Source organism: Emys orbicularis, chromosome 21 (genome assembly GCF_028017835.1).
Source record: "Emys orbicularis isolate rEmyOrb1 chromosome 21, rEmyOrb1.hap1, whole genome shotgun sequence".
NCBI lineage: Eukaryota > Metazoa > Chordata > Testudines > Emydidae > Emys > Emys orbicularis.
Genome location: NC_088703.1, coordinates 20,718,960 through 20,779,907, shown reverse-complemented (window position 1 = coordinate 20,779,907; position 60,948 = coordinate 20,718,960). Strand labels below are relative to the sequence as shown.

At 59.4% G+C, this 60,948-nt stretch overlaps 2 protein-coding genes across 2 annotated transcripts; both read right to left on the bottom strand.

Annotated features, from left to right (window-relative positions):
- Positions 1-585: 585 nt before the first annotated feature.
- On the bottom strand, positions 586-2,116 carry KCNJ14 (potassium inwardly rectifying channel subfamily J member 14). The gene is given in 3 exon segments (XM_065420821.1): positions 586-1,113; positions 1,489-2,070; positions 2,072-2,116. Coding segments are annotated over 3 exon segments (1,155 nt in total).
- Positions 2,117-2,162: 46 nt separating this feature from the next.
- Positions 2,163-37,819, bottom strand: LOC135893088 (immunoglobulin superfamily member 1-like). Its single transcript, XM_065420873.1, has 12 exons — positions 37,759-37,819; positions 36,330-36,578; positions 31,948-31,992; positions 22,730-23,014; positions 18,180-18,461; positions 17,441-17,555; positions 14,531-14,649; positions 14,090-14,208; positions 13,421-13,540; positions 13,010-13,037; positions 11,131-11,230; positions 2,163-2,208 (listed from the first exon to the last, which is right to left on the bottom strand). The coding sequence occupies exons 1-12, from the start codon at positions 37,817-37,819 to the stop codon at positions 2,163-2,165; spliced, it is 1,569 nt and encodes a 522-aa protein (XP_065276945.1).
- Between the last annotated feature and the right edge of the window lie 23,129 nt (positions 37,820-60,948).

The window sequence follows — 60,948 nt, the reverse complement described above, 5'->3', positions numbered from 1 at the left end:
CCACGCCCCCAGGAATGGACCTTCCCAAAACCCAGCCCCCCAGGAACTGCCCCCTAACACCCAGCCCCCCAGGAACAGCCCCCAGCCCCCCAGGAATTGACCCCCCCAAAACCCAGCCCCCAGGAACAGCCCCCAGCCCCCCAGGAATTGTCCCCCCCAACACCCAGCCCCCCAGGAACTGCCCCCTAACACCCAGCCCCTCAGGAACAGTCCCCAGCCCCCCAGGAATGGACCCCCAAAAACCCAGCCCACAGGAACTGCCCCCCAACACCCAGCCCCCCAGGAACTGACCCCCCAACACCCAGCCCCACAGAAACTGCCTCCCTATCCCCCCAAGAACTGACCCCCTCAACAACCAGCCCCCCAGAAACTGCCTCCCTACCCCCCCAAGAACTGACCCCCGACAGCACCCAGGAGCCAACCCTCCAACCCCCAAGGGAACTGCCCCCCAATCCTTCCAACACCCAGAAACTGATTCTCCCAAACTCACCTCCCCCCAGGAACTGACCCCCAACCCCTCCCCATCCGCCCCCCCCACCCCGGCCCGGCGCCCTACGAGCCCCCTTCCCCACTGGCGCCGTCCCATCATGTCTCCGTGGCCCCGTGGCCGCCTGTGGCCCCATCCTCCTCCTCCTCCTCCTCCTGCTCGCGCAGGGCCAGCTCGTTAACGTAGCAGAAGGAGGCGCGTGGGGCGCTGGGCGGGCTGGGGCTGGGGCGCTGCTGGCCCAGCTCCCGGGCGCTGCAGCGGGGGGTGCCGGGCACTGGGTAGGTGCGGTGGAAGTGGCGGAAGTCGACCCGGTAGCGCCCGCGGCGGCAGCGGGCCAGGACGGGGGCGAAGCGGTGGCCCCAGCGCAGCTCGCCCGGCAGGTAGGAGGTGCGGCACTGCGTGGTCATGGCCGTGGCCTCCACCATGCCTTCCAGGATGGCCACCAGCTCGAAGTCGGCCCGGGCCAGCTGGGCCGGCCCCAGCCCATAGAAGGGGCTGGCGTCGTCGATCTCGTGCACCACGGTGAGGGGTGAGACCAGGAAGAGGCGGTCGGAGCCGCTGTCGAATCCCACGTCCACGTCCCGCTGGTCCAGGGGCAGGAACTCACCCTCGGGGGTCACGCGGGGCTGAGAGTGGGGACGGGGCGGGGGGGTTAGCGATGGGATGGAAGCTGGGAGACCCACCCCGTCAGCCCCCCCTCCTCGCCCACTGGATCCGTGGCCCTGCCCGCTTCGGCCCCCTGACCCTACTCCCCTCCCAGAGCTGGGGAGAGAACCCAGGAGTCCTGATTCCCAGCCCCTCTCGCTCTAATCACTAGAGCCCATTTCCCTCCCAGAGCCAGAGAGAGAACCCAGGAGTCCTGATTCCCAGCACCTCTGCTCTAACCACTAGACCCCACTCCCCTCCCAAAGCCAGAGAGAGAACCCAGGAGTCCTGGCTCCCAGCCCGCTGCCTTAACCACTAGGCCCCACTCCCCTCCCACAGCCCCTGCCGGGCTCCACCTGCAGCAGCTGGGCGCGGACGTGGGCCTCCACCAGGTGGCTGTGGCGCAGGTTGGCCACGCGCCACATGAGGCAGAGCTTGCCGTCCCGCAGGGCCACCACGGCGCAGCGGCTGAAGAGCAGCGTCTGATTGCGCTTCTTGGGCTTGGCCATCTTGGCCATGACGGCCCCCAGCAGGAAGGCGTCCAGCAGGCAGCCGGCCACGCACTGCAGCACCACGGCCAGCACGGCGGCCGGGCACTCCTCGGTCACGCTGCGCGAGCCGTAGCCGATGGAGGTCTGGGTCTCCAGCGAGAGCAGGAAGGCGCCCAGCAGGCCGGTGACCTGGGTGAAGCAGGGCGGGCGCGGGGCGGGCGCGGGGCCCAGGTCGCCGTGCAGGGCGGCCACCAGCCAGAAGGCCAGGCCGAAGAGCAGCCAGGAGAGGACGAAGGCCAGCGAGAAGAGCAGGGCCAGCCAGCGCCAGCGGGCGTCCACGCAGGTGGTGAACAGGTCGCCCAGGTACCGCTGGCTTTTCTCGCCCAGGTTGACGAACTCCACGTTGCAGTGCCCGTCCTTCTTCACGAAGCGGCTGTGGCGGGGGGGGGGCCCCGTCCTCCTCCTCCTCGTCCCGCAGCGGCTCCGGCCCCATGGCCCGGGACACCCCCCGGCTCGGAGCCTCGGCGGGCGCAGGGCGGTTAGCGGGAGACGGCGACCTGGGACAGCCCCGGGGCCCTGCCCAGCCTGCAGAGGGGGAGAGAGAGACAGAGGGGCAGGGTTGAGGAGAGGGGGTCATGGGGCTCTGGGGCGGACGGCAGGTGGCCAGGGCAGGGATGTGGCATGGGGCAGGGTGTCCTGCTCCCCCGGATCAGCCCCACGAGCCCATCTACCCCAGTATCCTGCCCGCTCTGTGCCCCCTGGATCAGCCCCACGGGCCCATCTACCCCAGTATCCTGCCCGCTCTGTGCCCCCTGGATCAGCCCCTCGGGCCCATCTGCCCCAGTATTCCGCCCCCTCCCTGCCCCCCTAAATCTGACCCACGGGCCCATCTACCCCGGTATCCTGCCTGCTCCCTGCCCCCCGGATCAGCCCCTTGGGCCCATCTATCCCGGTATCCCGCCCTTCCCTTGTCTAAGAGGAAATCAGCAGACAAACTCGGGGAGGGAGGTGTGAGATGCGGGGGTTAAACAGGAGTTTGCGGGTGCACAGAATAGTCCCGTGGGGTTCTGGGAGCTGTGGAGGGAAAGAGGCCCCGGAAAAGGGAGGGGTTTTGAGAGACACCCCCCCCCCCCCGCCGCCCCAAGACCTCACACTCAGGTCTGGCTTCCTAGGGTGTCTCTTCCCCCAAAAGGCAAATTAATCCCCACCACCAAGCAGGGACACAGTTCAGTATCCCATCCCCATTCTCCACAAGGGGAAACTGAGGCAGGGATTTGCCCAACACCATACAGCAAGGGAGGCAGAAATGGAACCCAGAAGTCCTGGCTCCCAGCACCGCCCCCCAACCCCTCAACCCCACTCCCGTCCCCAAGCCAGAGGTCAGGCCCAGGCTATGACTCTGCAATGAGAATTTGGCAGGGGAGAGGGGCGGACACATGTCTAGAGCCCCCCCACACACACACTGCAGGGACCTGGGATTGTCCTGAGCCGCCCAGCCCCTGTAGCCGCCACCAGCCTCCCCGTCCCCCGCAGCAGCTTATGTTGCTCCGTGCAGCGGGGGTGGGGGGGAGGGGAGGTGTAGGGTTGTAAGTGGCATTTCACGACAAAGTCAATATCTAATCTCTGGCAAGGGATCCAGCCCCTCCCAGCCCCCTCCCCCAGTCAGTCAGTCCCCTGCCCTGGGGTCAGTGCCCCCTAGAGGGGAAAGGCCACATGCCCAATTCCCTGCCCCCTGAGCCAGCCAGTTCCTGCCCTGGGGCCACTACCCCCATAAGAACATAAGAACGGCCACACTGGGTCAGACCAAAGGTCCATCTAGCCCGGTGTCCTGTCTACCAACTGTGGCCAATGCTGGGTGCCCCAGAGGGAATGAACAGAACCGGGAATCAACAAGTGATCCATCCCCTGTTGCCCATTCCCAGCTTCTGGCAAACAGAGGTAGGGACTCCATCCCTGCCCATCCTGGCTAATAGCCATTGATGGCCCTATCCTCCAGGAACTTATCTAGTTCTTTTTTGAACCCTGTTGTAGTCTTGGCCTTCACAACATCCTCTGGCAAGGAGTTCCACAGGTTGACTGTGCGTTGTGTGAAGAAATACTTCCTTTTGTTTGTTCTTAACCTGCTGCCTTGTAATTTCATTGCATGACCCCTAGTTGTGTTATGAGAAGGAGTAAATAACACTTCCTGATTTACTTTCTCCACTCCAGTCATGGTCATATAGACCTCTATCATATCCTCCCTTAGTGGTCTCTTTTCCAAGCTGAAAAGTCCCAGTCTTATTAATCTCTCCTCATACGGAAGCCGTTCCAGACCCCATAGCGTTTTTGTTGCCCTTTTCTGAACCTTTTCCAATTATTATCTATCCCTTCCTTAATGTTTCCCAGCCTTCTGTTCGCTTTTTTGGCTGCCGCTGCACATTGCGTGGATGTTTTCAGAGAACTCGCCACAATGACTCCAAGATCTCTTTCTTGAGTGGGAACAGCTGATTTAGACGCCATCATTGTATCTGTAGAGCTGGGACGATGCTTTCCAATGTGCATTACTTTGCACTGATCAACATTGAATTTCATCTGCCAGTTTGTTGCCCAGTCACCCAGTTTGGAGAGATCCCTTCGTAGCTCTTCGCAGTCTGCCTGGGACTTAACTATCTCGAAAAGTTTACCCCTTTTTCCATGAGGTCCCCTGTCCCATTCCCCACCCCTCTGAGCCAGCTGGTCCCCTCCTTGGCCCCCACATCGAGTTTAATCTGGCTAAGCTTCCTCCATCCCCCACAGTCCGTCGCCCCTCCCCGGCTCCCAGGCCAGGGTTGAGCACCCCATTGGTGGGGGGAGGGCAGGATGGATGGAGCAGGGGCCTGTCTATGTCCCCCCCCCACTGCAGGGCACCTCCCTCCCGGACAGCCCATATCTGATGGGTGAGCTAGAGGGGAGCCCTGAGGTTGGCACAGCTGAGGTGTGGGGGGGGGGGCGTGCGCAGAGCCCCTGGCGTGGGGAGGGGGGAGAGGATTTGGGGGGCTGGGAATGGGGAGCACCAGCCTCACAGGCCCATCTACCTGGTACCCTGCCCCCCCTCCCGGCCCCCTGGGATCAGCCCCATTGGCCCATCTACCCTGGTACTCCGCCTCCCAGGGACCACTCTAGCCTGGGATCCCTGCCACTGTCCCGTCCCCGCCAGGCCCCATAACCCCCGCAGTGCTGGGGAATTGGTTACGTGAGCGGTGCCCAGATAAACCGGGCAAGCGCCCCATGCCCCACAGCGAATGGCAACCCCCCAGGGTGCCTGCTGGTCTGAGCTGGAGGGAACCCTTCCCTGCCCCACACATGGTGGCTGCTGAGACTGAGGGGCTGGGAAAGGAGTAGCCGGCACTGCCATGCCCCCTCACAGCCCCCCCCACCCCTCTCTCATTCCGCCAGTGCCCCCCAGAACCGCCACGGGGGGCGCTGGGGGCAGTGCCAGGAGGGGCCTCCAGGCTCCGTCCTTGAGCTGCCGGCTGAAGGACATTGAGCTAAACCAGGCCGGTCCCTGCCGGATCTGGGAGCCGCTGCCTGGTGCAGTGGTGGTGGGGGGGGGCTGCCTGGTGCAGTGGTGGGGGGGGGGCTGCCCCCCCGGGTCACGCCAAGGGCTGGGGGGCAGGCAAGGGAGGGAGGCCCCAGGCCACTGCCCCATATTGAGGCTGGGGGCAGCAGCATTTTGGGGGCAACCTTAAATCAGGGGTTGTACCCCCTTCCCTTGCCCCCCTGCTGGCACCCCATTGGCGTCCTGTTTCCTTGCCCCCACAGGGATCCCTCCCATTGGCCCCCACCCCCAGCCTGTCCAGTGGATCCCTCTTCACCCCTCCACCCCCATTGGCTCCCGATCCCTGGCCCCTCATTGTCCATCCACCCCACTGCCTCAGCCATCTATCTCCACACACCCCATATCCATCTATCTCCACCCACCCCTCAGCCATCTATCTCCACCCACCCCTCAGCCATCTATCTCCATCCACCCCTCAGCCATCTATCTCCACCCACCCCTCAGCCATCTATCTCCATCCACCCCTCAGCCATCTATCTCCCCCACCCCTCAGCCATCTATCTCCATCCACCCCTCAGCCATCTATCTTCACACACCCCTCAGCCATCTATCTTCACCCACCCCTAAACCATCTATCTCCATCCACCCCTCATCCATCTATCTCCATCCACCCCTCAGCCATCTATCTCCATCCACCCCTCAGCCATCTATCTCCCCCACCCCTTATCCATCTATCTCCCCCACCCCTCAGCCATCTATCTCCATCCACCCCTTATCCATCTATCTCCACCCACCCCTCAGCCATCTATCTCCATCCACCCCCATCCATCGAGCCCCACACTCCTCTGTCTAGCTAGCTATAGATGCATCGTCCATCCATCCCCCACATCGCCCGTATCCATCCACCCTCCCTACACACCTCTCCATCCATCCCCACACACCTCATCCAAAGATCCATCCACACTCCCCACACACCTCTCTAGCTCTCCATCCATCCTTCCCCCACACCCTTCCCTCTAGCTATCCATCCCCCACACACCATCCATAAATCTATCCACCCTCCCCACACACCTCTCTAGCTCTCCATCCATCCTTCCCCAGCCCTGATCCATGCATCCTCCCACGCCTCATCTGTCCATCCACCCTCCACCCCTCCCTCTAGCCACCCATCCACACACACCTCATCTGTCCATCCATCCCCCAAATCCCTCCCTCTATCCATCCATCCATCCACACACACACCTCATCTGCCCATCCATCCCCCTACACCCCTCCCTCTAGCCATCCATCCCCACACACACCTCATCCAAAGAGCCATCCACCCTCCCCACATACCTCTCTAGCTCTCCATCCATCCTTCCCCCACACCCTTCCCTCTAGCTATCCATCCCCCACACACCATCCATAAATCTATCCACCCTCCCCACACACCTCTCTAGCTCTCCATCCATCCTTCCCCAGCCCTGATCCATGCATCCTCCCACGCCTCATCTGTCCATCCACCCTCCACCCCTCCCTCTAGCCACCCATCCACACACACCTCATCTGTCCATCCATCCCCCAAATCCCTCCCTCTATCCATCCATCCATCCACACACACCTCATCTGTCCATCCATCCCCCACCCCTCCCTTTATCCATCCACACACACCTCATCTGTCCATCTGTCCATCTCTCTTGGGCATTTATACCTGCGTGGTCTCCTTGTCATCCCCAGTGGGGACGGCTCCGATACCGCCCCCACCCCGGGGGAGCGACGGACCTGGCAGCGGCACTGGGGGGCAGGATGCCCGATGGAGTGGAACCAGCCCCCGCATCCCTGGCTCTACCCCAGGATCCCCTGCCCCAGGTCCCTGCCATTGCCCAGCCGGGATCCCCTTACCTGTTCGAGCTCAGACTTCTCTTCATCTCTCCGCTGGCACTGATCCCTTCCCTTCTTTTTCACTCTATCTCCTTCCCCCCTTTCCCCTTCCCTCACTTTTCTCTCGCGCCTTCCAGAGACTTTCTCGCTCCCTTCTTCTTGTGGACGTCGGATGGTCTGGCTGGGTCTCGCTCTCTATCGCTGTGTGTGTCACACTCACTCGTTCCTCCCCCCCAACACACACACATGGGAGTTGCAGCCACTTGGCCCCTGGCCCAGCCCTGGGATGAGCTCTCTAAGCTGGGGGTGGAAGGGTGCGGGGGGGGGGGGGGGGAAACGCTGCCAGGTCCCACCCCCAGCTTGAGCAGAATTGGCTGCGCCGGCCGCCAGTCTGCAGCTGGAATCTGGTTCTAGGGTCACTGGAGCAAGTGAATGTTTCAGAGGGAAGAAAGAAAGAAAGAAAGAAAGAAAGAAAGAAAGAAAGAAAGAAAGAAAGAAAGAAAGAAAGAAAGAAAGAAAGAAATTCCTCCTTCATTTCTTACCTTTATCACTTCTTTCTCTCCATCCCTAGCTCTTTTTTTGTTCTTTGCCTCTCCCCAGTTTCTCTTTTTCTCTCACTCCTCTTTCTTTCTTTCTTTCTTTCTTTCTTTCTTTCTTTCTTTCTTTCTTTCTTTCTTTCTTTCTTTCTTTCTTTCTTTTCTCCTCCCCCATTCTCTCGCTCGCTCTGTGCCAGCTGCTACTCTGACTGCCCGGCTGAGAGCAAAAGGCAAATCAATGGATGGAAAATGCTCCCAGGGGATGGGCTGCATCCTGCGTCTGCTAATCATCCCAGGCCCCGCTCACCCCTCGGATCGATGAACCGCGTCCCACGGCCTCGCTGTTACCAGAGCCCCACGGCGCCGAGAGGCCTCTGGGGTGGGGTGCAGGGGCTGGGTATACGGGACCCCTCACCCGACACTGGGATGCAGCCCCTCTGGGGTGAGGTGCGGGGGCTGGGTATATGGGGACCCCTCACCAGATGGTGGGGCGCGGCCCCTCTGGGGTGGGTGCAGGGGCTGGGTATACAGGGACCCCTCGCCTGATGCTGGGATGCGGCCCCTCTGGGGTGGGGTGTGGGGGCTGGGTATCTGGGACCCCCTTACCCGGCGCTGGGATTGAGACCCAGGCGGTACAAGGCCCTAGATCTCTGCCTTGGGTTGTGCCCGGAGCCCTCTGCCATCTGCAGGCTGCTGTCTCCCTCCTGTGGGCAGATGGGGGATTGGCAGCCACCCGGGGGGGCAGCTTCCCCTTTGCCCTCCCTGTGCCCCATTTCCTAAGGGGAGGGGGGTGGGGGTTAATTTCCCCCTTGCAGAGTGGGTGCTCATGGGAGTTGTAGTTTTAGTCTGAAAGGGGGGGGGGCTGAATTGGAGCCCGACCCATGCAACCCCCCCACCTGTACACCCCCCCACACCCATAGAGCCCCCCCCCCCATGCCCATACATCTTCCCAGGGAGTGGAGCTGGACAAGCTGCTAGGAGATGGCTGGGGGGACCCTACAATAACAAACCAGTGTGTGTATCCCCCTGCCTCCAAGAGACCCTAGAATAACAAAACAGTCTGTGCAAATCCTTGCTCCCAAGAGAACCTGCAATAACAAAGCAGCCTGTGGGAGACCCTACAATAACAAACCATTGTTTACGCAACCCAAAAGCTTGAGACATCCGCCCCCCCGGCAATAAGAAACCATTCTGTACGCAAACCTAGGCTCCTGAAAGACCCTACAATAACACACCAGTCTGGGAGCAACTCCTGTGCTTCTGAGCAACCCTACAATAACACACCAATCTGGGAGCAAGTCCAGTGTCTCTGAGCAACCCTACAATAACAAACCAGTCTGGGAGCAAGTCCTGAGCTTCTGAGCGACCCTACAATAACAAACCAGTCTGGGAGCAAGTCCAGTGTCTCTGAGAGACCCTACAATAACACACCAGAGTGCGCAACCAAGAGCCCATGGGAACTCCTGCCAAAATAATGTTTCAATGCAACCCAGCGACTCGGTTTGGTTTCAAGCAGCCAACCGTTTTATTATGAGCACAACAGATGAGCATTGCAAGGGCACCATATTCTGCAGCCGTACAGTCACGTGCAGACGAGGATAATGCTTGCGAAGCGCTGGCCGAGAAAGGGTGAACTACATTGCTGGGCGGCCATGGGGGGGGGGCGTCAGAGGTGCCCCAGTTAATCGTTATTTACCCTCCCCCCAACAGGAAGACAGGGGCGGCATTCCAGGAACTCAGAAGGCGGCAGGTTTCAAGCTGAGCAGCTGTGCCGTGGCATGTGGCTGGCCTGCGGAACTCACCGCCACATGATCTGGCAGAGGCTCAAGAGCTTAGCGGGATTCCGGCGAGGAGCAGACATTTATTACCAGTATCATTTATTCCCCGTGTTGCCATAGCGCCCGGGAGACCCCAGCCACGGAGCGGGACCCCCCTTGTGTCAGGCGCTATACAGCCACCGAGTATTTATACGGGCCCCGAACACATCCCGAGTGCTACCCATCGGAGCTGCGAGGCAGCTATAAGTGATGGGAGAGGGGACCACACTCCCCACCCCCCGGGCAGGTAACTAGATGTGGGTGGCCTCCCCTGAAGGAGCGGCCCCTTGGCACTGTCAGAGACGGGATACCGGACTCGATGGGCCCCCGGGCCAGCTAGACTTACTGGCGTTCCAGCACCGGGGTAGGGTTTATACCCGGGTTTGGGGGGGCCCTGTTCTGCTGGGTGCTGCACACACCACAACCAGAACTGGGAACCCCATCACACCGGGTGCTGCATGAGATCAGCACCCCCCCATCGTGCACAGACCCCTCGACCGAGAGCAGGCCCCCAACATGCAGAGACCCCCCCAGTGAGAGACCGGCCCTGCCTGAGGAGCTCCCGGACGATTCTCCCCATTGTACAGAGGGGGAAACTGAGGCACGGCGGGATGAAGCGACTTTCCCACGGTCACACGGGGAATCTGTGGCCCAGCTAGGAAGGGCAGAGCCGACCCCGCCTTGCCCAGGGACGGCTCGACGCCATCCCCAAAATACCAGGGTATCAGGGTCACGCCCGGATCCAAGATCACGGGGCAACCCTATCATTAGTCATAATTATTATTAATTATTTATTAATTCATTAACCTAGGGATCCATAGCCAGGGCCTGAGGCTACACAGTGCTGGGGGCTGAGACGCGGCTGCCTTTGGGGACTGGGTCTACAGGGACCCCTTGCCCAGCGCTGAGATGCGTCCACCTCTGTGGTGGGGCATCGGGGCTGTTTATACCCACTTTCACCCCGACCTTCCAGTGGGACTAGAATCCACAACTCCCCCTCTGCTGCCAAAGAACCTCCAGGAGAATCTCCGCCCACTCCTGGCAGTGCGGGGCCAATGACACACAACAGGCAGTGCCGAGGGTGTCCAGCAGGGGGCATCCACGTCCCTCCAGCTGGTCCCCCCTTATGGCACTCCAGTGCATCACAGGGCAATGGGGCCAGGTCTAGCACAGTGTGTGGGGGTCGCCCCCTAGTGGTGAGTGAGGGTAGGGCTGTTCCCACACTGACAGCATCAGACGCAGCTGCTGGTGCTTCTGGCTCACAAGTTTGGGGGGGGGGGTGTCAGCTCCTGCTCCTGGTACATCTGGGATGTGTTCATGGGGGGGGGGGGGAACAAGCCGCCCCCTTTTCATCCCCCCGGCAGACCAGGGTTTTAAACTCTTTCAATATATGCATTAAAATGGATATAAAATAATATTAAAATTCCTTCTAAAGGGCTGCAGGGACTCAGGGTGGGCCAGAGAGTCACACAGCAGGTTGAGTGGCAGAGCTCCGGAGGGGACCCAGGAGTCCTGGATCCCACCTCTGCCCTGCTCTAACCATTGGACCCTACTACCCTCCTAGAGCTGGGGAGAGAACCCAGGAGTCCTGGCTCCCAGCCCCATGTACTATCCACAGGACCACTCTGCTCCTCTATTAATGAAACGTACGTGTGTCTGATCCTCCCTTCAAATCTCCAGCTCTTTGCCTCGACCCCATCCAGTAGCAGGGAGTTCCGCAGGTTAATTCCACGTTGCCATGAAATGCGAATTAGCGGCACTGGGCCCAGCCACCCACCTGCTCCGGCAGTTACAGCTCAGCAGGGAAAAGGCCAGCCGGACTCCTGGGTTCTGTGCCGGGGCAGGGGATTCGTAGACCCCCATCTGCAGCCTCCACGCTGCATGGGGAGGGAGGGGGGGAGGTGAATAAGCACATGTGGCAGGGACAAGGGTGCGTGGGTGTCATGCCAGGGGGGGCCGATGCTCCACATCCTGGCACCTTCACTGGGCCGGGGCCCAGAGCTGGGGGAAGGGAGAGAAGAAAGGGTGGGTTCAGAACATGCCTGAGACATGCCAACATGCTTAGAACACGCCTAAACATGCAAACATCTCCCCCTTCCTCCCCCCAACCATTCCAGACAGGCCATTGACCCAGCAACATCTTTGGCTGCGTCCCCACAGCCCCGGGGGTCAGGGCTTGGGCTCGGTCCAGCCGTCCTGGGCTCTGCACCATCAGACAATCAGCACAGCTGGGGGTGTGGGGACAGGCAGGGCTGGGCTAGCAGGGGCTGTGGGTTGGGAGTGAGGGGCACTGGTGGAGCTGTGGGAGGGGGGAAGCCCGGGGCTGGGCTAGCAGGGGCTGCGGGTCAGGAGTGAGGGGCACCGGTGGGGCTGGGCGGGGGGCACAGGGCTAGCAGAGGGCTGTGGGTCGGGAGTGAGGGGCACCGGCGGAGCTGGGTGGGGGGCACAGGGCTAGCAGAGGGCTGCGGGTCGGGAGTGAGGGGCACCGGTGGGGCTGGGCGGGGGGCACAGGGCTAGCAGAGGGCTGCGGGTCGGGAGTGAGGGGCACCGGCGGAGCTGGGCGGGGGGCACAGGGCTAGCAGAGGGCTGCGAGTCGGGAGTGAGGGGCACCGGTGGAGCTGGGCGGGGGGCACAGGGCTAGCAGAGGGCTGCGGGTAGGGAGTGAGGGGCACCGGCGGAGCTGGGCGGGGGGCACAGGGCTAGCAGAGGGCTGCGGGTCGGGAGTGAGGGGCACCGGTGGGGCTGGGCGGGGGGCACAGGGCTAGCAGAGGGCTGCGGGTCGGGAGTGAGGGGCACCGGTGGGTCTGTGTTCTGTTTATCAGACTCACCTAGAAGAGGAGATAACTGATTAGCAGAGAAATCAGGAGGGTTGCTCCGAATCCACCTGCAACACAAAGAAACCATGGGAGAGGAAAACGTTACTGCTCTAACCCTCCTCCCCTCCCCGAGCTGTGGCAAGAACCCAGGAGTCCTGACTCCCAGCCCCCACTGACCTCCCAGAGCCACGGATTGAACCCAGGAGTCCTGGCTCCCAGCCCCCCCTGCTCTAACCACTAGACCCCACTCCCCTCCCAGAGCCAGGGAGAGAACCCAGAAGTCCTGGCTCCCAGCCCCCCCCCGCTCTAACCACCAGCCCCCACTGGCTCTGGGCTCCAAGCTGAGCCAGCTGCTGTACTGAGCCCCGTACCTGAGTTTCCAGGGGGGTGTCTCCAGGCACCGCTGGGGGCAGAGCGCTGCCCGTCACTCTGCTTCCTGACCAGGAGGCTCTCAGGACTGGCTTTAGGTACAAAGCAAACGTGACAGGCTCAATTCTCTGGCCGTTGAGCCGGGGGCGCTCTCCCCTGGCAGTCAGGGCTGGCCCCAATGCCCCAGGGTGGCGCTAGGGGGCGCTGGGCTACAGGGGGCGGAAACAACCAGGAACCACTGGGACAAATTCAAAGAGCTAACCCAGGGGTTCTCAACCTGGGGGTCGGGACCCCTCAGGCGGTCACGAGGTTATTACATGGGGGTGGCGAGCTGTCAGCCTCCAACCCAAACCTCGCTTTGCCTCCAGCATTTGTAATGGTGTTAAATATACAAAAAAGAGGCTTGCTATGGGAAAGGGGGCACCAGTACAAAAGTTTGAGAGCCACTGCGCTAAACCAAGGGAGGCTCACCTGTGTAGTGCGTCCTTCTCTCCTTACCCTGGGAACAAGAAGAATATCATCAGGATAGATGCCCCCTGCTCTAACCACTAGACCCCACTCCCCTCCCAGAGCCAGGAGAGAACCCAGGAGTCCTGGCTCCCAGCCCCCCCCTTCTCTAACCACTAGACCCCACTCCCCTCCCAGAGCCAGGAGAGAACCCAGGAGTCCTGGCTCCCAGCTCCCTGCTCTAACCACCAGCCCCCACTCCCCTCCCAGAGACAGGGAGAGAACCCAGGAGTCCTGGCTCCCAGCTCTAACCACTAGACCCCACTTCCCTCTCAGAGCCAGGGAGAGAACCCAGGAGTCCTGGCTCCCAGCCCCCCTGCTCTAACCCACTACAGCTTCCCCATTTTCTATCTGCTCCCCCCCATCCTCCCTCACCGTTGCGTCGAACACAAGCAGGGTGAGATTCATGCAGCTGCTCAGGGCGATTCCCCATTCGCCCACGTCCAGCACGGAGGGGTGATGCCCGCTGGGCGGGTAGGTGGCGATCGCCGTGTTCTGGGGGGGCAGAGATGGACCCAGTCAGTGGTCAGGGACCTGCCTCCCTCTACATGTCGTGGCCACGTGCCCGGGGACAACGGGCTGCCATTCGTGACCTCTCCCTGGAGCCAACGGGGAATCGCTCTCCTCTGGTTGAGGTCTGGGGCGCTCTGACACATAGCCGGGCAGTTCTCTATCCATCCAGTAGGGGGCAGCAGGGACACACACACACACACACACACACACACACACACACACACACACGCTGGGGCGGGGACTTTGGGGAAGGGGTTGGAATGGGGGCAGGAAAGGGGCGGGGCCTCATGGAAGGGGTGGCGTGGAAGCGGGGCCAAGGGGAGAGGCGGGGTCGAGCACCCATGTGAAAGAGGGGAAGTCGGTGCCTATGTACACACACACTCTTTTGTACCGTGTTAGATGCTGCTGCCCCGCGCTCCACCCCAGAGGCAGCTGCATCTCAGTGCTGGGCGAAGGGTTCCCGTATAACCCACCCCTGCCACACCCCAGAGAGGCCGCGTCTCATCAGCAATGTGTTCCGGAAAAGCTCACCCCGTGCATCCATTGCATTTTCTTTTCTCCTTCCCCGGCGTCCAGCGGGAGGTCGATCCGGTGCGAGGAGGTGCTGGCCTCACATGGGTAGCTGAGCGTCTCCTCCTGCACCACGGCCACTGCAAGGGGGAACAAGCCCAGGGGTCGCGGGGGAGGGCCTCAAAAGTGCTCGTGCAGCAGGGAACGGGTTAAGCAAGGCAGGCCAGGGCCCCCCCCAGGGACGAGCAGCCAATGGGCATGTCTCCTGATGACACACCCCCAGCTCAGCTGACATCTCATTGGCTGCGTGCACGGTGGTCACAGGGCAAGCGACGGGAGGGGGTGGGAGTGAGTGTGCACCAGGCCCGTGCAAAACCTTGTGCACAAGAGAGAATGTGTGCAAAGGCTGAAGGGGAGGCTGCACAGAGTGTCCCCACCAGCTCTGCCAGTGCCCCTCATTACCGACCCGCAGCCCCCCACTAGCCCAGGCCTGGGCTCCCCGGCGGAGTGTGCGGAGGTGCGTGTGGACGCATGCGGGTACCGAGCTCTGCAGGCCCTGGCCCGACATCCGGGTGCCGAGGCTGGGGAAGGGGGAGAAGCAGCCGGGTGGCTGCAGGCTGGCTGGGTGCAGGGTGGGACTCAGCCCGGCTAAGCCGAGGCCCTCGTGTGTGTTTCCGTCGCACAGACACGCCTGGGCCCCAGGGCTTTGCTCCGGGGCTCTGCTCCGAGCCGCACTTTCAAACCGCCCGCAGGATTTGCATGAGGTGATGCAGAATGAATCACTTTCCTCTGCCAGGCCAGCCTTGGGCCTCCCAGAACGGGGCCAGGGAGGGAGAGCTCCTCGAAACACCCCCCCGAGCCAGCCAGTCTCCCCCCACCAGGGCCGGATGGGAGCCGGCGCCCCCTAGAGGGGAAAGGTCCGGTGCCCCATTCCCTGCCCCCCTGAGACAGCCAGTCCCTGTCCTGGGGCCGGATGGGTGTCGGCGCCCCCTAGAGGGGAAAGGTCCGGTGCCCCATTCCCTGCCCCCCTGAGACAGCCAGTCCCTGCCCTGGGGCCAGGTGGGAGCCGGCGCCCCCTAGAGGGGAAAGGCCCCGGGCCCCATTCCCCGCTCCCCTGAGACAACCAGTCCCTGCCCTGGGGCCGGATGGGAGCCAGAAAGGCCCCGGGTCCCATTCGCCAGAGGCTCCTTCAGCCCCCAGGGTGGGGGTCGGCGATAGATCCTCCCACACACCTGGGGTTGTGGGGGGGAAGGAGCTGTCTGCGGAGGGGCAGGTTGCGAGTCCCGCAGCAGGAAGCGTGGAGCTGCACCCATGTCTGGGGTGGAGCACCGAGCTGGCTGCAAGGGGCTGAGGCCGAATGGTGCACAGCTGGGTGCCAGCAACAGGCAAGGCCCTGGGACATGTTCGGGCTTGAACTGATCATGACCCTGACATCCTGCAGGCCCCGTCCCACGCACCCTGCAACAGAGCTGGGGTGAGAACCCTGGAGTCCTGGCTCCCAGCCCTCCCTTCTCCTCTACCCACTAGACCCCACTCCTGCCCCAGAGCGGGGGATAGGACCCAGGCATCCTGGACCCCACCCCACCCCCCAATCTAACCACTAGACCCCACTCCCGCCCCAGAGCCGGGGATAGAACCCAGGCGTCCTGGCTCCCTGGGACTCCACCCAGCCCCCTCTTTGAGGGGACCCCACATCCATTGGGGGCTGCACCCCCCCCCCCCCCCCCGCAGGTCCGGCAGGGCTGGTGCTTACCCCCGGTCACGCGTGAGCAACCTAGAGCCACCAACCACAACAGCATCGTGGGCCCCATGGTCCCCAGAGCGGCGGGGCCCGGGGACGGATTTCGGGGGGGCTCAGGGGGTTTCCTGCTCTGCTCGCAGGAGCTGGGAATGAATGCGAGGTGCGACCTTTCACAGCTGGGCTCAGACTAGACTCACTTCCCGTCCCGTGATGACTTACAGTACATACATAGGCTGGAAATTGCATCACTTTCCCCTGGTGGTGGTGGTGGGGGGGCAGTCCAGCCCTGCCTAGAGGAGCGGGCGGGGCTGGCTCGGCTCCTGGCACTTACAAAACAAAAATCACAGTCCAGGAAATCCCCTTTCGGGAAAAGGGGAAACTGAGGCACAGGGGAGAGAGATTTATTCACTTCCAGAGCTGGGAATAGAACCCAGGAGTCCTGGCTCCCAGCCCCCTGCTCTCACCACTAGACCCCACTCCCCTCCCAGAGCTGGGGAGAGAACCCAGGAGTCCGGCAGAAGTGCTCCCTCATCCGTCAGTTCTGTTTATTGGTGAGGCTGAAGAGGCGGGAGACAGAGCCCAGTGACTGACGCGGGGTCGTTGCCGGCCGGCCGGGCAGTGGGTTTAACGGAGGCTGCTCCGTATTAATGTCCCCTCCTGTCGAGAGACCTCAGGGGGAGCCGCTCCCGGCTGGAGACAAGTATTGGAGCTGGGTGGGCCCGTGGTTCTGACCTGGAGGGCAGGGAGAGGGTGGGATACCGGGCTAGATGGGCACGGGCCCCATGCATTTCATCTCAGGGGCAGGGAGGGGGCGGGAGACCGGGCTAGAAGGGACCATTATTCTGGTGTGGGTGGATGACGGTGCAGGTGAGGAGGGGGCCGGGGGGGGATACCAAGTTGGACTGGTCCTAGGTGCTATCTGGAGGGGGTGGGGGTGGGGAGTGGGGCGGGGATACCAGTCTGGATGGGCCCATGGATCTGATCTGGGGGGGCGGGGGTGGGGGTGGGGGTGGGGAGTGGGGCGGGGATACCGATGTGGACGGGCCCATGGATCTGATCTGGGGGGGCGGGGGTGGGGGTGGGGAGTGGGGCGGGGATACCGATGTGGACGGGCCCGTGGGTCCGATAACTGCCCCCCGTCCCTCCTGGTGTGTGTGTCCTGCTGTTCCTGTCCCCAGTGACCGGGCAGGAATTTGGGGGGGCTGCAGTTCCCATGCTGGGGTCTCCGTCTGTCCCTCGGGTTGCCGGCCCCGCTCCCCGCTGGGCCGTGGGGGGGTCAGCGAGTGGGGGGTCCTGGGGACGAAGCAGAGACGTCTCCTCAGCAACTAGGGTCTTTAGCCACCTCCCCCATCACCCCCTCCCCCCAGGGTCCTGCCTGCCCCCCACCCCCTCCCTCAACTCCCCCAGGTCACCCACCAGACACCCCCCCACCGCATTCCAGCCCCTCCCCTCCGGCTGGAGGTGCGGGGGAGGCCTGGCTCCATGGCCTGGGGGTTCCCCGCAGGACACCTGGGTTCGATCCCCGTCTCTCGCCATCTGGGGGATCAGTGGGGTCACCCGACCCCCGGGAACACGGCAGTGGGGTGAGGGGAGCCCCCCATATGCAAGGTCACCTCGTCTCGAGTCCTCACCTCCTCCAGCTGTACGCGGCTTCGGCCAGGACCAGCACCAGGGCCAGCAGGACCCCGGCGGCCAGGGACAGACGGACGATGGCAAACGGGGGGTAATCCTGCTTCGGGGGGGCCCCTAGAGGGAGGATAGGGGCAGGAGGTGAATGCACATGCTGGGCAGTGTCCCCCCAACTCCCTATGGGAGAAATGGGCCAGTCCCACCTCCCCACAGTAAAGTCTTCCCCCCCCACAAATCTATAGAGAGCCAATTTGATCTGCCAGCCCAGAGACCCCCGTACCTGGCCGTGTACTGCCCGGGCGGGTGGGAGCCGGCGCTGCTCCAGGCTGAGTCGGGTCGGTTCGCCCTGCGGGACCAGAGCCAGTGTCTGTCGGGGCGGGGGGAGGGTAAAGGGGAGAAACAGCGACTCAGCAAACCCCCCCCCTCGCCCCGTCACTGTCATTCTCAGTGGGGGAGAGTCCGAGGAGGGGGGGATTTTAGTGGCTGGCGACGGTGCCGGCTGGGCAGCCCCTGGACCCCGACTGCTCTGTGCATCCCCAGAGCTGGGCGTCCCCCTGCTCTGCAGCTCTCCTGGGGGCAGGGATCCCCCCACCCTCTGCCCTGAATCTCCAGCAGCTGGGAACCCCCCAGTGACTCTGCTGGGCCAGAGCCTGGTTCTGAGCGCCCCATTGGTGCAGAGCCCCCCTGAGGGTCGGACTGGGGGTGGGGCTGGGAGCGGGGATGCCGAGCCGGGCCCCTCACCTGCTACCACCAGCTGCACGGGGTCGCTGTGGGGGGAGCTGACAGGCGGCTCCCTCAGGCTCTCATAGCTGCAGGTGTAGTTGCCCCCGTCCTCCCGCCGGGCGTTGGGGATGCGGAATTCGGCCGTCGAGCCGGACGGCTCCGTGTGCCACCGCGCGACCCCGGCCCGGTACATCTTGAACCGCACGCCCTGCCGCGGCCCGTGGCAGGAGATGGTGACGTCCGTCCCCGGCGCGATCTCCCTGCTGGGGCTGAGGGAGATGGAGGGCTTGGAGTAGTGCGCTGGGTTCGGGGAAAGAGAGAGAATCGGCATCAGACCCGACGTTTGCGGGGATCCTGTGGCCTTGTCCCAGCACGTCTGACGAAATGTAGGGCAGGAAGCGGTCATCTCGTCCAGCCCCCTGCGCTGGGCCTAGACCAGCCCTGTCAGGCCTGCCCAACCTGGCCTTAAAAATCCCCCCAGACGGGGACTCCACCGCCTCTCTCGGGGGCCATTCCAGAGCTGAGGTTCCCCCAGAGTTAGAAAGTTTTTCCTAATATATCTGTAGCCGTAAACTACGCTAATTTCTTCTTCTCTGGCCCCTGATGGACGGGGAGAACAATAGATCACCATCCTCTGTACCAGATCAGAAGATTTATCAGGTCCCCTCTCGGTCTTCTTGTCTCCAGACTAAACGTGGTCGATTTTTTCAATCTTTCCTCGCAGGTCACGGTTCCTAACCCTCTCGTCTTCGTTCCTCTCCCCTGGACTCGCTCACGTTGGGGCCCAGAACTGGGCGCAACACTCCCGCTGAGACCCGACCCCCAACTTAACGACGGGTACATTAACGTTAACACTGGACTAGTATTTTGAAATGTAACTGAATAATAATAAAATAAATACAAATTCAATATGCCGATAGTCTGTTCTCCAGTGTCCCCCTTCCCGGCTCTGACACCGCAGAGCCTTGCCTGTGTCCCCGTTCCTGTTCCCTATTCCCGTTCCCCCCTCTTAGCAAACATAAGTCCAATTTCCCTTCCCTTTCCTGTTTGACCCCAGTTCATATAGCGATATCCTCAGCTATACCTTAACCAACCATGTTACTGAAATTTAACTAACCAATCCTAACCTATAGTAACATGATTCTCTAACCAATTATATCCCACTACTCTCATTAACTTACACCTAGCCAAATTAATTATACAGAGACAGAAACAATTAGAGAACCAGACAGATTAACAATAGCAAAGTGGGGGCCAGAAAGATAAAACACAGAAATGAGGGTTTCACAACCACAACCACTGAGAAGTGATTTCTTGCCGACAGGATGCTGTCAAGCTAAGTTTTCTTTAACCATCTGAAGATCTGTTTCTTTCTCTGGTGGGGATGGGCACTATCAGGACAGGATCGTCTTCCTAACAGCCCAATGCCACCTTATTTCAGTGTGACGGGTTTGGGATGTGATAGGGTTACCATCCGTCCGTATTTCCCGGGACATGTCCGGCTTTTGCGTCTTTAAATAGCCGTCCGGGAGGAATTGGTAACAAGGTTAAAAGGTCCGGGATTTTCCCCCCTCCCTTCCATGCAGAGTGCGGCATGGTGATTGGGCGGCTGGGCCTGATTGAGCCGCTCCCATTGGCCTCCAGCAGCCAAAGCCCCTCCCCTGCTCCCCACTGCTGCCTGCAGCCGGGTGTAACAACACAAACAGCCCCACCGGCAGCGTGTTTTGCCTACACGTGGAGCCAGCATCTGACCGGCCTGGGCATAGTAAGGGGAGTCCCGGGGGGCAGTCAGGGAGCAGGGGGAGGGTTGGATGGGTCCCCGGCCTCCACCTGCCACCCCCCCTCTGCGCGTCCCCCCCCCGTGGGTCCCCCCCCTCTCCTCTCCCGTGCCTGCTTGTGCTGCCCACATTCCTACGCCTTCCCGGCAGCAACTGCTGTCTGCTGCCCCAGGGTCCTGCTGCCCCCCGTCCACTCATGGCAAGGCAGGCTGCCCTTACCCTGCCCTTCCACCCTAGCCCTGAGCCTCTCCAACGCCCCAAACCCCTCATCCCCAGCCCCAGCCCTCATCCCCCCACACCCTAATCCTCTGCCCCAGCCCTGAGCCCCCTCCTGCATCATGAACCCCTCATCCTCAGCCCCAACCCTCATCCCCCCGCACCCTAATCCTCTGCCCCAGCCCTGAGCCCCCTCCTGCATCATGAACCCCTCATCCCCAGCCCCAGCCCTCATCCCCCCGCACCCTAATCCTCTGCCCCAGCCCTGAGCCCCCTCCTGCATCATGAACCCCTCATCCTCAGCCCCAGCCCTCATCCCCCCGCACCCTAATCCTCTGCCCCAGCCCTGAGCCCCCTCCTGCATCATGAACCCCTCATCCCCAGCCCCAGCCCTCATCCCCCCACACCCTAATCCTCTGCCCCAGCCCTGAGCCCCCTCCTGCATCATGAACCCCTCATCCTCAGCCCCAGCCCTCATCCCCCCGCACCCTAATCCTCTGCCCCAGCCCTGAGCCCCCTCCTGCATCATGAACCCCTCATCCCCAGCCCCAGCCCTCATCCCCCCACACCCTAATCCTCTGCCCCAGCCCTGAGCCCCCTCCTGCATCATGAACCCCTCATCCTCAGCCCCAACCCTCATCCCCCCACACCCTAATCCTCTGCCCCAGCCCTGAGCCCCCTCCTGCATCATGAACCCCTCATCCTCAGCCCCAACCCTCATCCCCCCACACCCTAATCCTCTGCTCCATCTGTGAGCCCCCTCCTGCATCATGAACCCCTCATCCTCAGCCCCAACCCTCATCCCCCCACACCCTAATCCTCTGCTCCATCTGTGAGCCCCCTCCTGCATCATGAACCCCTCATCCTCAGCCCCAACCCTCATCCCCCCGCACCCTAATCCTCTGCTCCATCTGTGAGCCCCCTCCTGCATCATGAACCCTTCATCCTCAGCCCCAGCCCTCATCCCCCCGCACCCTAATCCTCTGCCCCAGCCCTGAGCCCCCTCCTGCATCATGAACCCCTCATCCTCAGCCCCAGCCCTCAGCCCCCTGCACCCTAATCCTCTGCCCCAGCCCTGAGCCCCCTCCTGCATCATGAACCCCTCATCCTCAGACCCACAGCCCTCACCCCTGCACCCCCTCCTATCCCCAAACTCCCTCCCCCTTCCCATACCCCCCCTCCTGCCTTCAAACTCCCTCCCAAAGCCTACACCCCCTCCCTTTGCACCGCCTCCCACCCCCAAACTCTATCCCAGAGCCTGCACCCCTCCTGCACCCTAATCCCCAGCCCAGGACCTGCACCCCAGATCTCCTCCCCCCACCCAACCCCCCTCCCAGAGCCTTAGGCAGGTGGGGGGGGGGTTTCTGGGCACCACCAAAATTTCTACAAACCTGCCACCCATGCGAGTGGATAAGGGTCGGGGCAGTCAGGGGACAGGTAGGGTCCTAGGAGGGCACTTAGGGTGGGGGTTTCTCAGCAGGGAGCAGTCAGGAGACCAGAAGCAGGGGGGGGGTTGGGGGTTCTGAGGGGGGCAGTCAGGGGGTGGGAAGTGGGAGGGAGTGGATTGGGGGCAGGGCTCCCCCCCTCAAGTGTCTTCTTTTTTGATTGTGGAAATATGGTAACTAGGATGTGAGGATGTGACATTCGCTTCCCAGCTTATGTCTGCCTCTGCTGCTTAGCCGAAGGCCTTTAGCCTAAGAACCAGGCCTCAGGCTGTCACAGTGAGAGAAGGCCCAGACACAGGCGGACTGTGATTTTGAATCTTTGTTTTTATACCCCTGTAACTAGCTAAGTGATAAAAATACACCTACGTTCTTAAAGTACAGGCCTTTGCAGGCAGGCCTGAATATCTATATTCTAACACCTATGTCCATTAAGTTAAATGGAATTTGCAATAAAATATGGAAATAAAATAAAATAATAAAAAAAATGTACATTAGCGTCAACACATTTTACATTAATGGTTTCATATGTTTTTGAAATAAAATGTGATTCTCCTAAATTAAAGTCGGGTTTAACAAAATTCGGAAATGAAATGAATGGTTTTGAGATACAATTTTCCCAAGGCTTTACCAAAACTTTGAAATAGAAGAAATAATTCTACTAAAAGCGCCGATAAATCCTTCTTGTTACAAACAAGTGCACATTTTATTTGAAAATATTATGCCACAAGTGTAATATGGGAATTGGGGTCTGGTGGTTAGAGCAGGGGGGCTGGGCGCCAGGACTCCTGGGTTCTCTCCCCGGCTCTGGGAAGGGAGTGGGGTCTAGTGGTTAGAGCAGGGGGGGCTGGGAGCCAGGACTCCTGGGTTCTATCCCTGGATTTGGGAGGGGAGTGGGGGCTAGTGGTTAGAGCGGGGGGGCTGGGAGCCAGGACTCCTGGGTTCTATCCCTGGATTTGGGAGGGGAGTGGGGTCTAGTGGTTAGAGCAGGGGGGCTGGGAGCCAGGACTCCTGGGTTCTATCCCTGGATTTGGGAGGGGAGTGGGAGCTAGTGGTTAGAGCGGGGGGGGGGGGGGGCATGGACACAGGACTCCTGGGTTCTGGTACTAGGCTATAGCAGACACCCCCTCACCTTCTACCACCAGCTGCACGGGGTCGCTGTGGGGGGAGCTGACGGGCGGCTCTGTCAGGCTCTCGTAACTGCAGGTGTAGTTGCCCCCATCCTCCCGCCGGGCGTTGGGGATGCGGAATTCGGCCGTCGAGCCGGACGGCTCCGTGTGCCACCGTGCAACCCCGGCCCGGTACATCTTGAACCGCACGCCCTGCTGCAGCCCGTGGCAGGAGATGGTGACGTCCGTCCCCGGCGCGATCTCCCCGCTGGGGCTGAGGGAGATGGAGGGCTTGGAGTAGGGGGATGCTGCAGAGGGATGGACACAGGCTGTGAGGCACAGCACCCCCTATAGGGGAAAGGCCCCGTGCCCCATTACCCACCCCCTGAGCCAGCCAATCCTTGCCCTGGGGGCCAGATGGGAGCCGGCGCCCCCTAGAGGGGAGAGGCCCCGTGCCCCATTCCCTTCCCCCCTGAGCCAGCCAGTCCCTGCCCTGGGGCCGGATGGGAGTCAGCGCCCCCTAGAGGGGAAAGGCCCCGTGCTCCATTCCCTGCCCCGTTCCTTGCTCTCCTGACCCAGCCAGTCCCTGCCCTGGGGCCCACTGTCCCCTATCCTTGAATCTACCCCTCCATTCTGCTCCCCTGCTGCCCCTTTCTTCTGAGGCAGGGTGTCCCACCCCCGCATCATATCTCCCAGACCCCTCCTTGGACAAAGCTGGTTTCTGCAGGCGACTCACAAGCAGCAGCGAATGGGAGGCGAGTCCAGATGATGCCTGTAATGAGAAGTGGGTGTTTGATGCGGGGGAATGTGAGACCACATCCTGCCCACACCCCCGGGCTACATCATCGGGGCCACAGTCATGTGCCAGCCCATGGGCGTTTGCAGCCATTGTAGGCCAAAGTTTGCAGCCAGCCTGCATCAGATGTGGGGTGCGAGCATATGTGTTAACCCTGAACCCTAATGATGATGCACCAAATGCTGCTGCTGGCAGCTATTTCCCTGGGGAAATCAAGAGTTTTAACCCTGGCTCCACAGCACACCTGCAGCGTGAGGGGGATGCAGAATCTGGAAATCTGGCCCCGGATGCCGGGGTCCGTGCACGAGCCAGGGTCCTCGCTGGGGAATTTGCACCCCACTAGCTGAGGAATCAGGGGTCCGGCTGTTGCCTGGGGGTTGCTGTGCCTAGCCCAGAATTCACAGGGCTTTGGGTGTGGGCTGGAAAGGGGATGAGGGTCACCGTGGGAAGAGTTGCCCGGCTTGAGGGGAGGCGGCGCTGGGAGGCAGATTCCAACCTGGAGGCACAGAATAGGCCGGAGGGTGTGTGTGGGGGAAGCAGGGGCGGGACACTGCTTGTGCAATGGGTAGCCACTGCCAGTCTCATGCTGCCAACTTCCCCAAAGCGCTGGGGGAGGGGACGGTTCAGCACGCCCCCTATGTCTCCCCTTCCCAGGCACCATCCCATGGGGGCAGCTAATACAAGCTACTTCCAAGGACCTCGATTTTGGGGTCCAGGCCAAATTCAGCCCCACGCACATCCCCACCACACACCCACCCCCCAGCCCAGTCCTGGCCTAACCCTCTTAGGAAGAGCTCCCGGGCGCGGGTTAGGGGAGGGAGGGTTGTGGGGTGGGGCTAGGCAGAGGGCTGTGTGTGGGAGTGAGGGGGAGATGGTGGGCATGGGGGGAGCTGTGGGGTGGGTAAGCAAGGGGCTGTATGGGGGAGGACCGGGGCTGGTTGTGGGGCCAGGGTGTGGGGGAGGACCGGGGCTGTGTGTGGGTTAGGGGGCTCTCCCTGGCTCCCCCTCACAATGGGGACCCACCAAGGACTCAGGGAGGCTGAGCCAGCCCCGTCCCACCCCCTTGGGGAGAGGAGAAGACCCCCGAGGGGGGCGCAGGGACACACTCACCCAGGGCGAGGAGCAGGGCAGGAGAGGGACCCATGGTGCTGGGGACCCAGAGGAGGAAGCGGCACCTGGGGAGCGACGGACAGTGCGACTGGCTCTGTGGAGGAAGCCCCCGGCTCAGTGTCTCAACAGGAAATTCTTTTCCTGGGGCCTCCCACCACCCACAGTCTGGGTTTCACAACAGCCTGTGGGCAACGGCCTCACGGCAGGGACCAGCTGGCTCAAGGGGGTGGGGGAAGGGGGCACGGGCCCTTTCCCGTATAGGGGGCATCAGTTCCGATCCGGCCCCAGGGCAGGGAGTAGCAGGCTCAGGGGGGCTCTTTAGGCAGGAGTTAAGGGAAACTAAGGCAATGGGGAGACGGCCGATGTCTGAGCGCCCAGGGGCAGGCGGACATGGGTCAGTTGTGTCTCTCCAGGCCGATCTGTGGGTCTGGAGGCTGCAGGGGCCAGGATCTCAGGAAGGGGGGCATCTCATGCAGGGGCCACGATGGTGGAGCTGAGGGGACTCCTCCGCACACGCTGAACGGCAACAAAGCCTCGTTCAATGGAAAACTGCCCCCCCCACCCCCTGCAGGGGGGATTCAGAACTGCCCCGCTCTGTGTCCTAACCCCCGCACTGCTCCCCGCAAGTGGCGATTCACATGTCACCCCAGAGCCAGGGTCCGGAGCCTTTGTGGGGAAGACCCAAGGGGGGATTAACTGTGGGGATCTCCATGTGCCCACGTTGTCCGGCCTGGGGTCCCGAGGAGGGGAACATCACAGGGTGACGAGCCCCAGCACAGCAGGGAAAGGACGACCCCATGGAGTGGATGTAAACAGCCGGCGCCAATTGGTCATGGGCATCAGATCCTTCTGCAGCTTCGCCCAGAGTCAGGGTGTGAACCCCGGTGCCCTGCCCAACTGATGCCCTTCCCCAGAGGGGCTGCAACCTGTGCTGGGTGAGGGGTTCCTGTACAACCAGCGCCCCACCCCAGAGGTGGCCGCATCCCAGTGCCGGGTGAGGGGTCCCTTTATAACCAGCCCCCGTGTCCCACCCCCGAGGTGGCCGCTGTGATGGGTTAGATCACGGAAACCCCCTTGGGAGCTGCCACCCGGTGTGTTATAGGCCCTCAGAGTTATATCTCATATGTCTAGTTCCAGATACAAGAGCGATACATTTATAGAAATAGGATGACCACACTCAGTAGATTATAAGCTTTGTAATGATACCTTACAAGAGACCTTTTGTAGATACCTTTACAAGAGACCATATTCCAGTTACATTATATTCACTCATTAGCATATTTTTATAAAACCATGTCACACCCGCCTTCTGCACTTACTGCTGGAGACTTGGACACTGACCATGGCGGAGGCATATTACCTAAAATTCGTTTTGGGGCTCCCCTATGGGGCAGACACTCCTGTGTCCCCCCAAAGGGGAAAGAGACCCTGATCCAGCTGTAGGCTCACAGCTACCAGCTATGACAGACCTTTCGCTGGCCAGCAAAATCCCCCCCCCCTTTCACTCAGGTTGGGTTTGCTTCCAGCTAGAGTCCTTGGGGTTTGTTCCCACCGCAGCAGTCACCACGACCCCAACTTCCAGCTCCAGGATACATGTCTCTGTGCCCCTCTTCCGCTCCATTACAGCCAGTTCCTGCTTCTGGGTCTTAATGGCTTTGTCTCTTAAGTCCAGGCTGGTGGGCAGCCTTTTCCCGGGGAAAATTGTACATCAATTTCCATTTCTCTTCCCTTGAGACCGTCATTCGATGAGTTGGGATCACACAGAGAACCCCCTCCTGCCAGAACAGGCACCCCTCCACTCCTGTCTTGCTACGTTAGACACTCCAGTGAGCTTCAGCACACACAGAGGCTGGGCCACACCCATCTGCAGTTCACTGAAACTGAGATGCACTCAGCTCAGGGGCTTCTTAGTTAACAGAGACTTTCCCAGCGCCCATTGTTCAGTCTTTCTGGGCAATTTGCAACTTGTGTAGTTCTAGCTTCTTCTGATCTTCACTCTTACTTATTTTGCTTCCTTTTCTGTCCCTACTTCCCTTGCCCGAAATAAGCAAACAGAAAATAACAAACCAGTAACCACTTTGTCTGTTCTCCGGCCACCACACTTAAAACTCACTTAAAATCACTACCAGTATCTCAAAGCAATCAGCTGTGCACAGACCCTGCTCAACTACGCCACTGTGACGGGTTGGATCACAGAAACCCCCTTGGGAGCTGCCACCCAATGTGCAAAGACTACCCCTGCTCCTGTTTTCCCTGCCAGCTCAGGACTCCAGCACCCTGTCTTGCTGAGCCAGACACGCCCGTCTGCTCCAACACAGACCCAGGGTCTGAATTACTTGCCCCAAAGCTGCAGGTTTACCTGAAAGCAGCTCACAGAAGTATTCCTGTCTTTAACACTCAGATGCCCAACTCCCAATGGGGTCTAAACCCAAATAAATCCATTTTAAAGCTTATACAGGGTAAACTCATAAATTGTTCGCCCTCTATAACACTGATAGAGAGATATGCACAGTTGTTTGCTCCCCCAGGTATTAATACATACTCTGAGTTAATTAATAAGTAAAAAGTGATTTTATTAAATACAGAAAGTAGGATTTAAGTGGTTCCAAGTAGTAACTGACAGAACAAAGTCAGTCACCAAACAAAATAAAATAAAATGCGCAAATCTATGTCTAATCAAACTGAATACAGATTATCTCACCCTCAGAGATGCTTCAGTAAGTTTTTTTCTCAGACTGGACCCCTCCCAGGCCTGGGCACAATTCTTTCCCCTGGTACAGCTCTTGTTCCAGCTCAGGTGGTAGCTAGGGGATTCTTCATGATGGCTCCTCTCCTCTCTTTGTTCTGTTCCACCCCTTTATATATCTTTTGCATAAGGCGGGAATCCTTTGTCCCTCTCTGGGTTCCCACCCCCTCCTTCTCAATGGAAAGACACCAGGTTAAAGATGGATTCCAGTTCAGTGACATGATCACATGTCACTGCAAGACTTCATTGCCCACTTGCCAGCACACACATATACAGGAAGACTTACAGGTAAAACAGAGCCATCTGCAGACTGTTGTCCTGGTTGATGGGAGCCATCAAGATTCCAAACCACCATTAATGGCCCACACTTTGCATAATTACAAAAGGCCCTCAGAGTTCTATTTCATATTTCTAGTTTCAGATACAAGAGTGGTACATTTATACAAATAGGATGATCACACTCAGTAGATTATAAGCTTTGTAATGATACCTTACAAGAGACCTTTTGCATGAAGCATATTCCAGTTACATTATATTAACTCATTAGCATATTTTTATAAAACCATGTCACACACCCCAGAGGTGGCGGCATCCCAGTGCCAGGCGAAGGGTCCCTTTATAACCAGCCCCCGTGCCCCACTCCAGAGGTGCCTGCATCCTGGTGCCGGGTGCGGGGTCTCTGTATAACCAGTGCCCCACCCCAGAGGTGGCCGCCTCCCAGTGCCAGGCAAGGGGTCCCTGTATAACCAGCCCACGCACCCCATCCCCTCTCCCCCAGATGTTGTACACATTCCTGGCACGGGCACAGAGGGGCTGTGGGGTGTCCAGGTTGGGCTGGTTTGTGGTTCTGTGTTTATTACAAATCTGGAGATTAACAGGATGCAAAATAACATAAATAGCCACCTTGGCACATCCCCTCCCCCTCCCGGTGCTGAGCCCCCCATACCAGCCCCTACATCTAGGGGCAGGGCAGGGGGACAGCAGCTCGATGGGACAGGGCTGCAGCGGGGGGAGGGCAGCCCCCCCCCAATCTTCCCTAGAAGCAGAGTTCTCTGGGGCTGACGCTGCAGGGGGGTGAGTTTGTTGCCCCCTGGGGACCGGCGCCCCATGGCTGCGGGGGGCTGTCAGTGCGGGGTCCCCTGGCTCACGTTGATCGCGGCGTACACACTGGGCTGGGTGGGCTCGGGGGCTGGGGCTGGGCCCCCCTGCTTAGCCTGCAGCGCCTGGCCGTCCAGCTCAGCATAGGTGAGTCTATCGGCGCCGGGGTCGGGCTCCTGGGGCTGGAAGAGGAGAGAGTCACTGATGTGTGTGTGTGTGTGTGTGTGTGTGTGTGTGTGTGTGTGAGAATCCACCAACACCCCAACACACACAGAGCACAAGGTACACACACACACACACACACACCTGGCGATCCCGTAAGCCCACCCCCTCTCAGCAGCCCGACCTCCACCCCAAACCACTGAGTGTGCCAGGAAAGGCTGGGGGGAGGTGTGAGGGGGCTGGCGGAGCCCATGTGGGTCAAGGATGGGGTCAGGCCCCATGGGGGAACAGGGGACACTTACCAGGGTCTGCGGCTGTTTCCCTTCATCAATGGAGGTATCTGCGGAACAGAGACACCCGCTAGGGTGAGCAGATGTCCCGATTTTATAGGGACAGTCCCGATTTTTGGGTCTTTTTCTTGTATAGGCTCCTATTACCCCCCATCCCCGTCCTTATTTTTCACATTTGCTGTCTGGTCACCCTAGACACTCGCTGAGCGGCACCCCCGGCCGGCCCAGAGCAGAACCCCACACCCAGCTCCGACCTCCCCATCCAGCCAGGGGGCTCAGAGACCAGCACAGCCCCCCCACCCCACCCCACAGCATGGGCGAGGGTCATTAGCCACATGTTACAGAGAGGAAAACTGAGGCACAGAGATGTCTGTGGGTTACAGCGGGGGCTGGGAATCAGAATGCCTGTGTTCTTGCCCTGGCTCGAGAGGAGAGTTGGGGACTAGTGGTTAGAGCAGGGGGCTGGGAGCCGGGAGTGGGTGGGGAACTAGAGCTGGAAGGGAGGGTGGCCCCAGGGAGCTCCTGGGAGTCCAACATTCTCAGCTGACACCTGCTACCTCTGGGATCCTCTCCTTAGCCCCGCCCAGCAGCAGCTGTAAATTAGGCCCCGCCCCATATGGGTGGAGTCCCCGCAATCCCCTCCCCTCCCTAGGGGTCCTCCCCCATGGTATCCCCTTGGGTGTGCTACTTACAGATGGGGTCTTGCTGAGCCGGTGCCTTTAATGCCCCCACAGGACTGGTGCTAAAAGAGGAAATCCCCTTGTAAAGGTCATATCCCCCCACCCGCGTGGAGATTCCCCAACACACCCAGAGAGCCCCCCATCCTGCTTCACCCTGAACCCAGTTCCCTAAGCCCCCCTTGCCCCAACCACCAGACCCCACCCCGGCCCGCTCTAACCACTAGACCCCACTCCCCTCCCCGGGACAGAACCCAGGAGCCCTGTGACCCCGGCAGGTCGATCGGGAGGGGGGAGGAGCCGGGTTCCTACCTGCTCGGTCTCGGTGTGGCTCCTTTTCCTGCAGAGGGACACAAACCAGAATCCCCCATGAGCCAATCGGGATCCCCCGGTCCCAGCGCCGGCCACTCACCCCCACAGGGCAGCAGGGATGGGGGTGTCTGGGGGGTCCCCTCTGCTGCTGGTGCTGAGCCTGGATCCCTGCTGGGGTGGGACGGGCTGTTCCCAGAACAGACCAGCAGGGGGCAGCGCAACACCATAGCATGGGTCAGGGGGAGGGGCAGACTAACTCGGGGGGGGGGGCTTTTCCTGTCCCCAGTCCTCCCTCGTTAGTGACTCGTTATAATGAACCTGATTCAGGCCTGTCGGCTCCTCTGTCACCCCAGGTACCTGAGAAGCACGGTGCCGGCGGCTCTTTATACAGGGACCCTTAGCCCGGCACTGAGACGCGGCCACCTCTGGGGTGGGACAGCTGTGTGTGTACAGGGATTACACATGCAGCAGCTCCCTCTGCTGAGCCCCCCTGCTCCTTGGCTTTCCCGGCACAGATCCCCATCCCAGCCGTGACCCCATCCCGCCCTGCTTAGCAGCATGTTTAACCCTTCTCTTGCTGGGTGGGGCACTCACTGGCTCGGGTTTTTCTGAAGCAGACAAAGGCCAGAAGGACGAGGAGGAGGCCGGCGGCTGCCACGCTCGCCCCGGCGATGATGGTCCAAGTCAGAACCAGTGGTCTCAATTGACCTGGGAAACAGCAGCAGGCCGTGAGTGTCGTGAGTGGCTGGTCTGTTTGCCCCCAAGCGCCTCCCACCCCAGGCAGCGCCCAAGGGGCTGGGACACCGCAGGTCGCAGGCAACAGAAAATTATATGGGGAGGATGTTGGGGGTCCCGGGGAATCAAGTGAGATCAGAGCCAGCAAGATTTGGGGGATTGGTTGTGCTAGGGGGTGCTGGGCTGCAGGGGGAGGGGCTCAGTAGGGGTCGCTCTCCCCATCAGCCAGGGCTGGCCCCATTGCCCCAGCATGGCGCTAGGGGGCGCTGTCTGATCCCACCTGGCCGTCATTTCCAGTCCCCCCCTACAGTGCCATCGAACCAGCCAGGCCTGGCCGCACCATCCCTCCCCCTGGGCAACCACTGGGGGAAGCTGCCCCGTAATCTGTGACTCAAGAGATTCCCCCCGGCCCTGGTCCCTGGTCCCGCCCTGCCCGGGTGGGTGGGAGCCGGCGCCGCTCCAGGCTGGGTCAGGTCGGTTCCCCCTGCAGGAATAGAACCAGGCGGGGGAAGGGGCTGAAAGAGTGACTCAGCGATTGCTCCCCCCCCCCCCGACTCCGCAACTCAGCATCGATCATCAGGGTCATTCTGGGTGTGGGGAGGGAGATTTTTGTGGCTGAGGCCGGGTCACCCAAGAGACACTCAAAGAAATGGAGGGTCTGGGTAAGCTGGGATCTGCGCACAGGAGACAGGCTGTGAGAGCCAGCCCCGGGCACCCATCCAACCCGGCCTCCCCGGCCAGCCCCAGCCACGGGCAGATCCAGGGCCCCCCGGGCAGAGATTCTCTCTCAGATCTAGGGTGATCAGATGAGATGAAGAAAATATCGGGACGGGGTGGGGGGTGGGGGAAGCCGAGTGCTGCCGGCCGAGAGGGGAAAAAAAAAAAAAAAAAAGCCGAGTGATCCCAGCGGCGTAAAATATCGGGACAAAAATTGCGTCCCAACCAGAGATCGATCGGGACGTGGGACAAACAGCTCAAAATCGAGACGGTCCCGATTTTATTGGGACATCTGGTCACCCTACTCAGATCCCAGAGTTCCCCCCACCCAGAATCCCAGCCCTGCGAGCTGGGCTCCCAACCCCACAGACACCGAGCCGTGGCTCCGTAGTTCTTGGGTCCTCATATTCCGTGTGTGGCCCCTGCCTCATTCACTGCGTCCAGCCTGTTCTGGTCACCCTAGACCCCTTTGGTTGGGGCGGCAAAAAAGCTGGAGCTGGCCCTGGTCCCATCCGTTGGATGCCAGGTCTCATGGAGCCCCACTGGGGCCTGGCTGGGTGTGGGGCTGGGAGCCGAGATGCCGGGCTGGGCCACTCACCTGCTACAATGATCTGCACAGGGTCGCTGGGCTCTGAGTAGATGCCTGATTTGTCATGATATGGAGCGGCGAACAGCAGAGGCTAACAGAGGGAGTTTGCCTGGGAGCTGTCCGAGAGGAGGTACGCTAAGTGCTGCATTAGGGGGGCTGTGTTGGTGAGTATCTGAGTGTCTGTTGCTGGGACAGTTTGTCAGTTTGACCGTGTGCTTGATTGCTTGCTTGTTTGTTTGAAAAGTGTGAATTGGGAGTGCTTTGTTCCAGGTGGGCCTGACTGGTATATAAGGGCAGTCAGCAGCGAACCAGCTGAGCGGCGAACAGCAGAGGCTAACAGAGGGAGTTTGCCTGGGGAGAGCTCACTGAGGCTTTCATCTGCAGGTTTCTCTGAGTAGTTCTTGCAACAGCTGAGGAAGCTCTTAAGAGGAAGGTGATATGGAAGGTGAGCGATCAGCTGTTGTAACCTGCACAGGTTGTGCCATGTTTGTCTTTCTTCCACAGGACAGAAGCGACTTTGTCTGTACAAAGTGCAAGCTGGTCTCCATATTGGAAGAGAAGGTTCGAGGTCTGGAGAAACGAGTATCGACTCTGCGTTGCATAAGGGAAAATGAAGATTTCCTGGACAGACGTCAGGAGATGCTTCTACGGCCACAATGTTCTGAAGATTCAGAGCAGGCGCAGCAGGGACAGACGGATGATGAAGAAGTTTGGCAGCATGTGACCTCCAGAAGGAGAAAGAGGAGCGTCCATGTACCAGCAATGGAGATACAGGTGAGCAATCGTTTCCATGTTCTCTCTACAGGTACTAATGCAGAGAGTGGAGTAGATGACCCATCGGAGGGAAGGGAGCAGAAGGAGACTCCACCGATTGGAAGGCAAAAGATGCACTGTCCTAGGGATGGGGGTTCCACGACCACCACTCCCAAGAGGAGGAGGAGGGTGGTGGTGGTCGGGGACTCCCTCCTCAGGGGGACTGAGTCATCTATCTGCCGCCCCGACCGGGAAAACCGAGAGGTCTGCTGCTTGCCAGGAGCTAGGATACACGATGTGACGGAGAGACTGCCGAGACTCATCAAGCCCTCGGATCGCTACCCCTTCCTGCTTCTCCACGTGGGCACCAATGATACTGCCAAGAATGACCTTGAGCGGATCACTGCAGACTACGTGGCTCTGGGAAGAAGGATAAAGGAGTTTGAGGCACAAGTGGTGTTCTCGTCCATCCTCCCTGTGCAAGGAAAAGGCCTGGGTAGAGACCGTCGAATCGTGGAAGTCAACGAATGGCTACGCAGGTGGTGTCGGAGAGAAGGCTTTGGATTCTTCGACCATGGGATGGTGTTCCAAGAAGGAGGAGTGCTGGGCAGGGACGGGCTCCACCTAACAAAGAGAGGGAAGAGCATCTTCGCCAGCAGGCTGGCTAACCTAGTGAGGAGGGCTTTAAACTAGGTTCACCGGGGGAAGGAGACCAAAGCCCTGAGGTAAGTGGGGAAATGGGATCCTGGGAGGAAGCACAAGCAGGAGAGCGCAAGAGGGGAGGACTCCTGTCTCATACTGAGAAAGAGGGATGATCAGTGAGTTATCTTAAGTGCCTATACACAAATGCAAGAAGCCTGGGAAACAAGCAGGGAGAACTGGAAGTCCTGGCACAGTCAGGGAACTATGATGCAATTGGAATAACAGAGACTTGGTGGGATAACTCACATGACTGGAGTACTATCATGGATGGATATAAACTGTTCAGGAAGGACAGGCAGGGCAGAAAAGGTGGGGGAGTTGCATTGTGAGAGGAGTATGACTGCTCAGAGCTCCGGTATGAAACTGCAGAAAAACCTGAGTGTCTCTGGATAACGTTGAGAAGTGTAAGTTACAAGGGTGATGTCATGGTCGGAGTCTGCTATAGACCACCAGACCAGGGGGATGAGGTGGACGAGGCTTTCTTCTGGCAACTAGCAGAAGTTGCTAGATCGCAGGCCCTGGTTCTCATGGGAGACTTTAATCACCCTGATATCTGCTGGGAGAGCAATACAGCGGTGCACAGACAATCCAGGAAGTTTTTGGAAAGTGTAGGGGACAATTTCCTGGTGCAAGTGCTGGAGGAACCAACTAGGGGCAGAGCTTTTCTTGACCTGCTGCTCACAAACAGGGAAGAATTAGTAGGGGAAGCAAAAGTGGATGGGAACCTGGGAGGCAGTGACCATGAGATGGTCGAGTTCAGGATCCTGACACAAGGAAGAAAGGAGAGCAGCAGAATACGGACCCTGGACTTCAGAAAAGCAGACTTTGACTCCCTCAGGGAACAGGTGGGCAGGATCCCCTGGGAGAATAACATGAAGGGCAAAGGGGTCCAGGAGAGCTGGCTGTATTTTAAAGAATCCTTATTGCGGTTGCAGGAACAAACTATCCCGATGTGTAGAAAGAATAGTAAATATGGCAGGCGACCAGCTTGGCTAAACAGTGAAATCCTTGCTGATCTTAAATGCAAAAAAGAAGCTTACAAGAAGTGGAAGATTGGACAAATGACCAGGGAGGAGTATAAAAATATTGCTCAGGCATGCAGGAGTGAAATCAGGAAGGCCAAATCACACTTGGAGTTGCAGCTAGCAAGAGATGTTAAGAGTAACAAGAAGGGTTTCTTCAGGTATATTAGCAACAAGAAGAAAGTCAAGGAAAGTGTGGGCCCCTTACTGAATGAGGGAGGCAACCTAGTGACCGAGGATGTGGAAAAAGCTAATGTACTCAATGATTTTTTTGCCTCTGTCTTCATGAACAAGGTCAGCTCCCAGACTGCTGCACTGGGCAGCACAATATGGGGAGAAGGTGACCAGCCCTCTGTGGAGAAAGAAGTGGTTCGGGACTATTTAGAAAAACTGGACGTGCACAAGTCCATGGGGCCGGATGCGCTGCATCCGAGGGTACTAAAGGAGTTGGCGGATGAGATTGCAGAGCCATTAGCCATTATTTTTGAAAACTCATGGCGATCGGGGGAGGTCCGGATGACTGGAAAAAGGCTAATGTAGTGCCCATCTTTAAAAAAGGGAAGAAGGAGGATCCGGGGAACTACAGGCCAGTCAGCCTCACCTCAGTCCCTGGAAAAATCATGGAGCAGGTCCTCAAGGAATCAATTATGAAACACTTAGAGGAGAGGAAAGTGATCAGGAACAGTTAGCATGGATTCACCAAGGGGAAGTCGTGCCTGACTAACCTAATTGCCTTCTATGATGAGATAACTGGCTCTGTGGATGAGGGGAAAGCAGTGGATGTGTTATTCCTTGACTTTAGCAAAGCTTTTGATACGGTCTCCCACAGTATTCTTGCTGCCAAGCTAAAGAAGTATGGGCTGGATGAATGGACTGTAAGGTGGATAGAAAGCTGGCTAGATCGTCGGGCTCAACGGGTAGTGATCAATGGCTCCATGTCTAGTTGGCAGCCAGTTTCAAGCGGAGTGCCCCAAGGGTCGGTCCTGGGGCCGGTTTTGTTTAATATCTTTATTAATGATCTGGAGGATGGCGTGTACTGCACTCTCAGCAAGTTTGCCGATGACACTAAACTAGGAGGCGTGGTAGATACACTAGAGGGTAGGGATCGGATACAGAGGGACCTAGACAAATTAGAGGATTGGGCCAAAAGAAACCTGATGAGGTTCAACAAGGACAAGTGCAGAGTCCTGCACCTAGGACGGAAGAATCCCATGCACAGCTACAGACTAGGGACCGAATGGCTAGGTAGCAGTTCTGCAGAAAAGGACCCAGGGGTCACAGTGGACGAGAAGCTGGATATGAGTCAACAGTGTGCTCTTGTTGCCAAGAAGGCTAACGGCATTTTGGGCTGTATAAGTAGGGGCATTGCCAGCAGATCGAGGGACGTGATCGTTCCCCTTTATTCGACATTGGTGAGGCCTCATCTGGAGTACTGTGTCCAGTTTTGGGCCCCACACTACAAGAAGGATGTGGAAAAATTGGAAAGAGTCCAGCGGAGGGCAACAAAAATGATTAGGGGTCTGGAGCGCATGACTTATGAGGAGAGGCTGAGGGAACTGGGATTGTTCCAGAAGAGAAGAGTGATGGGGGATTTGATAGCAGCCTTCAACTACCTGAAGGGGGGTTCCAAAGAGGATGGAACTCGGCTGTTCTCATGGGTGGCAGATGACGGAACAGGGAGCAATGGTCTCAAGTTGCAGTGGGGGAGGTCTAGGTTGGATGTTAGGAAACACTATTTCACTAGGAGGGTGGTGAAGCACTGGAATGCGTTACCTAGGGAGGTGGTGGAGTCTCCTTCCTTGGAGGTTTTTAAGGCCCGGCTTGACAAAGCCCTGGCTGGGATGATTTAGTTGGGAATTGGTCCTGCTTTGAGCAGGGGGTTGGACTAGATGACCTCCTGAGTTCCCGTCCAGCCCTGATATTCTATGATTCTATGATATTGACAGGTGTAGTTGTCACTCTGTTCCTGTCTGGCACCGGTGATGGGAAATTTAGCCTCAGAGCCAGCAGGGTCTGTGTAAGTCAGATGGTTCCCATCTTCATCCTTGTAGAGGAGGAACCTCAGGCCCAGGTGCTGATGCCAACACCAGATGGTGACATTTCCCCCCATGGGGATCACCCCACCGGGGCTGACAGAGATGGAGGGTTTGGGGTAGGACCCCTCTGGATTCACAAACAAACAGGCAGTAAGTGGGGGTGACACAAACCGCGTCCATCTCATTCAATCCTCTGCCCATCTGTCGCTCCAGCGTTTTACCCCCGTCCCGTCCCTGGGGTGCAGGCCCGGCCCTCGGCTCACAGCCGGGGAGAGACACAGCGGGGGGGAAGGAGATTTTCAGTCTTGGATTCCTTCCCGTTCTCCAGGGTCAATTCAGCCCTGCCCCCGCTGCAGTCAGGAGTGACTCCGGATTGACCCCAGGGGGCTGAGACCAGAATCACCCGCTTCTGTGTTTCTAACATTGTAGCCGAGCTGCAGCCCTGCTGGAGTTGGGATGAATCTGGATTATTTTTTAAAATGTTCCAAAATCCACATTTCCTCCAATTGCCTGGCAATGAGCTGTATGTACTGGGGGTGAGGATGGGGGTTCGTGGGACAGATCTGGGTACTTTGAGCAAGCGGCTCCCAGGACAGGCCCCCGAAAAAAAAACGTGTTTGCAAAATCCCCCGGTTGTTCTAACTAGGGTGACCAGATGTCCTGCTTTTATAGGGACAGTCCCGGTTTTGGGGACTTTTTCTTATATAGGCGCCTATTACCCCCCACACCCTGTCCCGTTTTTTCACAGTTGCCATCTGGTTACCCTAGTTCTAACGATTTCCTGTCCACCTGGGGCTCAAACTCTGGCTCTGCTCCGCCCCAAACCGCTCCCAGCCGCTGGGGATTTAGCTCCGCTCTGCACGGTGCCGGCGGCCCCTCTGGGGACGGGATATTCCCAAAGCTGTTCAGGGGACGTTCCGAACACCGGGCCGGGCTGAGCCGGACCCACGAGCAAAGCAGTGACACTAGGGCTGCCAACTTTCTAATCGCATAAAACCGAACACCCTGGCCCCGCCCCTTCCCCGAGGCCCCGCCCTCGCTCACTACTTTTCTCCTCTCTCAGTGACTCGCTCTCCCCCCACCCTCACTCACTTTCACTGGGCTGGGCCAGGGGGTTGGGGTGCGGGAGGAGTGAGGTCTCTAAATGGGGTGGGGACAGGGATGAGGGGTTCAGGGTGCAGGAGGGGGCTGCGTGTTGAGGCAGGGGGTTGGGGTGCAGGATTGGGTGAGGTCTCTGGGGTGTGGCTGGGGATGAGAGGTTTGGGGTGCAGGAGGGGGTATGGCTCTGGGATGGGGGTTGGGGATGCGGAATTTGGCCGTCGAGCCGGCCGCCTCCGTGTGCCACTGCGCGACCTCGGCCCGGTACATCTTGAACCGCACGCCCTGCCGCGGCCCTTGGCAGGAGATGGAGATGTCCGTCTGTGACGGTGCTGCTCGTGGGAGCCAGCTGAGGTCACTCAATCAGGGTGAACTGCAAACAGAACAGGGCAGACAAACCCCAAACGCTGGTGGATATTCCAATACTTAGAATTACCAAGCCAGCACAAAACAGCTTCTGTAGTACCTCACTGGTTACTCAGAAGTCCAAACAACGCAGTTCCCTTAAAGTGCCCAGCCTCAGGCCTCCGTCCAGACACACCTGTCAGATATGATGATGATTCCTGAAAATCTTACTTCATCATATAAAAGAAAAGGTTCTTCCAATCCCAAAGGATCAGCCACATACCCAGGTTCAATTACAACTTAGATCTTACCCAAAATAAACACATATACAATTCTTATTAACTAAACTAAAATTTATTAAAAAAGAAAAGAGAGAGTGTGTTGGTTAAAAGATCAATATACATACAGACTTGAATTCAATTATTGAGGTTCAGATGCATAGCAGAGTTGAACTTGTAGTTGCCAAAAGTCCTTTTAGAAATAGTCCAGAGGTTATAGTCCAATGTCCATATTCAGGGTGGCTCCAGTCCGTGACTGGGGATCTCAATCCTTGTGGCTTAAGGTTTCCCCCTTTTGAAACCCAAAGCAGATCTGAGATGAAGAAGGATCATGTCCCAGGGTTCTTATACATTTCCAGCAGCCTTTCGGCCTGAGAAAACAATAGGCTTAACTCTCCTTCCAAACCTCCTTGCAATTAGCACAGGGTAATTTATCCATTAAACAGTTCAGATACAGGTTACCACAACCTTCAAAGAGACATATAGACAATAATACAATTTCACTCAAGTATCATCATAAATGTTAATATTCCTTTTTGATCTTTGCATTAAAGTTATATCCATAGACAAGACTTGTTTGCTTACATCACAATCCCTGAGCAAACATCTACCCTTGAGATCTCTAACAATGCAGACTTGCATTTCAAAGCTCTGTTCATTTACATATCTTCCTAACCAGTCTTTAAGGTTCACCCATGGGTAAGGTCAGTCTGAGTTAATTAACTCTTTCTGGCCCTGTCACCTTCCAATGAAATATTATATTACACTCATAATGTCACACAGTCCCCGGTGCGATCTCCCTGCTGGGGCTGAGGGAGATGGAGGGCTTGGAGTAGGGGGATGCTGCAGAGGGATGGACACAGGCTGTGAGGCACAGCACCCCCTATAGGGGAAAGGCCCCGTGCCCCATTCCCCCCCCCTGAGCCAGCCAGTCCTTGCCCTGGGAGCCAGATGGGAGTCAGCGCCCCCTAGAGGGGAAAGGCCCCGTGCCTCATTCCCCACCCCCTGAGCCAGCCAGTCCCTGCCCTGGGGCCGGATGGGCGCCAGCGCCCCATAGAGGGGAAAGGCTCCATGCTCCATTCCCTGCCCTGTTCCTTGCTCTCCTGACCCAGCCAGTCCCTGCCCTGGGGCCCACTGTCCCCTATCCTTGAATCTACCCCTCCATTCTGCTCCCCTGCTGCCCCTTTCTTCTGAGGCAGGGTGTCCCACCCCCCCATTATATCTCCCAGACCCCTCCTTGGACAAAGCTGGTTTCTGCAGGCGACTCACGAGCAGCAGCGAATGGGAGGCGAGTCCAGATGATGCCTGTAATGAGAAGTGGGTGTTTGATGTGGGGGAATGTGAGATCACATCCTGCCCACCCCCGTGCTATATCATCGAGGCCACAGTCATGTGCCAGCCCATGGGCGTTTGCAGCCGTTGTAGGCAAGAGTTTGCAGCCAGCCTGCATCAGATGTGGGTTGCTATCATGGGTGTTAACCCTGAACCCTAATGATGATGCACCAAATGCTGCTGCTGGCAGCTATTTCCCTGGGGAAATCAAGAGTTTTAACCCTGGCTCCACCGTGCACCTGTAGCGTGAGGGGGATGCAGAATCTGGAAATCTGGCCCCGGACGCCGGGGTCCATGCATGAGCCAGGGCCCTTGCTGGGGAATTTGCACCACACTAGCTGAGGAATCAGGGGTCCGGCTATTGCGTGGGGGTTGCTGTGCCTAGCCCAGAATCCACAGGGCTTTGGGTGTGGGCTGGAGAGGGGATGGGGTTCACCGTGGGAAGAGTTGCCTGGCTTGTGGGGAGGCGGTGCTGGGAGGCAGATTCCAACCTGGGGGCACCTGGGGAGCGATGGACGGTGCGACTGGCTCTGTGGAGGAAGCCTCCGGCTCAGTGTCTCAACCAGAAATTCTTTTCCTGGGGCCTCCCACCACCCACAGTCTGGGTTTCACAACAGCCTGCGGGCGATGGCCGCACGGTAGGTACTGGCTGGCTCAAGGGGGTGGGGGAAGGGGACACAGGGCCTTTCCCGTATAGGGGGCCTCAGTTCCGATCTGGCCCCATGCACAGCCCCACCACACACACACCCTCCAGCCCAGTCCTGGCCTAACCCACTTAGGAGGAGCTCCCAGGTGCGGGTTAGGGGAGAGGGGGTTGTGGGGCTAGGCAGAGGGCTCTGAGTGGGAGTGAGGGAGGAGATGATGGGCATGGGGGGAGATGTGGGGTAGATAAGCAAGGGGCTGTGGTGGGGAGGACAGGGGCTGGTTGTGGGGGGCAGGACATGTGTTGGGGGCTGTGGGAGGAGGACAGGGGCTGGTTGTGGGGGGCAGGGTGTGTGTTGGGGGGCTGAGTTGGGGGAGGACAGGGGCTGGTTGTGGGGGCAGGATGTGGGGGAGGACCAGGGCTGGTTGTGGGGGGCAGTTTGTGTGTTGGGGAGCCATGGGGAGGACAGGGGCTGGTTGTGGGGGGCAGGGTGTGTGTTGGGGTGTGTGGGGGAGGACAGGGGCTGGTTGTGGGGGCAAGGTTGTGTTGTGGGGGCTGCAGGGGGAGGACAGGGGCTGGTTGTGCAGACAGGGTGTGGGGGGCAGGCTGTGTGTGGGTTAGGGGGCTCTCCCTGGCTCCCCCCTCACAATGGGGACCCACCAAGGATTCAGGGAGGCTGAGCCAGCCCCATCCCACCCCCTTGGGGAGGGGAGAAGACCCCCGAGCGGGGCGCAGGAACACACTCACCCAGGGCGAGGAGCAGGGCAGGAGAGGGGCCCATGGCACTGGGGAAGCAGAGGAGGAAGCGGCACCTGGGGAGCGATGGACAGTGCGACTGGCTCTGTGGAGGAAGCGTCCGGCTCGGTGTCTCAACAGGAAATTCTTTTCCTGGGGCCTCCCACCACCCACAGTCTGGGTTTCACAACAGCCTGTGGGCGACGGCCGCACGGCAGGGACTGGCTGGCTCAAGGATGGTGGGGGAAGGGGGCACGGGGCCTTTCCCGTATAGGGGGCGTCAGTTCCGATCTGGCCCCAGGGCAGGGACTAGAAGGCTCAGGGGGGCTCTTTATTCAGGAGTTAAGGGAAACTGAGGCAACGGGGAGACGGCCGATGTCTGAGCGCCCAGGGGCAGGCGGACATGGGTCAGTTGTGTCTCTCCAGGCTGATCTGTGGGTCTGGAGGCTGCAGGGGCCAGGATCTCGGGGGGTGGGGGGTGGGAGGGAGTGTCACGGACTTACAGGTTGTGCCCACTCCTGGCGCCATACAGTCTGTGGGGGGAACCCCCTTCAGTGTGACAGGCCTTCTCGGGGGTCCACTCTCTCTTGGGGTTACGTCCCTCCACCTCCTGGAACCGCACCTCTCTGAGCCTTAGCACGCCTGTCTCTCGCCGTGGGTCCCCTCAGGGAGTCCCCTCGCTCCGGACCCCCGGGACCTCCACTCCGAGAGGGAATAATGCAACCCTGTTGTCTAGCCCGGAGTGACTCTCGGCCAGCGTAAAACAGGAGGGTTTATTGAGCGTCTGAACACAGCACAGGAAGCTTTCAGGGCCTCAGGCCTGGCCTCCCTCAGCCCAGCACATCCCAGTCTCCCTGCATCCAGGTGGCTCTGCCTGCTCCCCCTCTCCAGCCCAGAGCCCCCCTGCTTCCCAGCTGGGATCTGAGATCACCGGCCCCAAGCCCCGCCTCTGTCCATTGTCTTCTCTCCAGGTAAACAGGGACGCCTGGGACTCCTCTCCCCTCTTCTGTCCTCTGGCCCCCTCTGGCTGGAACCAGCTGGTCAGGTCACCGGGGTCCTCTCCTCACAGCCCATTGTCCTCCCACTGGCCAGAACCGGCTGTGACTCCTGAGTCCCAGCCCCTCTGCATGCAAACCCTTGGAAAAACAAGGAAAAAACAAGACAATCCCCCACTTCGTCACAGGGAGCATTTTGTGCAGGGCCCATGATGGTGGAGCTGAGGGGACACCTCCGCACACCGCTGAATGGCAACAAAGCCTCGTTCAATGTAAAACAGCCCCCCTACCCCTGCAGGGGGGGATTCAGAACTGCCCCGCTCTGTGTCCTAGCCCCCACACTGCTCCCCACAAGTGGCGATTCCCATGTTGCTCCAGAGGCAGGGTCCGGGGGGGAAGTCCCAAGGGGGGGATTAGCTGTGGGGCTCTCCCTGTGCCTATGTTGTCTGGCCCAGGGTCTCGAGGAGGGGAACATTGGGGTCACAGGGTGATGCCTCCCCGATCTCTCGTATGGGCACCTGTGATGAACTGGGACTGTTCTTACTGTGGTCTTTGAATGCTGACAGGGGAGTGTGGCTAGGATGGTCTGCATCGGGGGATGGGAGACTGACCGAAGGAGAATACCTGAGCATGTAACATGAGAACCCAGGAAGGGGTTAGAGGCCAGGTGACACCTTTGCCCGGGAAACTGAACAAAGGCTGGGGAGAGAGTTCAGAGCTGGCTGGTGATGTGGCTGGGAGGCAGACGGGGTTCTGACCTCCCAAGGGGGCTAGGATGCCCTGGGATCCCAAGATGGACCTAACTGAGGGGGTCCTGTTGTCTGTGCCTGCAATACCTGTCTTGGACTGTATTCCTGTCATCTAAATAAACCTTCTGCTTTACTGGCTGGCTGAGAGTCATGGTGAATCACAGGAAGCCGGGGGTGCAGGGCCTTGTGTCCCCCCACACTCCGTGACAACTGGTGGCAGAGGTGGGATGTACTGCACCCCGTGGACGGCGCTTCCTGCAGTAAGTGACTGGGGAGCAGTAAAACGAAGGGGGATCGACGGGGACCAGGTGGGCTGAAGAGTCAGAGAGAGACACTTCAGGGGGCGAGTAACCCCTGGGAGTGTGTGACCAGAGAGAAGGACTTTTGCAGTAACAGGGTCCCCCGGGGGATCGCAGCGAGCGGTCCCGGGGCGGAGGAGTCTGCAGCTCGACCCTGGCAGAGAGGTGGTGACCTGAAGAATGGCTGGCACACTAGGGGTCCCCCTGGAACGGTGGAAAGCGGAGAGCGCAGGCCGGCGAGTGGCCAGCAGGAGGATGTATGCTAAACGCCTTAAGAGTGACCTGGTGGAGCTGTGCAAGCAGAGGTGGCTGCGCGTTGGGAGGTCTACCAAAGAACAGCTAATTGCCCAGCCGGAGGAGAGGGATCGCTTGGATGAACCGAGCCCTGTCCCTGAGGGAAGCCGCCCGGCGGATGCAGCGTGGGCCCCGGGGCCTGACATGGCTGGGAGGGGTCAGACTGCTGCCGAGGACATCCCGAGACCCTGCCTACCTGTGCCTAGGGGAGGGGTTGGGGGAAGTCCAGCGAATACCGAGGGCACCCTGACCCCGGCGGCTAGCAGGGGATCATCCCGGAGGAGCTCCCCGTCCCGGGAGAGGATGCGACTGGAATGTGACAGGGAGCTGAGGCTGAAAGAGTTTGAGTTAAGGCAGCAAGAACTGAAGCAGGAGCGGGAAGAGAAGGAGAAACAACATCAGCATGAGGGGAACCAACGTCAGCATGAGCAGGAAGAGAAGGAGAAACAACGTCAGCATGAGCGGGAAGAGAAGCAGAACCAGCGTCAGCATGAGCTGGAACTGGCCAGGCTGAGGAGCAGTGAGGCCCCGGCTGCGGTGAGTGAGGGGGGACCTAAGACTGCAAAGAGCTTTGATAAGTGCTTCCTGGCCCAGCGTAAGGAGGGGGAGGACATGGATACCTTCCTGACAGCCTTTGAGAATACCTGCGAGCTGCTCCAGGTTGACCCTGCAGACAGGCTCCAGTTTCTCATCCCCTCACTGGACTCCACAGCCAGGGAGGTGTACAGCCGACTGAAAGGGGCGGAGACAGGGGACTACAAACTGTTCAAAAAGGCCCTGCTCCGCGAGTTTGGGCTGACCCCTGAGAGGTGGCCGGAAAAATTTCCTGTGGGAGAAGGGGTTCCTGTACCGAGAATGGGCTCCCCAGGGAAAATGGAGTCAGGGGGGATCAGGAGGCAGCTGGTGGTACCCCAGAAGTATCACCGCCAGCTGCTGTACCGGGCCCATGACATTCCCCTCTCAAGGCACCAGGGAACCTGGCGTACCCAACAGAGGCTGCTACGAAACTTTTACTGGCCCGGGGTCTTTCTTACTGTCTGACAGTACTGCCGATCCTGTGACCCCTGTCAGAGGGTGAGGAAGGCCCGGGACAAGGGGAAAATGGCTTTAGGACCCTTGCCCAACATAGAGGAGCCTTTCCAGAGGGTGGCCAGGGTAAAAAGGGGGGCTCTGAACCAAGAGAGCCCGAATCACCGACCTCCAGACTGGAGCGCTGGGAGAAGACCCCAGCCCAGTTGGAACCCCAGGGGTATTGGGGTGGGAAAAAGGCACGGGCCGCATAAACGCTCCCACATGCGAACTACGAGTGTCATCGAGCACACCCGACCTAAGGGGGGGCGTGAAACTGGAAGGGCCTGGTGTAATTCTCACCAAGGAATGGGAGGGATGTTGGAGCATCCATGGGAACGGGGGTAGGTTCGAACTTCCCCAGGTCACTGGCTAAAGTGACCCTGCTCAGTTCGGTCTCGAAGGGGGGAGAGATGTGACGAACTGGGACTGTTCTTACTGTGGTCTTTGAATGCTGACAGGGGAGTGTGGCTAGGACAGTCTGCATTGGGGGATGGGAGACTGGCAGAGGGAGAATACCTGAGCATGTAACATGAGAACCCAGGAAGAGGTTAGAGGCCAGGTGACACCTTGGCCCGGGAAACTGAACAAAGGCTGGGCGGAGAGTTTCAGAGCTGGCTGGTAGAATGGCTGGGAGGCAGACGGGGCTCTGACCTCCCAAGGGGGCTGTGGTGCCCCTGGGACCCCAAGATGCACCTAACTGGGGGGGGGGTCCTGTTGTCTGTGCCTGCAAGACCTATCTTGGACTGTATTCCTGTCGTCTAAATAAACCACCTGCTTTACTGGCTGGCTGAGAGTCATAGTGAATCGCAGGAAGCCGGGGGTGCAGGGCCTTGTGTTCCCCCACACTCCATGACAGCACTGCTCAGGGATCACTTCCCCTTTGCTCACGGCGATGGATCCCCCACCACAGCGGGGAAGGGACAACCCCATGGAGGGGATGTAAACAGCCAGCGCCAATTGGTCACGGGCATCAGACCCTTTTGCAGCTTCACCCAGAGTCAGGGTGTGAACCCCGGCGCCCTGCCCAACTGATGCCCTTCCCCAGAGGGGCTGCAACCTGTGCTGGGTGAGGGGTCCCTGTATAACCAGCCCCCACGCCCCGCCCCATCTCCCCCAGGTGTTACACATGTAACCCTTCTGCCCCTCTGAGTTGGCAGCAACAAGGGCCGGGTTCAGTATCTAGGGCTTCTGTTTCAACAACGCAATGCAAAACCGGCTCGAGCCCCCACCCAGTGACCTGGCACAATTACATACCACCCCCCGGGCGCCTCTAGGAGGCGATACTTCCCTTCTCGCAAGCACGGAGTCTTGAGTGTAGCAAAGGCCTGTTAATAAAGGAGGGAAACAATGTGGCATTATGTTGGGGAAACACCACAATCAGGATTCATAACACAAACCATGAGCAAAAGACCCACCTCCAAGTAAGTTTGGCAGTGTCCTTTTCCCCTCAGGGTCTTAAGTCCAATCACGCCAAAGTTCAACAACCCCAAAGTCTCTGTCCCTGGTCAGTGCCGCCCCAGAGTCCAAAAGTTTATCTGCAAAGTTTTACCCCCCCAGCCTGGGAGGAAATGGGGGGGCACACGGGATGTTAAGGAGCACCTTATGTGGTCCGAGGCCGACTGCCCCACCTCTCTGTGGAGTTCTGCTGCAGCCTTCACCACGAATGGCTCCGCTCTACCAGCCGCGCCGCGCTGCTCCTCCAACCATCCCACAAACTGCTCAGCTCTGCCAGCCGCTCCACTCCACCAGCCGTCCCACGAACCGCTCCAGCTGCCCCCGCAAATGGCTCAGCTCCGCTCTGCTCTGCGCCGCTCCGCTCACTCGCTCGCTGTCCCATGGGCCGCTCCAACTGTCCCACAAACTGCTCGGCTCCGCCAGCTGCTTAGCAATATATCTTCAGGCTCCCCCACTGGTTAACACAGCACTCAGTGATCTCAGCTCAGCAATTTTAGCTCTTTTAGTGATTTCAGCTTGTAGTAGGGGAGCCCCAGTGCTGGTGCACCATTGGCCCAAAGTGAATTCAGTTCAGCAACTGCTAGCTAGACTAATAATGGAGGCAAAACTTAGCTCTGCTATTCAACAGTGGAGAGAGGGGGTAGTGCAATTGGTGTTCCAGGCCCTCAAAAGGGGCCCATACCATCAGGTATACATACCTGTCCCCAACCTCTCTCAATTCACTGGGTTTTGTAACCCATGCTCCTTGACTAGGGTGATCAGATCAGCAGTATAAAATATCGGGACGGGGGGAAGCAAAAAAAAAAAGGGGGTGCGGAGCAAAAAAAAAAAAAAGGGAGTTTAAAAGGGGCCGGGGGCATTAGCAGGCCCCGGCCGCGCGCGCTGCCCTCCCCGCGGAGCCTCCCGCCCCCCAGCCCGCCACGGGCATATGCGGGGGCAGCGCGGAGTGGGCAGGAGCCGGGTGGGCGGCGCGGGCCGAATCCCCGCTGCTGCCAGGGAGCCCCGCGCCTCTCTCTCCCGCTCGCGGCTGCGGCTCCTTCCCGGCGGGACGCACTTCCCGCCACCCCCGGCCACATGCGGCGTGCCTAATCTCCCTCCCGCTGGGAAGGACGCGCGCCACATGTGCCCGGGGCGGGCCTGGGGGCGCATCCCGCCTGGAAGGAGCTGCAGCTGCGAACGGGAGGGAGAGGCGCGGGGCTCCCCGGCAGCAGTGGGGATTCGACCCCCGCCCCCGCGCCGCCCACTTGGCCCCTGCCAGCTCCATGCTGCCCCCGCCCGGACCCACCGCGGGCTGCAGGGCTGGAGCAGCCTCCAGGCTGTGCTCCCGGCCCCGGCCCGCGTGTGCAGCAGCCCGGGGGCTGGGCAGGAGCCCTCTGGCACGGTGCTCAGAGCTGAGCCCCCCTGTCTCCCTCCTTTGCCAGCCCACCTTTGCCTGCCTGCCCGGAGCTGACTCATTAGCTCCAGGATCCAGGCACCGCTGCCACCCCCTCCCTTCAGGCTTGCACTGCTATGCTGCAACCCTGGGAGGGAGGAGGAATGCTGCGTGGTTGGGGAAGAGGTGGGGCCAGGGCAGGGATTTGGGGAGGGAGCCAATGGAGGAAGGAGGGAATGGAGCTGGGGCATGGGCAGGGGTGCACGAGCGCCAGAGCGAATAGCAAAATTTCTTTTTTGTCCAGTGTCCCGACGAAACATTGGTCAGGACACGGAACAAAGAAACAAAAATCAGGATGTCTGGTCACCCTACCCTTGTCTAGCGAGTGCTACTTAGTTACTGGTGAGTCCTCTGTCATACAACAGTTCCACTGGCCTTGATTCACAGAATCAGGATAACAACACTTTATTCTTCCTGCCCCAATAACAGAGAAACTGGGGATCCCACACCAGCCAAAGTAACCACTTTCAGTTGTTGTTTTCCCAGGCTAGGCCGGTTGGTGTGCCTATGCAAACAAGATCAGCCCCTGAAGTTCTTTTCCACCTTCGCCATAATTCACCACCAGATGTCAGGGTAGAGCTTATCCTGACTCTGCTTACACACACATTCCCGGCACGGGCACAGGGGGGCTGTGGGGTGCCCAGGTTGTGGGTCTGTGTTTATTACAAATCTGGAGATTAACAGGATGCAAAATAACATAAACAGCCACCTCAGAACATCCCCTCCCCCTCCCAGTGCTGAGCCCCCCACACCGGCCCCTACATGTGGGTCTGGGCTGGGCAGGGCAGGGGGACAACAGCTCGATGGGACAGGGCTGCAGCGGGGGAAGGGAAGCATTCCCCCTAAATCTTCCCTGGAAGCAGAGTTCTCTGGTGCTGGTGCTGCAGGGGGGTGAGTCAGTCGCCCCCTGGGGGCTAGTGCCCCATGGCTGTGGATGGCCCTCACTGTGGGGGCCCCCGGTTCATGTTGATTGGGGCATACAGGCTGGGCTGGATGGGCTCGGGGGTGGGGGATGGACCCCCCCTCTTTGTGTGCAGTGCCTGGATGTCCAGCTCGGCATAGGTGAGTCCATCGGCGCCGGGGTCAGGCTCCTGGGGGTGGGAGGGGAGAGAGTCACTGGGGTGTGTGTGTGAATCCACCAACACACACAGAGCACAGGGTACACACAGACACACACACTTGGCAATCCCATAAGCCCACCCCTTTCCCAGCAGCCCAACCCCCACTCCAAACCACTGAGTGTGCCAGGAAAGGCGGGGGGTGGTGGTGAGGGGTCTGCTGGGGCCCATGTGGGTCAGGGTTGGGGGTCAGGCCCCATGGGGGAATAGGGGACACTTACCAGGGTCTGCGGCTCTTTCCCTTCATCGATGGAGGTGTCTGCAGAACAGAGACACCCGCTGAGCTACACCCCCGGCCGGCCCAGAGCAGAACCCCACACCCAGCTCCGACCCCTCTGTCCAGCCAGGGGGGTCAGAGCCCGGCACAGCCACCCCTCCCCCGCCCCACAGCATGGGCCAGGGTCATTAGCTCCGTGTTACAGAGAGGAAAACTCAGGCACAGAGATGTCTGCGAGTTACAGCGGGGGCGGGGGGCTGGGAGTCCAAACGCCTGTGTTCTTACCCTGGCTCAGGAGGAGAGTGGGGTCTAGACTAGTGGTTAGAGCAGGGGGCTGGGAGCCGGGAGTGGGTGGGGAACTAGAGCGGGAAGGGAGGGTGGCCCCAGGGAGCTCCTGGGAGTCCAACACTCTCAGCTGACACCAGCTACCTCTGGGGCCCTCTCCTTAGTCCCGCCCAGCAGCAGCTGTAAATCAGGCCCCGCCCCATATGGGTGGAGCCCCCACAAGCCCCTCCCCTCCCCAGGGGTCCTGCCCCACCCTGATACCCCCTTGGATGTGTTACTCACAGGTGGGGTCTTGCTGAGCTGGCGCCTTTAATGCCCCCATAGGGCTGGTGCTAAAAGAGAAAATCCCCTTGTAAATGTCATATCCCCCCACCCACGGGGAGATTCCCCAACACACCCGGAGAGCCCCCCCATTCTGCCTCACATTGAACCCAGTTCCCTGAGCCTCCTGCCCCAACCACCAGACCCCACCCCACCCCGCTCTAACCACTAGACCCCACTCTGCTCCCAGAGGCAGATATAGAACCCAGGACTTCTGGTCACCCCCCCCCACACACACACACCCCTCCCTGCTCTAACCACTTCTGGTCACACCCCCATCCCCGAGCTGGGGCAGAACCCAGGAGCCCTGTGACCCCAGCAGGTCGATTGGGATGGGCGAGGCGGCGGGTTCCTACCTGCTCGGTCTCGGTGCGGCTCCTTTTCCTGCAGAGGGACACAAACCAGAATCCCCCATGAGCCGATCGGGATCCCCCGGTCCCAGCGCCCGGCCACTCACCCCCCACAGGGCAGCAGGGATGGAGGGTCTGGAGGGGTCCCCTCTGCTGCTGAGCCTGGATCCCTGCTGGGGTGGGACGGGCTGGGGGCAGCACAACACCATAGCATGCACCAGGGGGAGGGGCAGATTAACTCACGGGGCTTTTCCTGTCCCCAATCCTCCCTCGTTAGTGATTCATAACAAATCTGATCCACAGGTCAGTGGCTCCTCTGTCACCCCAGGTACCCGAGAAGCACGGTGCTGGCGTCTTAGCCTTAGCCCGGCACTGAGATGCGGCCACCTCTGTGGTGGGACAGCTGTGTGTACAGGGATTACACATGCAACAGCGCCCTCTGCTGAGCCCCCCTGCTCCTTGGCTTTCCCAGCACAGTCCCCCATCCAAGCCGTGACCCCATCCCGCCCTGCTGAGCGGCAGGTTTAACTCTTCCCTTGCTGGGCGGGGCACTCACTGGCTCGGGCTTTTCTGAAGCAGATGAAGGCCACGAGGAGGAGGAGGGCGGCTGCCACGCTCGCCCCGGCGATGATGGGCCAAGTCATCAAGTCTATTCCTGTGGGAATAGAACCAGCATCCATCAGGGCCGGGGGATGGGCTGAAACAGCAACTCAGCGGTCGCCCCACCCCGCAACGCAGCATCGATTGTCATTCTGGTTGGGGGGAGGGAGATTTTTGTGGCTGGGGCAGGAGACGGCTGGGCATCCCCTGGGCCCCGACTCCTCTGTGCGTCCCCAGAACAGGGGCAGCCCAGGGCAGCATCCCCTGGCAAACCCCCCTGCTCTGCAGCTCCCCCTGGGGGCAGGGATCCCCCCTCCCTCAGCCCTGAATCTCCAGTGGCTGCTCCCCGGCTGGATGTCCCCACCTCTGGGCCCAGGGCAGAGCCTGGCTCTGAGCGTCCCATCAGCGTGGAGTCCCCCCGAGGATGTGGCTGGGTGTGGGGCTGGGAGCGGGGACACAGAGCCGGGCCCCTCACCTGCTACCACCAGCTCCACGGGGTCGCTGGGCTGCGAGGAAACGAAGGGCTCTGATCGGGGCCGGTAGCTGCAGCTATAGTTCCCTCCGTGCTGCCGGCCCACGGTGGGGATGTGGAACTCGGCCCTGTCCCCAGCAGGGTCCACGTGTTGCTGCGGGTTCAGGTCTCCAGCCTTGTGCAGGAAGAACCTCACGTCCCGGCGCTGCCCCTGACACCGGATGGTGACGTCTGCCCCTGGGGCGGTGACCCCAGTGGGGCTCAGAGAGATGGAGGGTCTGGGTAAGCTGGGATCTGCACACACGAGACAGGCTGTGAGAGTCAGACCCGGGCACCCACCCAGCCCCGGCCGCCCTGGCCAGCCCCAGCCACAGGCAGATCCAGGGGCCCCCGGGCAGAGATTCTCTCTCCCAGATCCCAGAGTTCCCCCCACCCAGAATCCTGGCCCTGGGAGCTGGACTCCCAGCCCCACAGACACCGAGCTGCGGATCCCTAGTGCTTGGGCTCCTCATATGCCTGTGTGTGGCCCCTGCCTCATTCATGGGGTCCAGCCTGCCCTGGGGGCACGTGGGCATAGCCAGGCTAACTGCAGCAGCACAGGCTGGCCGGCTGAGGACAAGTCTCCCAGGGCGCTGGGTGCACACGCGAGCGTCTAGTCCTGCCCGGCCATGGCTCCATTGCTCTTTTCAGCTCCATCAGAGCTGGCCCGGGTGCCGCATGCCGGCCCCCAGCTGCAGGGCAGACACCTGACAACAGCCCACAGCTCTGGGGTGACCCCGGGGTGACGGCTCCCTGCCTCTGGCCCAGCCACAATCAGGGTCAGGCTCGTCTGGGCAGGGGACAGAACTTCCTCCGGGGCCGGGCCCAGGCTGCAGAACGAGCTCCTCCAGCAGCCAACGGCTCCGCAAACCTCCCGACCTCCGGCTCCAAGGCCAGCGCCCTGCCCCGGCCGGACTGCTCCAGCCTCCTCTGTCAGGGCAGTGTGGCCATTGGGCAGAGGCTGGCTCTGAGTGGCCCATCGGTGCGGAGCCCCCACGAGTGTCCAGCTGGGCCTGGGGCTGGGAGCGGAGACACCGAGCCGGGCCCCTCACCTGCTACCACCAGCTCCACGGGGTCGCTGGGCTCCGACCAGGTGTGGAGATCCGAGTCGGGGGATAATAGCAGGTGTAGCTACCTCCATCTGCCCGGCTCAATTTGGGGATGGGAAATTTGACCCCAGCCGAGTCCCCGCCCCGCGCTGCTGCGTTCCTGCCCCAGCCTTGTACAGAACAAACGCCAGACCCCGGCGCTGACCCCGACACCGGACGGTCGTGGCTCCCCCCAAGGCGACCCCCCCGCTGGGGCTGAGGAAGATGGAGGGTTTGGGGGAGCTGAGCTCTGTGGTGGGAGGCAGACGGGCGTGAGAGAGACCCCAGCACGGCCACTGCGCCTCATCCCCAGTGTGGAGTGTCAGCAACGGGGCAGAGACAGGGTCAGGGTCTCCCCTGAGATCCAGGGCACCAAGGCACCAGCCCAAGATCTCCCCCACACACCCAACCTTCACTGGCTGGGTGTGGGGCTGGGAGCCGAGGTGCCTGGCTGGGCCCCTCACCTGCTACAATGATCTGCACAGGGTCGCTGGGCTCCGAGTAGGCAGCTGGTCCTGTTCTGTTGCTATAACGACAGGTGTAGCTGCCACCGTGTTCCCGTCTGGCGCTGGTGATGAGAAATTCAGCCTCAGAGCCAGCAGGGTCTGTGTAATTCAGATAGTTCCCGTCTCCAGCCTTGTAGAGGAGGAACCTCAGGCCCAGGCGCTGATGCCGACACCGGATGGTGACGTTTCCCCCCACGGGGATCACCCCACCGGGGTTGACGGAGATGGAGGGTTTGGGGAGGGACCCCTCTGGATGCACAAACAAACAGGCAGTAAGTGGGGGTGACACAAACCGCGTCCGTCTGACTCAATCCTCTGCCCATCTGTCGCTCCAGCGTTTTACCCCCCGCCCGTCCCCGGGGTGCAGGCCCGGCCCTCGGCTCACAGCCGGGGAGAGACACAGGAGGGGGAAAGGAGATTTCCAGTCTCTGATTCCCTTAGTTATCCAGGGTCAATTCAGCCCTGCCCCCGCTGCAGTCAAGAGTGACTCCGGATTGACCCCAGGGGCTGAGATCAGAATCACCCGCTTCTGTTTTTCTAACATTGTAGCCGAGCTGCAGCTCTGTTGTAGTTGGGCTGAACGTGGATTATTCTTTAAAATATTCTAAAAACCACATTTACTCCAATTGTCCAGCAATGTGCTGTATGCACAGGAGTGCGGCGGGGGGGGAGGGGTTCATGGGACAAATCTGAGTCCTTTGAGCAAGAGGCTCCCAGGACATGCCCCCCCCAAAAACATGTGTTTGCAAAATCCCCCAGTCGTTCTAACATTTTCCTGCCCACCTCTGGGGCTCAAACTCTGGCTCTGCTCCACCCCAAACCACTCTCAGCTGCTGGGGATTTAGCTCCGCTCTGCACGGTGCCGGCGGGTACAGTTCGGAGGCACTGCAGGGTGGCTGGTGCCTTCACTCTGTATTTCCGGGGGGCAGAGCTTTGAGTGCAGGTGAATTCATCCTGTGTGGTGCCCATCCCTGTAATGAGTGGGGCGAGGTCTCAGTCCCCACCTCTGGGTGTGGAGAGGAGCAAAGGTCTGACAGGATCATCCATTTGGGGGATCTGCACCCCTCACCCCGCACCGACGTCCCTCATCCTTAATGTGGAAATTCCCCCAGCTGCCCCATTCCCCACAGATACTCACGTCCCGACACCCCGCTCCGCCCGGCCAGCCAGCAGCCTGGAAAGGAGACGCGTCGTTAGAGACCAGATCCCAGAGCAACTGGATCCTACACCGTGATCTCAGATCCCCCCAATGGGCCCTGGCTGTCTCTGATACTCACCGAGGAGGACGGTGAGAGCAGACACCATGACGGGGCAGTGGGGGCCCCTCAGCACTACCACCAACACCCCGGTCTCCAGCTCCACCGAGCCTGAGGCCCGAGTGTGAGCGGAATGAGGAACTGCGCTGGGGGCTGCAGCCCCAGGAAGCCCGTGATGTGCTCGGCCCCTTTCTTCCCCATCAGATGGTTTCTCTGCAATCTCCAGCCCAAATCTACCACGGTCAGCGCAAAGCCAGCTCCCTGCAATGCCCAGCAAATCACTTCCCCTCCTGCAGCTGCCTGGTCCCCCCCCCCCATCACCTCCCAGCCCCATATGGGAGCTGGCCAGTCCGGAGACCAGCTGGGAACGGGGGAATCTCAGGAGGTGTCAAGAGCTGCCCAGAAAGATTTATTTGGGCATAATAGTAGTGTCACTGCAGATGCTGTTCTTAGCCAAGTGGCGTGAGATGGGATTGCTCCGGGGGGACACCTCCTCATCAGTTATTGGGAGTGGACCAAATCCACCCTGACTGAATTGGCCTTGTCAACACTGGTTCTCCACTTGTGAGGTAACTCCCTTCTCTTCATGTGCCAGTATATTTATACCTGCATCTGTAATTTTCACTCCATGCATCTGAAGAAGTGGGTTTTTTCCCCACAAAAGCTTATGCCCAAATAAATCTCTCAGTCTTTAAGGTGCCACCGGACTCCTCGTTGTTTTTGTGGATACAGACTAACATGGCTACCCCTTGGAAATTTCTGTAAATATTTGGTACAAATACCATGTTTGCCTCAGTTTCTCCTCTATGTTGCATGGTTAACTAGGTCATGAACAAAGGCTGTTTATTCCCGGCCAGGCCACGACAAATGTCTGAACGGTGTCTCGGGTTTGGGGGGCCCGAGGACAAAGCCCATCTCCGGGACATTTGCTACCTGCCGCCAACAAACGACCATGGATGGCCCAGCCCCCGCAGGAAGCCAGCTGGGTGTGACTGGCCGGAAAGCCAAGGACTGAGGAGGAGCGGGAGGCTGGGGGCTTGCCCAGGAACCTGAGCACAGAGGGAGCTGAGGGACAGAGCAGGGGCCCAGGGGGGCACTGCTTGGCAGGGGCTCTGGGGAGTCAGGCTGGACCCGGCTATAACGTTCTTCTCTCCGGGCAAACCTGGAACTTCCTGCATTGGGTGCAGTGGCCTCCTAGGCCCTCCTGTGTGCCCGCGCAGCGGGGTGCCCTGCAGAGGCTGGCAGAGGGATGCGTTCCACCCCAAGATTGTACCAGGCTCCCTCAGGGTCTGCCTCATCGGCACTCGCTGAACAGCGCTCGTGAGGGGAAGCCGGGGGGCAGCCGGCCCAGGGGTCCAGCCTAAGGAGGCGGGGGAGCCGCCGGGCTTGCCCTGAAGGAAGAGTGAGACCCCTAGACTCCCAGAGGCTGCTCCAAAGCTGGGACCATTGCCCCAATCCAGTGGATCTGTGACAGTCCCCTTTGCTGGGCCCAGGGCTCAGGGCAGAGCCTGGCTCTGAGTGTCCCATCACCACGGAGCCCCCCTGTGGGGCTGGCTGGGTGTGGGGCTGGGAGCGGAGATGCCAAGCTGGACCCCTCACCTGCTACCACCAGCTGCACGGGGTCACTGGGCTCCAACCAAGTGTCGGGATCCGAGTCAGGGGGGTGGGGATAATAGCAGGTGTAGCTGCCTCCTGTGTTCCTGTCTGTGTTCCTGGCCCCAGCCTTGGACAGAACAAACTCCAGCCCCCGGCGCTGACCCCGACACCGGACGGTCGCGGCTCCCCCAAGGGCGACCCCCCTGCTGTTGCCCAGGGAGATGGAGGGTTTGGGGGAGCTGAGCGTTGCAGTGGCAGGGAGACAGGATGTGAGACAGACCCCGGCACAGCCACTGCGCCCCGTCCCCAGCGTGGAGTGTCAGCAACAGGGCAGAGACAGGGTCAAGGTCTACCCTGCGATCCAGGGCACCAAGGCACCAGCCCCAGATCTCCTCCCTCCTCAGCTCATCTCCAGGGGGCCGAGATGTCTTCCTCACTCAACCTTCACTGGCTGGATGTCCCATCAGCTGAGCACCAGGGCTCACGGAGACCCCCGTGGATCTAGCTGGGAGCCGAGGTGCCGGGCTAGGAGCCGAGATGCCGGGCTGGACCCCTCACCTGCTACAATGATCTGCACAGGGTCGCTGGGCTCCGAGTAGGCAGCTGGGTTTGTTCTGTTGCTATAAAGACAGGTGTAGTTTCCACTCTGTTCCCGTCTGGCGCTGGTGGTGGGAAATTCAGCCTCAGAGCCAGCAGGCTCCAAAGACCAAGGACAGCGTAGGCCCACTGCTCAGTGAGGAGGGAGAAACAGTAACAGGAAACTTGGAAAAAATGGCAGACATGCTTAATGACTTCTTTGTTTCGGTCTTCACCGAGAAGTCTGAAGGAATGCCTAACATAGTGAATGCTAATGGGAAGGGGGTAGGTTTAGAAGATAAAATGAAAAAAGAACAAGTTAAAAATCACTTAGAAAAGTTAGATGCCTGCAAGTCACCAGGGCCTGATGAAATGCATCCTAGAATACTCAAGGAGCTAATAGAGGAGGTATCTGAGCCTCTAGCTATTATCTTTGGAAAATCATGGGAGACGGGAGAGATTCCAGAAGACTGGAAAAGGGCAAATATAGTGCCCATCTATAAAAAGGGAAATAAAAACAACCCAGGAAACTACAGACCAGTTAGTTTAACTTCTGTGCCAGGGAAGATAAAGGAGCAAGTAATTAAGGAAATCATCTGCAAACACTTGGAAGGTGGTAAGGTGATAGGGAACAGCCAGCATGGATTTGTAAAGAACAAATCATGTCAAACCAATCTGATAGCTTTCTTTGATAGGATAACGAGTCATGTGGATAAGAGAGAAGCGGTCTCTGACTCGCCACATGGGCACACGCCCTGGCTGTCTCCGATACTCACCGAGGAGGAGGGCGGTGAGAGCAGATGCCATGAAGGGGCAGTGGGGGCCCCTCAGCGCTGCCACCAATGCCCCGGTGCCGAGCTCCACCCAGCCTGAGGCCCAAGTGCGAGCGGAATGAGGAACTGCGCCAGGGGCTGCGGCCCCAGGAAGCCCGTGATGCACTCGGCCCCTTTCCTCCCCATCAGATGGTTTCTCTGCAATCTCCAGCCCAAATCTACCGCAGTCAGAGCAAAGCCAGATCCCTGCAACACCCAGCAAACCACATCCCCTCCTGCAGCTGCCCAGCCCCCTCCCACACACACAATACCTCCCAGTCCCACATGGGAGCTTCCCAGTCTAGCCTCCTTGGAGCAGCAGCTCAGAGCAGAAGAGGGATCTCCCCCTCCACCCACACAGTGCCCCACACGGAGCGACCCTCTCCCATGGAGCAGGGCAGAGATTCCTTCCTTACCCGGCTGGGCCCAGCACCCACCTTGGAGAATGAGGGTGGAGGGACCTGGCCAACCTCCTTCCCAGGTAGTGTCGCTGCAGAATCTATTTTTAGCCAAGTGACATGGTACAGAGACGGGCTGGGGGGCTGGGAGGGGGGTTGTGGTTTCTGGGCCCCATGAGGGGGCGAGAGATGGGTAAATTTAGATCCGGAGTTGTTGAAGGAACAGCCCTTAAATCCGTGAAAGGGGAAGTCTGCCCAGAGCCAGCGCTTGCTTCCTGTTTCTGCTACTGCCTGTGAAACTCTGTAAACTTGATGCCCGGCACCTACCCTGTTATGGGAGGGGTGTGACAAAGTGGGGGATTTTCTTGTCTTTTCCAATGGTTTGCATGCAGAGGGGGTGGGACTCGGTTTCCCTGGGTGTTACTGGTTTAACGAGGTGAGGGGAGAGGGAGTTTGTCATTACAGAGGACCAGAGAGGGAACTTGGGACCCCAGCCAATGGCCTGGAGAATGGATACCCCAGCGATGGGTGACCCGGTGACCCAGAGGCCTAGCTCAGGAGTCGCAGCTGGTTCTGGCCAGTGGGAGGACAATGGGCTGTGAAGAGAGGACCCCAGTGACCTGACCAGCTGGTTCCAGCCAGAGGGGGGCAGAGGACGGAAGAGGGGAGAGGAGGCCCAGGCAACCCTGTTTACCTGGAGAGAAGACAATGGACAGAGGTGGAAGTTGGGGCCGGTGATCTCAGATGCCCAGCTGGGAAGCAGGGGGGCTCTGGGCTGGAGAGGAGGAGCAGGCAGAGCCCACTTGGATGCAGGGGAGACTGGGATGTGCTGGGCTGAGGGAGGCCAGGCCTGAGGCCCTGAGAGTTTCCTGTGGTGGGTTCAGACACTCAATAAACCCTCCTGTTTTATGCTAGCTGAGAGACTCCTTGAGGGGGCCCAGGGCAAGAGACAGACGTGCTAAGGCTCAGAGAGGTGCGGCTCCAGGAGGTGGAAGGGCTTAACCCCCGAGAGAGAGTGGACCCCCGAGAAGGGCTGTCGCACTGAAGGGGGCACCCACCACGGACCGCACGGGGCCAAGAGTGGGCACGATCTGTGAGTCCGTGACAACGGGAATGGGGTCTAGTGATTGGAGAGGAGTGGCTGGGAACCAGGACTCCTGGGTTTTCTCCCTGGCTCTGGTTTGGGGGTGGGATCTGGTGCTTAGAGAAAAGGACACAGATTAGAGCCAGCCCCTTAGAGGGGAAAGGCCCCGTGTCCCTTCCCCAGCCCATCCCCGGGGCAGTGGGTCTGAGCAGCTCAGGGCCCGGGACAGAGCTCACAGGGGCTGATGGCTGAGCCGACCTTCCCTCTCCGACCCCAGGATGCTGCGAAAGGGACACGGGGGAGGGGAGCCGACCAGCCCCCCAGAAAGGGGAGGGGAGAAGATCACGGGGACAGAGCTCGAGAGAAACTGGCCCCCCCCGGCAGATGCCCCAGTTCTGGCTCCCTAGCTCATTTGCCCTTCACCCCCCACCCCTGATGTTCACCCATTGGGCCCCTCAGCCCCCCGTTCTGCCCCCAGCCCCTGCACCCTCACGGCCCCCTACTAGCCATGGCCACCATCTCCCATTGCTCCCCAAGGGAAGGAAGTCCCTGTTGCCCTCAGTTAACATGGCCGCCCCCTCACCCCCTGCAGTCCTTGCAGGGCAGCCATGCTGCCCCCGGGCTAAGATGGCCGACGCTGCAGCCTGAGGGGTGGACAAGCTTCCCACCCCGGACTGTCGGGGTGAGTCGATGGCTACATGGGAAAGAGCTCCTCCCCCCATCAGCCCATCTCCTCCAAAGCCCCCATCTCCCACCTGGCCTGTCCCCATCAGGGAGGGAGGCTGAGGGGACATGGGGGTGTGGGGGCCATTATAGGACCGGCAGCATGTGGGGCAGGGGGAGGAAGGGAAGAAGAATGTGGGGGGAGGGGCTGAGACTGAGGGGACAGGAGCTGAGAGCTGAGGGGGGTTTGGGGCAGGACGGTGACAGAAGGGGGGATTTGGGGTCCCCCATGAGTGTTTCAGGCTGAACCCGCCCCATGGCCATAGGGGTGCCCCCTCTCCCTCTCCCTCCTCCCACCTGACTCTGCAGAGTTTTGGCAGGAAACGATCCTGACCCCCCATTCCCAGCTCAGACCCACTGTGTGTGTGTGGCTACATGGCAAAGTGTGGGGAGCAGAGAAGGGGGAGGTCAGGAAAGGGTATTGGGGTGCTGGAAATGTGGGTGGGGCAGGAGTATCTGGGGTGGGCAGAGGAGGAAGGGAGGGGAAGGGGAGGTATGGGGGGCCCTTATGGGGCAGGGAATGTGGGGCAGAGGGGGATGTGGGGGGCAGGAGAGTGAGGGGACAGAAAGTGGGTGACCCAGGACTGAGGGGGCAGGAGTAGGAGGGGGGCAGTGAGAGGGGAACCTGCTAAGGCATAGAAATTACAACTCCCTCCTGGGGGGCACCATCAGCCCCTCCCCCCTCACACTCCCAAACAATGGTGCTGCCCGCCTCTGACCTTCTGGGGTGGAGCCTGTCTGATCTCAAACTCCTGTCCCACATCCCAGCCCCTGTTCCCTCAGCCCCCCTCCTGACACCCTCAACCTACTTCCCCCAAACTGCCTGCTCCCCACAGCTGGCTCCCCCCAAACACCCGCTGTCATAAATGTAAAGGGAAGGGTAACAACCCTTATGTATGCAGTAACATCAAATCCCTCCTGGCCAGAGGTACAGAATCACTTACCTGTAAGGGGTTAATCAGTTCAATTAACCTGGTTGGCACCTGACCAGAAGAACCAATGGAAAGAAGATATTATCAAATGGGGGTGTGGGGAAGGTTGTGTTTGTGCTTTTTGTTTTGTTCCCTCTTGGGACAAAGAGAGAGACCAAGCAGGTAACCCAGCTCCTACTGAAATGATACATCTAAAATTACAGAAATTGTAAGTAATAGCAAGGAAATGCATTAGATTATCTTTTGTTTTAGCTTGTGAATTCCTTTGCAGGAACTTAACTACTCTGACCTCGGGCAGAGAAAAAAAAAAAAACCCAGCTGCTCTCAGCTAAAAAGAAAAAAGAAAAAAGAAAAGGAAAGGAAAAAAAAAAGGGGTCCTTTAAAAAATAAAACTTCCCTGGTTTTCAAGCCCAAAAGAAAAAAAGTGTCCTTTTAATATCCTGCGGTCTGTGCTTCTGGTTCAAAATGATCCCACTACTGCCACCAGGTCAGGGTTCCCTCCCCACTCTGAACTCTGGGGTACAGATGTGGGGACCCGCATGAAAGACCCCCTAAGTTTATATACCACCAGCTTAGGTTAAGCTGTGTCCATTATTCTTTTGCACAGAGACTGTCCGATGTACATGGCAGAGGGGCATTGCTGGCACATGATGGCATGTATCACATTGGTAGATGTGCAGGTGAACGAGCCCCTGATGGCATGGCTGATGTGATTAGGTCCTATCATGGTGTCCCTTGAATAGATATGTGGACAGAGTTGGCACTGGGCTTTGTAGCAGGGTTTGATTCCTGGGTTGGTGTTTTTGTTGTGTAGTTGCTGGTGAGTATTTGCTTCAGGTTTGGGGGCTGTCTGTAAGCGAGGACAGGTCTGTCTCCCAAGGTCTGTGAGAGTGAGGGATCGTCCTTCAGGATAGTTTGTAGATCCTTGATGATGCGCTGGAGAGGTTTTAGTTGGGGGCTGTAGGTGACAGCTAGTGGCGTTCTGTTACTTTCTTTGTTGGGCCTGTCTTGTAGTAGGTGACTTCTGGGTACCCTTCTGGCTCTGTCAATCTGTTTCTTCACTTTACCAGGTGGGTATTGCAGTTTTAAGAATGCTTGATAGAGATTCTTGTCTCTGTCTGAGGGATCGGAGCAAATGCAGTTGTATCTTAGGGCTCGGCTGTAGACAATGGATCGTGTGATGTGGTCTGGATGAAAGCTGAAGGCATGTAGGTAAGTACAGCGGTCAGTAGGTTTCTGGTATAGGGTGGTGTTTATGTGACCATCTCTTATTAGCACTGTAGTGTCTATGCAGTGCAGTGTCTGCCATGTACATTGGCCAAACCGGACAGTCTCTACGCAAAAGAATAAATGGACACAAATCTGACATCCGGAATCATAACATTCAAAAACCAGTAG

Bases quoted from the DNA above. Each gene is read 5' to 3' on its own strand.
- LOC135893088 (XM_065420873.1), bottom strand. From the start codon at position 37,819: ATGTACCGGGCCGAGGTCGCGCAGTGGCACACGGAGGCGGCCGGCTCG. The intron at 14,650-17,440 runs GTGAGGACTCGA...CCCCTTCCCCAG, and splicing joins GCCGCGTACAGCTGGAGGAG to CCTCGGCACCCGGATGTCGG. The intron at 13,038-13,420 runs GTGAGGGAGGAT...TCTTGTTCCCAG, and splicing joins TGCTTGTGTTCGACGCAACG to GGTAAGGAGAGAAGGACGCA.